We start from the raw sequence: 72,089 nt of genomic DNA, 5'->3' as shown, positions 1-72,089 counted from the left end.
CTACGGTTCGCTGGTCAATAGCGCGGTATTTCAATATTGCGGTTATTGCGACAGCCCTAGTTCCAAGCAAGCAAAGTGATTAGACTGAATGTTATACGGATGCCAACCTTCATGCATTTTGGGATGAGATTAATGCATCAGGTTTTTCTCATACCAAATAACGTTGGTTATATTGATTGAAGCAATGTATGTAATGCCAGAAAAAGTTAATCCAACAACAATACCATGTATATTGGCAATCCATACTGTTCCCGCCTTTGGGAGTGAACAGTTAACCTACCGTCCTCAGGTGTACAGCAGGAGAGACAGTTCTGACAGTTTTGATTTGTACAACCATGCATAAACAGACACTTCCATACAGTGTATAGAAACATGATTCGTTGATATGTACACTCTTAAAAACATGGTTCTTCCAGGGTTCTATATTAAAGAAAATTGTCCTATTTGGAGCCATGAACATTCAAAGAACCTTTTGCATGATTAAAGAGTTCTTGGCATCATAAAATCGTTCTTCAGATTGATGAAGAAAGTGCTCTAGATGGTTCTATGTGTAACCTTTTTGAAAAAGGCTCTATCCAGCACCACAAAGGGTTCATTTATTGCAACAATCTTGTAAAAATAGCAGAACCCCTCTTGCTGCTATATAGAACCCTTTTCAAAAAGGTTACACATAGAACCATATACCACACATTCTCCATCAATCTAAAGAACCATTTCAGAATGCAGAGAACGCTTTAATCATGCAAAAGGTTCTTTGAGTGTTCATGGTTCTAAACAGAAGCATTTCCTTTACTAAAGAGCCCTTGAAGAACCATCCTTTTTAAGAGTTTAGACTTACCTGGACTCCAGATACATGATTTGTTGAATTGTACTTACCTGGACTCCATTTACTTACCTTGCTCCATGGACACATTGAGATTTGACAACATTGGCTACTTACAAATGGTCATCAATTCTGCAGCTGTGTATGTCCAAAAAGAAAAACGTGAATATTCTGAGTTGGACACAATGCAAACAAATTTTTCCAGACATTGAAAATGGATCTTCAGCATAAGGTAAACTAAATAGAAAGAATGTTTTCTAAAACACTAACGGGAAAACGTAACTAGTTTACCCTCTGCAGAGCATTTTAAAGGGCAGCTGGCTTGACATAGGTTCACACTGGCTTTCAGAAATATAAATACACCCTCTTTGTGTAGGAGTACACAGCTGACCTTCCCACTATGTAGGTACTGATACACTACTGTACTTTTATAGTTCCAAGAGTTCCTCCCGAGAGTACAAAATGATTGAAAATGTCGCCATAGGTAACCTCAGGCCACATTTTTATCTCATCCACCCACTGTGTTATGACCCTTGGATGAGGTAATGTTGTCCCATTCGAGCTTCTTATTGCTTCTTTGGTCTCCTCCCATGTAACTTTGTTCATTTTGTTTGTTGTAGCTAGCTAGCCAAGTAGCTGACTGGGAAGTTCTAACACAAAGGTGGAAAAAACAAACTTGTGAAAGTGGGCGTGGCAAAATAAGGTGAATACCATCATGAATACTGACTTTTGAACTGTGCACTGATAACAAGCTGAGTGGTCTTTAGCCTGAAGGACACAGTGTCCATGATTTCCAAAAAAAATTTCAAATGTTGATTTGTCGGACCACAGGACACTTTACCACTTCCCCTCAGTCCATTTTAAATGAGCTCAGGCCCAAAGAAGGTGGCAGCATTTCTGGATCCTGTTTATATATGATTTCTTCTTTGCGTTTTAGAGCTTAACTTGCATTTGTGGATGCAGCGACAAACTGTTTTCACAGAGAGTGGTTTTCAGAAGTGTTCCTGAGCCCATGCAGTGATTTCCACTACAGAATCATGTCTGTTTTTAATGCAGTGCTGCCAGAGGGCCCGAAGATCATGGCCAGCAAATACTGTTTTTTGGCCTTGTCCCTTGCACACAGAGATTTCTCCAGATTCTCTAAATATTTTGATGATATTATGTACCGTAGATGATGAAAAGCAAAAGTTTGTTGCTGTTTTATGCTGAGAAATGTTATTCTTGAATTGTTGCACTATTTGCTTGTGCAGTCTTTCACAGAGTGGTGAACCCCTTCTCATCTTTATTTCTGAAAGACTCAGCCTCTCTGAGATGCAATTTTATACCCAATCATGTTACTGGCCTGTTGCCAAATGTACAAATGTTTAATTAATGAATGATTTAAATGGAGTTTTTACAGTGTTATACACAGAGTAAGATATTTTAGAATCTCTAACCCTTGTTTTCTTGTTTCCGTGTCACTCTCTTCCTCTTTCTCTTGGGCTGGGTAGTGAGAAGTGCAGCAGGAACACAGTAGCTTCTAGGGGTCAGAGGACTGACGGAAAGAAGAGGAGGGGCAGGGACCAGCAGTATATAGGTTTCTTTGCCTGGAGGAGGATGGAGGAGTTGGCTGGCTGCTGCTGTGTCCAAAGTGTTGGTGAGCTTGTACATCTTTCATAGTCTGAGAAAATATACAAAAAAATTAACTTGCACTTAAAATGTAAAATTTTTTAATTCATGGTCATGTATAAGGCTGACAAAAATATTTATTACTTAAGAAAGAATATTTCTTACTCTTGAGAATGAATTCATATATTCATTTTTTTTCCAGGAAGAGTTTCAAATGTCCCTCATTCTTTGGACCCATACACACTATGACTACGCAGTTTGTTTTGCCATGCTTTCCAAGGAAAAGTACGGGCTTGTAGCTCAGTGCTTCCAGTTTCCTAACCTGAAACAAACAGTAGCAGAACCACAGTAGTTAGCAATGACTCTATGTACTATATCGTTATTAACCCCTTAAATGTCCTGGCTATAAAATACACATTTTACATACCTACATACGTGTCAAAAGACAATAAAACATATTCACTACATGTGACTCTAGAGACAGTAAAACTTACATTCATAGTGTTGTTTATTTAGTGGCGATGGTGTTTAGATGTTGTGAAGAAAAACTCCGCCGATACTGAGTTGCTAGCAAAAGATTTATTACATAGTAAAACAGCATCATATCAAGCACTATAAAGCACCTGAGAGAGGATCCGTGCCAATTCTAAATGTCCTCTCCCGAACAGAATGACCAACAGCATATATATATATATGGTTCTTGTTGTTGAAACAGGAGACAGAACATATGGTTCTTTTTAAAATGATATCATCCATTTGGAACTAAGAAGAAGGGAGAAGGTGAGAGGCCCCCTTCCTATGGACCTTTAAATTGAGGGGCTATGGACCCAGGGGCCCCCCTGGTTCACATTCCTATCCCCTGCACAAACAGAGCACACAGAGACTCCTAGATACATGGAACTTCAGACATCAGCTTATACTCAATGTTAAGAGTGTTTTTATCTTCTTCTATCAAAAGGTTCCTTTTTCAATATACTTCAATAGCTTCCAACCTTTATAATTTATTGATACTCATGTAATACATATCAAAAACTAAAGTCATTAGCAACAACAGCAATACATCAAATTTATAATTTGCTTACAGTGATATACACCGATCAGGCATAACATTATGACCAACTCCTTGTTTATACGCTCATTGTTCATTTTATCAGCTCCACTTACTATATAGGTGCACTTTGTAGTTCTACAATTACAGACTGTAGTCCATCTGTTTCTCTGCATACTTGGAGTGGATCAGACACAGCAGTGCTGCTGGAGTTTTTAAACACCTCAGTGTCACTGCTGCACTGAGAATAGTCCACCAACCAAAAATATCCAGCCAACAGCATCCTGTGGGCAGCGTCCTGTGACCACTGATGAAGGACTAGAGGATGACCAACACAAACTGTGCAGCAGCAGATGAGCTATCGTCTCTGACTTTGCATCTACAAGGTGGACTGACAATGTAGGAGTGTCTAATAAAGTGGACAGTGAGTGGACACAGTGTTTAAAAACTTCAGCAGCACTGCTGTGTCTGATCCACTCCAAGTATGCAGAGAAACAGATGGACTACAGTCTGTAATTGTAGAACTACAAAACAATCTCTTATTATTCTCTGACCAAGGAAATGTATATTTGCTCACCTCCCTGATCTTACTGCAGCATTTGATACGATAGACCACTCTATCTTACAAGGTAGACTACGAAACCTTGTAGGAGTAACAGGAATAGCTCTTTCCTGTTTCAGATCTTACCTGACTGATCGCTATCAGTTTGTATGTAAAGGGTGAATCGTCTGTTCTTGCAAAAGTAAAGAATGGTGTTCCACAAGGCCCTGTTTTTATTAAACACGGCGCCAACTTCCACTGCTTCGCTGATGACACACAGTTATAGATATATCAGCCAAACCAGATGATAAACTTTAACTTAACAAGATTTAGGACTGTATAAAAGACTGGATGTCGAGTAACTTTCTCCTACTCAACTTAGATAAAACAGAGGTTCTTCTTCTTGGTCCTAAAGCTGCTAGAAACAAATCTAATTTAACACTTAAACTAAATAGTTTCTCAGCTGCATCAGTTACATCTGTTAAAAACTTGGTGTCACAGTAGATCCTGATCTGTCCTTTGATGCATATATAACAAATATTACTAGAATAGCTTTCCTGCATCTCTGCAATACTGCTAAATTAAGAAATGCATTGTCTCTACAGGATGCAGAAAACCTAGTTCATGCATTTATTACCTCAAAGCTGGATTACTGTAATGCCCTGCTGTCTGGATGTTCCAGCAAAAGCCCTAACAAGCTTCTGTTAGTCCAGAACGCTGCAGCCAAAGTCCTCACAAGAACCAGAAAGTTTGACCATATCAGTCCAGTTTTATCAACCCTACACTGGTTGTCAGTGAAATTTTGCATTGATTACAGAATTCTTTTACTGACATATAAAGCTATAAATGGCCTTGCCCCTCAATATCTAAGTGAACTTATTATGAACCATCACACCTACTTAGATCACAAGGTGCTGGCTTACTATTAGTACCTAGTTACTATAAAGTTACATCAGGGGGTAGAGCCTTCTCATACAAAGCTCCCCAACTTTGGAATAATCTTCCAGTCAGTGTTCGGGACTCAGACATAGCCTCAGTCTTAAAGTCTATGCTAAAAACCTAAATTCTACCTGCTATAGTAAATTGCACATGAAGGGCACTATTATTTAATGTGTTTGGCTTGACAAAGTTGGGCCTTTCCTTAAAGAAGCTATTTAATGTTTTGTATTTAAAATATAAATTATAATTCAACCCAACACTTAATTTACATTCTGTTTCTTGTAATTAGTTACAATAATAGGGAACTCTTCAATGTGTTTGGTTTGACAAATGTAGGCCCTTCAGTAAATAAGCTTTTGAATTTTTTTGTAATTAAAACATCAATTATAATAATTTTTTTTTTAAAAAATGAGTTAGTTACACTCATAGGGAACTTTTCAATGCATGTGGTTTCACAAGTGTGGGCCCGTCACTAAAAAAGCTATTGATTTTTTTGTATGTATAATATTAATTATAATTCAACGCAGCACTTAATTCACATTCTGCTTGCTGTAGTTAGTTACAAAAATAGTGAACTCTTCAATGCGTTTGGTTTGACGAACGGGGTCCTTCGTTAAAGAAGCTATTGAATTTTTTGTTTATAAAATATTAATTATAATTCAACCCAACACTTAATTCAAATTTTGCTTGCTGAAGTTAGTTACTATAATAGGGAACTCTTCAGTGCATTTGATTTGACAAATTTATGCCCTTCAATAAGAAGCCATTGAATTTTTGTATGTAAAATATTAATTATAACTCAACCCAACAGTTAATTTAAACTCTGCTTGCTGTAGTAAGCTGCACACACAGGACACTCTTTAATGCATTTGGATTACAGCTTTTACCCTTACATTTATCTTCTTTATGTTTAATTATTAAAACATTAATCATTATTCACCTCAAGGCTTTCTTCAAATTCCAGTTCCTGTAGTAAGTTGTAGTAATAGGGCACTCTTTAATGGATTTGGTTTTATAATTTTGGCTCCTACTGTAAAGAAGCTATTGAATTTTTGTTCTATACAATATAAATAACAATTCACTATAACACTTCATTTGAATTCTGCTTGCTGTAGTAAATTGTATTAATGACCAGATCTATAATGCATTTGGTTCACTAATTTGAGTCCCTACAGAAAAAAAAATCAGTTTATTATTTTATGTGTGTACAATATTAATTATAAATCAAGGCCCCCCAGAGTAAATAAAACAATGGTAATTGTGTGTGACAAATGTTTTAAACTTGTAGTAAGTTGCAATAATAGGGCACATATTAATTTTTCATTTTATGCATTTCATCATAAAATTTTAGGCCTAAGAGTCTATTGTTTTTTTAAGACATTAATTAAAACTGGAGTTTATTGACTTGCTGTAGTTAGTTGAAATGATAGAAGACTTTAATGCCTTTGGGCCCTACAATAAAGAAGCTGTTGTTTTTTTATTTTATTTTGTAAATAGAAAATATTAATCATAAATCAACACAACAGTGAATTTAAATTCTGCTGCTGTTGTAAGTTACAATTACAGGAAGGTCTTAGTTGCTTGGATTTCAGCTGGCCCTACAGTATAGACGCTATTGAGATTTTGACGTTCAGAACAAGACTACTACATGAGAGCGCGCACTTTGACGACGGTCCCTCACTTTTGTACGTGAAGATCCGCTTAATGTACGGTTCAGTTTAGGGTAATGTGTCGACAATTTCTTTCCAAAAGCAATTACAGTAAAAAGAAATATAGCAGTCAGGAGCTTGTGTTCTGTGGAGAAGGAATATGTATGAGAAGATTTCGTCATGTGCTCTCTCTTAACTTTATTGACGTCGGAAGTGCGAATGTGTGTCGAATCTCGAATATACAAATAACTACCGCGGTGATGTTTGGCACGATGCTTGATTAATGCGACCAACGTCGTTGACCGTAAGTCCGGGTAAGTCTTGAAGCGACCGAGTGAAAACTGCCATAGCTAGTCTGTGGGATACGAGGCTGACTCGGAATGCGGAAAAGAGCGTGCATACAGTCTATTGATCAAGCTACACAAAGACTTAACTTTAGCCTGGTATGAAACAGTTTTGTCCAAAAGCATAAGTTAATTAGCTTCTTTCGTGGAACCGAAACTAACGAAAATTAGCCAGGCTTATTTTTTTAAAAAAAAAAAGCCTGGCTTATTGAGTTAGCTCGCTTCGTGGAATACTCCCACGGACCCTGCTTAGTCAGCTGATTGTTGTGATTTGTGGCGTTCCAAACACGTGTGCTGCCAACAGGGAAGTTGCTGAGTGCCCTCTGATGGACAAACTACGCAACGACAACACTCATAATATTGTTGAAGGATCTGTCTTCCGTCTCTGTTTCTTTTTAATTGTCATTTATCGGCCGTTATAAATGCTGATACCGATTTATCTGTAGCTCATATGTGCTCTAATGTCCAGTATATTCTTAAATTTCAGCAAGTATGAAACTTATTAAGCATAACTTATAAGGAGTGTATGGTATATTAGGTGTAAGGGTTCAGTTCAGTGCTGAAGGGAACAAGTATGGCTGACCAGGGACTGCTGCTAAGGATGCTGCAGCTTTTGACACACAAGGGGCTGCTGCTGAGGACACACCAGTGGCTACTGCTAAGGATGCTGCAGCTGTGAACACGCAAGGGGCTGCTGCTGAGGACGCTACTGCTGTGGACACACCAGAGGCATTTGCTGAGGATGCTGCCCTATGGATCTTTGCGCAGTACTGAGTGTGTATGCACTGAAACCAACTGTTTAAACCATTTCTCAGGGCAACATGTGTTTGTAACATCACAATAAATGAAAAATAATTAATATAATAAAAAAGTTATATATATATATATATATATATATATATATATATATATATATATATATATATATATATATTATATATACGTTAATGTGTATGGAACATGGAACAATGAAGTACAGTAGTAAGTAGTAAGAAGTACAATACCTATCACTGTCCGTTCATTGGAATTCAACTGTATTTCCATTCCACCACCTAATGCTTCCTTCTTATCTTCAGCAGTCTTCATACCTCTGTTTGACCCAACCATGCAATTTAAGAACAAGTTCTATCTTGCACAAGGCATCCTTTTTGTCTTTTGTGTTCGTATCATGGAAGTGGTCATTCAGAGCATAATGCTCGGCTGACCCCGTGAGTGGGTGGGCATTTTCATCTGGCACTGGCTTCTTATTTGTTTGCCAAGGCAAGCTGACTTTAATCTGCCCTGCTTGAAGCCAATCTGACATTGTTGTCTGCTGGCTCAAGCAGTCTACCCTCATAGGGGCTAAAAGGCACGGACTCTGGCTTTTTTAGGTTTGTATGTGTTCAGCCCTCTGGCAAAATACATTACACTGGGGAAATGAGTCATTGATAACAGAATGTGAAATCTCTTGGGCTCTCACAAATTTCACCATGAACACAACAGCACAGGACCTTCATAGAACTTCACAGGTCATATGTTCCTCGGGTTTGCATTTCTTTACACAGCCTCATGACTAGGTACTATATCACATTGCTTGCATAGACACAGCTTCCATCTATTGTTGCGCAGGAAGATACACAGATGCAAGGACAAAAGCAAGTGGTCATCGTAATTGTGAACTCTCTCAGACCTTTCCTGATAAGATCAGGCCACACCTGTAGCAACACTTGCAGTATGTTTAAACTCCTAATGAAAACAATTTCTATATACAGTTGTCAACAGCATTCAACAAAGTATTGTTTTATGTGTATTTGCAGTAAGGTCTTGGACATTTAGATTTTTTTGTTACATAGATATGTAAATGATAAAATGACACCACTGAGCATAGACATAGACAGTGCATTTCAATACAAGATGTTTGGCAATGGTAGAAGCAATACTAAATCATGATAATAATGCATAGTAGGCTTAAATTTAGATTAAATAAATATTTATATAGATAAAAAGACAACAAACATCTGTCATAATCAAGATTGTTGCTTTTGAAGTAATAAGCTGTTTGGCTCATACACAGAAATAAATCTTTTCAAAGAAGGCACACCAACAGTAACCTGGCATGACAGAACGGCTCCCCTATTGTTGGCGTCTATTTGCCAATATAGACAGAAATTCTTTTTGTCATTCCCAAGCCACTTATCATGTCAAAACATCCCTTTGAAGAGTAGGAGGATCGGTTCTAGCAGATGGGCAGTAGGTTGAGGGACTGAACATGTTGATACTTAAATGGAAATGAGTTACTTCTTCGAGTAAATTTTGAGTTGATCCTGCAGAGATCCATTTGACATCTTTTTTGCTGATTTACATCCCAATTCTTTTTAATTATGTGAATAGGTGTATATGAGTCCTGTAATTGATTTTGCTACTGCAAAAATGCCACTTACAGCATTGACACACTCACAACTCAGGTGATGTTGAGCTGTTATGTCCTCTTATTGTCATGTTTCTTCTGTATGTGTATCCTTATGTAACGTTTTTGATAATGACTCCACAATGAATGAACATGACAGTGTGTTGCCCCTGTCTATGGAGTCCAGGTGGTGGGCAATGTTCTACTGGTAAACAATGGGTCCTGGCATTCATGTGGACGTCAGTTTGACACATACCACTTACTTAAACACATATTGTTTGGTTTAAGGATCATGACAAAGAGTTCCCCAGATTCCAATCTGATTGAGAGTCAGTGGGATGCACTGCAGCTTCTTGGTGCTGATACCATAAGGCAGTCAGTGCCTCCACAGGTCAGAGCTGTTTTGGTGGCATGCAGAAGACCAACAACAAATTAGGCAGAGATACACTGTATTGCCAAAAGTATTTGCTCGTCTGCCTTCACACGCAGATGAACTGGAGTGACATCCCATTCTTAATCCATAGGGTTTAATATGATGTCGGCCCACCCTTTGCAGCTATAACAGCTTCAACTCTTCTCAAGGTTTAGGAGTGTGTTTATGGGAATTTTTAACCATTCTTCCAGAAGTGCATTTGTGAGGTCAGACACTGATGTTGGACAAGAAGGCCTGGCTCGCAGTCTCCGCTCTAATTCATCCCAAAGGTGTTCTATCGGGTTGAGGTCAGGACTCTGTGCAGGCCAGTCAAGTTGTTCCACACCAAACTCACTCACCCATGTCTTTATGGACCTTGCTTTGTGCACTGGTGCGCAGTCATTTTGGAACAGGAAGGGGCCATCCCCAAACTGTTCCCACAAAGTTGGGAGCGTGAAATTATCCAAAATCTCTTGGTATGCTGAAGCATTAAGAGTTTCTTTCACTGGAACTAAGGGACCGAGCCCAACTCCTGACAAACAACCCCACACTACATAATCCCCCCTCCACCAAACTTTACACTTGGCACAATGCAGTCTGACAAGTACCGTTCTCCTGGCAACCACCAAACCCAGACTCGTCCATCGGATTGCCAGACGGAGAAGCGTGATTCATCACTCCAGAGAACACGTCTCAACTGCTGTAGAGTCCAGTGGTGGCATGCTTTATACCACTGCGTTCAACGCTATGCATTGCACTTGGTGATGTAAGGCTTGGATGCAGCTGCTCGGCCATGGAAACCCAGTCCATGAAGCTCTCAATGCACTGTTTTTGAGCTAATCTGAAGGCCACATTAAGTTTGGAGGTCTGCAGCGACTGACTCTGCAGAAAGTTGGCGACTACTATGCACCTCAGCATCCACTGACCCCACTCTGTCATTTTACGTGGCCTACCACTTCGTGGCTGAGTTGTTGTTGTTCCCAATCACTTCCACTTTGTTATAATACCACTGACAGTTGACTGTGGAAAATTTAGTAGCAAGGAAATTTCATGACTGGACTTGTTGCACAGGTGGCATCCTATCACGGTACAATGCTGGAATTCACTGAGCTCCTGAGAGCAACCCATTCTTTCACAAATGTTTGTAGAAGCAGTCTGCATGCCTAGGTGCTTGGTTTTACACACCTGTGGCCATGGAAGTGATTGGAACACCTGAATTCAGTGATTTGGATGGGTGAGTGAATACTTTTGGCAATATAGTGTATTTTGCTCATCAATGTATATGACAACTGTTATCATGAATTAATGGCAGTTTCCTGCAAATTGTTGTATTTACATATTTCAGCCACACGAGGGCATCTACAGCACATGCCCACAACACATCTGTTTTTATCTTTGTATCTATTCAACTATGAGATGGGAAGTGTCAATGCAAAGTAACTTAGAGAGAAGCTTACAACACCTAAACAGGTTTAACAATATTTTGATAATAATAATAAGAAGAATAAATCCTGAAAATGTTTCTTAAAACCACACTATTAGTTTTTTAGATTTTCTATATGGGGGGCACAGTGGCGCAGTGGCGCAGTGGGTAGCGCTGTCGCCTCACAGCAAGAAGGGCCTGGGTTCGATTCCCAGCCGGGTGACCAGGGCCGTTTCTGTGTGGAGTTTGCCTGTTCTCCCCGTGTCTGCGTGGGTTTCCTCCAACAGTCCAAAAACATGCAGTCAGGCCAATTGGACATGCTAAATTGCCCCTAGGTGTGAATGTGTATGTATGTCTGTCTGTCTGCCCTACGATGGACTGGTGACCTGTCCAGGGTGTATCCTGCCTTCCGCCCAATGACAGCTGGGATAGGCTCCAGCACCCCACCGCGACCCGGAAGGATAAGCGGTTTAGATGATGGATGGATAGATGGATAGATGGATGGATGGATTTTCTATATATAAAAAACATTGTACACAGTATACACCATGAGTATTTCAAATCAACCAGGCTTTACATAATTTTAATTCATTTTATTACTTCAATAAGGGAAAAATGAGGCTAAATGAGTCTATACTAGTACAAACAATATGAGGCCTAAAGTGTCTGGAGGAAGAACATAAGATTTCTAAACAAATCAAAACTTTATCATAATTGTATACTACAACTTTAAGGCTAATTAACTCCATATTTGTCCAAACAATATGAGGCCAAAAGAGTCCCCAGAAAGAATGTAAGATTTATAAACAAACCAAAAGTTTATAGAAATAGTGTAGTAAATTGCAATAAAAACTAAAAAAAAACTTCAATATATTCACAGTTGCACTAAACATCTTTGCCCAAAACAACATTTTGGAAACATTTTCCATTTTAGTCATATCAAGTGTAATAGTATCACAATGCTTAATACAGAACTAGACCCATACATCTTATTGCCAGCAAAGTCAGCCTAACACAGATTTTTACAGTTCTACATCTCCCCATTAACATGTCTAATTTTTAATTTCAATCTTTTTTCAACACAAACTCTAAAATCTTAAAGCAGTTAGTAATTACATTTTACATGGTCTAATCCAACATGTTTTAAACTAGGTTTAAAACAAGTGCAAAATGTATATCTTATATACTGATTGTTTTTTGAAACGTTGTTGAATAAAACTATTCACCTGTGTGCACTAATCTGTACATCTCTGGCCATGTGAGTGACATGGCTATTGAATGTTAGCATGTGCAATAGCCAGAATACAATTCAATCTCACAGTGGTAGCAAATTTCATTGTTTTGCTGTAGTACTGAAAAATCAGTGCAAATGTGACAGTGTGCAACGCTCGACCCTTGAATTTGAAGTTGGACAGAGGTGAATATACAGTCTACCACTAACACATTTGTTATAGCTTTAATATGTTCATGGACTAGTTGGCGGAGGTTTAAAGAGTCCAGTCTTCCTGAGGTATCGTACTATGAGTGGTACAGACACAAGAGTGATGCTGATCCGAAGTGGGGCAAACAGCTTGTGAATGGCATATGCTAGAACAAATGTGCTTGTGCCAGCAGCCATCTTCGACTGAACCACAGATTCACTGAATCCCATCTTACACAGCACAACAGCCATATTGATCCCACTGAGGAGAGGAATAGACATGAATAAATGTTAAATATATAAAATAGCTTTTGAAAATTGTAATATGTAACACAAGGAAGTGTCATTTTGTTGCTTAATACAAGAAGGAAGAGCACAGTTGTAGAGGCATAATAAGGACTTAGCATCTTTTGCAGCAGGGCCAGTGAAACAGTATCTTCAGAAATTGAAAAATAATGCAGAAAGGTCCCCAGTACCCACTGAGAACATGAATTACACATTTGAAAACGTTTAATAGGGGTTTCATAAAGGCTATGTAAGAATGTCCAGTGGATAATCTGGTAATTTGGATTTTTATAAGCTATGGAAATCATTTTCCAGGTCTGATTGAAAAAATATTCTGGTATGTTAGAATGAATGCCCTTATGTCTACATTATCCATCAATATTAGTGAACTGTAGGATGATGCAAGCAGAAAGGAGTAGATGTCTAAGGCAGAACTGCACAGCTAGGAAAAAACAGCTTGTGTAGTGGATGAATTGGTAGATGTTTGTCCCAAGGCCCATGGCCTTTAGGTGAAAATCGAGCACCACTTATAAATACTGTTAGGGGGCTAAACTTGACAAAGAAAGAAAAAAATTGACCTTCGTAAAAGTGGCTGGGCTGTCAATCAGCTGAGGGTGTGAAACACATTAATGGCTGCTTCAAGTGGCAAGCAGCAAGGCTGGAGGTGATTCAGATGCACATTCAGAGAATACAGTATTGTTTTCTGTAAAGCTGCTTTGTGACAATGCCTGCTGTAAAAAGCAATATATAAATAAACTTTGACTTGACTACATAAGCTTGATTTCACTACATGAAAAGGGTTCTATATAGCACCAAGCACAAATGTCAAGCTTGTAACAATAAAAGAACTTGGCATGACTAGTTTAACGTTGAAACCATCATTGATATTAATCCAAGTTTTAGATTTTAAACATTAACAATAAGAATATAAATATGACTTGTCCTTGGAAAAAACAATAATTAATTATAAATAACTTCAACAATGAAACAACACATGCTAAAGCATATAATTTTTTTCTGATGCATTTATGTTATGTTACACAAAGAAAAAAGACACTATAGATTGTTTTTACAAATATAGGCATTTTTTTTAAAATGCCATTTTTGACTAGTGGGCTTTAATGGTACAGTGCCACAAAGCATGCTATATGAGCTGGATGTATAAAATTGTATATACACATCCAATACATGTTTTTCTTACCTTTTAAATAACATCATCCCCATTAGTTCCTGCTTTGTCATTTGAGCTCAGCATGCTACTTTTAGGTCCACCTCAGTGTTTTTCAATTGAGATTGCTTATCCTTTTCCATGGGCCTATTTCCACTGCAATCTTGACTACAGATTAAATATGGTTTCACTGTATCCACTGTTCCTACTGACACACTCAGTGTCTTTCTAGTTAAAACATGCTTTAAAAAAGGCCAAAACACCCTATATTTAAAAGAACAGGACGATGCTTTACTGATCCTTTCCAATTTAGGAATATTGGGAGAGCAGATGTCAGAAGTTATATGTCTAATTCAACAGCCCAGAGAATCTTTAATTAACATGTACTATAACTTGCATACACATTCAAACATTTTTCATAAAATATGAAACACACATGTCTAAAAGATGAAAAAACATTTTATCTCTCAGCTCCTGGTCTCTTTTCTTTTCTGTCCATGTCTTCAAGTCTCCTCTTTCCCTCACTTTCTGCTATTTTTCTCTTTTTGTCCCTATCTTACCCTACCTCTTTGTTTCTCTTTCAAAATTTCTCCTTTAGAAGTATGTCATCCATTGAATTCTCACATACTTTTTGGCAAACACTATAGATTCAGACACACTAACTATTCGTGCATACAACTTTCTCATAATATTAGTAAAAGTATGCCATTTCGGACGCAGCCAAAGAAGCTGCACTGAACAACCACCACACCCTGTTATATGAAGACAAGTTTACATCTGAGTAAATCATTTGGGACATATTGTATTTTAAAGGACAAGAAGTGATAGTCTTTTGAAGATTGCATCCTTCTGGATATGATGGAGAAAAGTCTTCTCAAAGATGATGACAGCAGATGGGTAGATCCTTTGCCTTTCAAACCACAAAGACCTAATTTTCTCAAGAACAGGCCTCAGGTTTTGGATATTTCAAATCACCTAAGAGACTACTGAAGTTCTTTAGCTTTAAAACCTGAGATAAAGGACTTGTTCTTCATGTTCATGAGCAACAAGGAACACACAGAAGTAGCCCCACTACTCAAAAAATACAAAGAGCGCTGGTACTTACTAGGGGTGGGAATCTTTAGGTACCTCACGATTCGATTCATTTGCGATTCCGAGGGCTGGCATGCGATTATAAAACGATATATAATCGATGCATCTTGATGCATCTTTTTTTCTATAAAGGATTTCCTTTTTTCCCCTCACTGTGTGGCAATTTTGGTACTTTTAAAGCACAGTATTTGTAATGATCTATAATGAATTTACTTGCTATATCTTCTATTAATAAATCAAATGGAAGCGATGTGGCAAGTCAACTGGAAGGCTCTCATTCACTGCTCTTGTTTGGAGCACATGAGACATAGGCTGCCACTCTGCGATAAAATGCACAGTTACGGTGAAATAAGATCCTGTGGCAATGGGTGTCCACACAGCAGATTACAGCTATTCTACCCGTTTTATCCAGTTATTCTATAACTTCGGTTTTGGTCTTGTTGTAGAGAGTGGGGGTCGCTGTCTCAGTAAAATATCTTCGAGATGGGGCGCTGTATCTCGGCTCCAAAGTGTCCAACATAACGCAAAAGCCCTGGTTCTCAATGACTGAGTACAGATGCGAATCCTTGGCAATATAAGTTGCGATAGAGTTTGCGATAGTTCACTTCGTCCTTTTCGAGTTGGGTGGAAGCTCTGACATCGCTTGATCGATGCTCCTCTGGTTGGCAGCAACTACAATCAGGTGGAAAATGGGTGGAAACCTAATATGGTTTTCCCCTCTGAACTCCACAGTAGCCAAAGTGCTTCCATACGCTAGCTCAGGGGTTCGGCAACCGCCGGCTCTTTTGCTGGCGGCTCCACATCAGAATTTGATTTCTAGGTAAAAATAAAATAATCCTCCTTTGCAAAATAAAGCTCTGCTGATCGTTCAAACACAGTTTTAACAATAAATGATCTTAAACGCTGGAATTAATGTAGCCTATAATTGCTAGTTCACCTAGCCTAGTAGCTAACTAAAGGCAAAGAGAAAGATTAACATTGATAATTTGGTGACGAACAGACTTATGTGCATTTACAATCACTTAGCTGGTTTCCTGATACATTTAATCTGCAACGAGAAACTGTCAAACACTAAAAAAAAATGTGAAACTGAAGTCAGTTTCTCGTTCTCCAGCCTTTTGTTTGAATTTTCCTGTTCCACCTTAAATGGTGCAGCAGTTACATTCTGGCACCTCAGGCACCATTTAAGGTGAACGGGAAAATTCCAACAAGAAGCTGGAGAACGAGCAACTGACTTCAGCCTCGTAAAAAGTAGAACATTGAGAGATATTTAACAAGAAACTGTTCTACTTCTGTGGAAAAGTTTCCAGCTGGTGATGCAAGAAAAGCGGCTACAGCTGAGCTAAAGCTTAAAGCAGAGCAAAGTAAGTCTGCGTTTTAGCCTACACTAGGACATTAGCACGTACTGAGACACATGTACAGCCAAAATGGTAAAACGGACTCAAAAATGTTGTGGCTCCCAAAGTGGTTTGATTTTTGTTGAAAAGACAAACTGACTCTTATTAACATTTGGGTTGCCGACCCCTGCACCAGCTTTTAATGTAATGTGCACACCGCAGACTGCCCAGGCGCTGCACTTCCGCATTTTGCAAAGTTACGCCTTATACATTCCGTCCACATTACGTTATCAAATAAAATTTAGAAAATTGATTTTTGACATTTGTGAATCGATTCAGAATCGTCCACATCGTGATGCATCTAAGAATCAATTTTTACCCCCACCCCTAGTACTTAACGGTTTTTGGGGTGTATCATCCAAAAAAGCCAAATCAAATGTAAGTGGTTTTTGATTCAAGTGCTTGCTGCAATGGAGTGTCTCTGAATGATGTCTTGCTGAAGGGCCCAGGCCTTCATAATAGCATCATTGAAGTGCTTATTCATTTTCACCAGGAAGCTGTCACCTTCATTGCAGACATACAAATACATGTTCCATTGTTTCATATTCAGACCAGACGACATTCATTTCTATCAGTTCTTTTGAAACCCAGACAATGACCTAAGTAACTAACTCACTGAGTGTCATATGAAAGTGCATTTGTTAGGCAACAACCCTTTGCCATACAAGGAAAGCTTTACTTTAAGATGTTACTGTGGATCCTGAAGACTGGAACACGCTCTTACGTCCAGTAAGAGAACAAGTCTACGACATGTGAAGAAAGTCCCTTCAGAAAATTTTCATGTCCAGAGACCCAATACTCAAATCTCCTGTACTGAAGCCCAAAGTGGTTTGTGTGTTTGCAGATGCTTCTTATACAGGCGATAGTTGCTGTTGCCTGCTAGAAGGTCTTGGACTCATCTGGAGAGTGCCACAAAGGTAAAGTTGGCTCTGTGTCCAGAGCTCATTATCACATGGCTAAAGATTTGTGCTGCTGTGCTAGCTGTTGACATTGCTGAGTTTATCATAACAGAGATTGATGCAAAAATAGATGCTGTCAACATGTTTGTGGATAGTAGACTAGCCCTGGGAAACATCTTCACTGATAAAGAAGATTCTGTCTGTCAGTAATTAAGTTGAACGAATAAGGAGGTACTCTCTTCCACAACAATGCCATTATGTAACCAGCGAGCACAATCCAACTGACGGTGCTAAAAGATCTGTTTCAGCAGCAGACAGAAGGACTTTCAAGCTCAGAAGAGACCTTGAGCTTGCTGATCCTGCACATGATGTCCTCAATTAGGAATACACTGTATCACTGTCAGCTTGGATCCCAATGCTGTGAGTGTTTCTCCATCTGGAGGCCTCTGAAGCATGCTACTGCATGCCCTATCCACATTGCCTGTCTGTTTAAGAAAGTGGCAGATGATCATCAACGTCATTGCAAAGGTTGGCTCTCTGTCATACATCAGGCTCATTTGATGTCCACACAAGAGCCGAGATGGTCATCGTCAGAACCATGCAGGAAGAAACCTTCAATGTAGGAACGAAGACAAGAAAGAAGCATTCCAAGGGACAGTCCCCTAAGAATGCTGAATCCTTAAAAAGGGTAGGTCAGTGAAACAGACGAGAAGAGCCTCAGCATCTCCTCATCACATGCCTGAGCATCAGGGCCATTCTTGTGGAAGTCATGTAGTCCATGAGCACCTCAAGTTCTATTAATACCTTGCTGTACAGTCAAAACCATTAGATATGACGAGGAATACATTTTGTCACACCCTGGCATGAACTGAAAATTCTATCCAACCTCGGAGACAAAGCATTTCTCTTTGACCAAGGCTGTGCATGGATCTTCAATCCTCCCCAAGCTTCACACATTGGTGGAGTGTGGGTGAGGATGATTGGGGTTACGCGAAGAATACTGGAATTAATGCTCCACCAGTTAGGATCCTTACAACTCTGATGGCAAAAATAATGGCAATTCAAAGCCCTTGATTCCAGTCACAACAGACCCTGAACACCCACAGATACAGTCTTACTTCTGTCTTATGACAAATAGATACCTGAGTAAACGGACAGTTAAATGATGCTATCTACAGATATCAGCCAGGGAGTGTGCTGGCAGTTAATATGACAACTTTGTTTAGTGCAGTTTTCTTCCCACTGCTGGACATTTGGTAACACTTTACATTAAGGGTCGCTAATCAATCATTAAATATATAATAATCAACGATTAGTTTCCCATTATTTAGTTATTAGTTAACTCTTCATTAAGCATTAGCTATTACTTAGTAATTGATTAAGCACTTATCAATTAATAATTAAGTACACTGATAGTTGATAAGTTAGTTTGTCGTTAGTTTGTGGCTTACTTCCTCATTATCTGTGTACTAACTGCTGCTTATTACATTGTTAATTAACTAATAAGTATTTTTCTTCATATAAAGAAGTAACGTGATAACTTACTAGCACTTATGTGTTAATCCCGCTAATTATCTGTTAATTAACTTTCCATCACCTCCATATATTCAGTTGCTTCACTTTTCTCACTTTGGTTCTTGTTCATTAAAGATGCTTATGGTCACATCTGACCATAAGATGAGTGCACACAAATTCACTGACGGTTTTGTTATTCATCTGGTAGGAGTGCATGTAAATTTGGGCATAAATGCTGGATATGTGGCTAAATAACCAAAACTATTGTCAACATAATCTGTAATTGCAAAAATAAGAACAACAAAAGAAAATATCAATAATACTAATTTGTGTGCATGACAGTCCAGTACAAAAGTGGATGTACTTAATTTACATGCACATTGATATAAACAAGTGCTGCAACTATTTCATGTTCCATTTAAAGACACATTACACTGTGCTTTTGTTTCATACTACTGACTCACAAACACAGCTTCGGTCATACACTGCAATAATACAGCGTTTATTTTAGGGAATTAATTACACTAAACAATCACTCTACTATGTTAACAACACAGAGTATTTTGTTTTATTTCACATTTTATTTTTTCCAGTTTTCATTTTAATACTATTAAGTTTGGTCAGCAGGGGAGGAGTGCACTCACTGCTGGACATCAAACTCCACCCACGAGCACGGCCTTTGGCTTTGATGCCAAACACTGCCGTTTTATTGGCTGGCTACTGAAATATCTGCATGAATTAGTGTGTGCTTCATGTAAATGATATGTAAATGAGGTGCTGGTAGGCTGGTTTCATGCACTGAAGCTGATTTATCATTTATGCTCAAATCTCCACTTGTTTCCACATCATACAAAATTGTTATGAATCAGACGCAGAGTAGTTCATACCTTATAAAAGGCCAAAAAAAAAAAACCTTTTTTTTTTTTTTTTACGTAACTTTGATGATTAATGGCCATTTGATCTTTACATTTTAACCATTAATTACTTCTTGAATTCCACTTAATCAACCATTCATTGCTTCTTAAATTCCTCTTACTTAACCATTAATTACTGCTTTTGTGCCCTCCAAGTAAAGTGACAACACAAAAGCAGTAATTAATGGTTAAGTAAGAGGAATTTAAGAAGTAATTAATGGTCAAAATGTAAAGATCTAATGGCCATGGGCCCTTTTCACAAAGAGTAGCGATTACGTACGGATTAAGCATTAGCAGTGAACTATAATGCTCAAATACTGAGCTACAACAGACATATGTTAGTTTTCGTGCACTATCATGACAAGGTGACAAGTGAGAATAGGAAGTGAATGGAAGCACTGATTTAACTTTAAACTCAGCTAAAATGCTGTGTGTGGTGTAGCCCTGTTTACTGCTGCTGCAGCTGCTCACATCAAGCAGTGTCTCTGTAGTTGTACAATATGCCAGCGATTTCTGTAATATTTTTGTTTTCAAAAGAAATAAAAGTTCTTCTATGTAGTATGCATTTGGTAGACGTTCTTTAGCTGTAGCTAGCTAGCAACACTAGAAGCCATTTCTAACTGTAGCTGTATTCACAAAATAAGGAAGCTAGTTAGCTTTCATTAGCTGCTGGCACCAGCCAGCTAACGTGGAGCAGGTTCTGTGACACACTTAGCTACAGGATGCAGCGACTTCTGACATAAACGCAAACAAAAACTTTTATATGTAAAGTCTATTTGATAGACATCGTTTAAACTGTATTAGCTTACAGCAGGCTAGCAGGCTACAGTCGCTAATTAGCTAGCCTGCCATTAGCAGTTTGAGGAACACCAGCTTCGTATGAGTAGCACACTTTAAAGATGTTAGCTCTAACGCTAGCTATGTTAGCGATCTGCCAAACAGCATTATTCTTATAGTTTCATGGCAATTTTTGAAGCAGCACTTCAGAAAACATCCACCTTTCATTGCTCAGTCAAAAAAACGACTCCTAGCTGAAAAAAAAAAAACATCTGAAAAAGCTGCTTCATGTTAGCTGGGCTAGTTTGGTTAGCAATAGCTTCTAGCCAGTATAGCTAGCTTAATATAAACAGTCTATAAAATTCATGCTACATATAAAAGTGCTACATATAGAAGATTACCGAAATCGCTGGCATGTTGCACAAAGACACAGAGGCTGCTTGATGTGAAGCAGCTGCAGCAGAACTGCAGTAAATTAACATACAGCATTTTAGCTCTGTTTACAGTTAAATCAGTGCTTCCGTCCACTTCTTATTCTCGCTGTTTGTCACAACCGTGCAGGAAAACTAAAATATAGCTGTTGTAGCTCAGTGTTTGATCGTTATAGTTCACTACTAAACATTCTGACATCGCTTCTGCAGTAGTTAACTAGCTATATGGAGAGGAAGTGAGTTTTACCCTGCTAGTGCTTAAACCGGAAGTAATCACGAATCTTGTGAAAAGGGCCCATTAATCATCAAAGTTACGTAAAAAAAAAGAACGTTTTTTTTTTTGCCTTTTATAAGGTATGAACTGCTCTGCGTCTGATTCATAACAATTTTGTATGATGTGGAAACAAGTGGAGATTTGAGCATAAATGATAAATCAGCTTCAGTGCATGAAACCAGCCTACCAGCACCTCATTTACATATCATTTACATGAAGCACACACTAATTCATGCAGATATTTCAGTAGCCAGCCAATAAAACGGCCGTGCTCGTGGGTGGAGTTTGATGTCCAGCAGTGAGTGCACTCCTCCCCTGCTGACCAAACTTAATAGTATTAAAATGAAAACTGGAAAAAATAAAATGTGAAATAAAACAAAATACTCTGTGTTGTTAACATAGTAGAGTGATTGTTTAGTGTAATTAATTCCCTAAAATAAACGCTGTATTATTGCAGTGTATGACCGAAGCTGTGTTTGTGAGTCAGTAGTATGAAACAAAAGCACAGTGTAATGTGTCTTTAAATGGAACATGAAATAGTTGCAGCACTTGTTTATATCAGTGTGCATGTAAAGTAAGTACATCCACTCTTGTACTGGACTGTCATGCACACAAATTAGTATTATTGATATTTTCTATTGTTGTTCTTATTTTTACAAGCAATTACAGATTATGTTTTTAATAGTTTTGGTTAATTAGCCACATATCCAGCATTTATGCCCAAATTTACATGCACTCCTACCAGATATGAATTGGTTTGTACAGATATGCCAAGATGAATGTGATGAATAACAAAACCGTCAGTGAATTTGTGTGCACTCATCTTACGGTCAGATGTGACCATAAGCATCTTTAATGAACAAGAACCAAAGTGAGAAAAGTGAAGCAACTGAATATATGGAGGTGATGGAAAGTTAATTAACAGATAATTAGCGGGATTAACACATAAGTGCTAGTAAGTTATCACGTTACTTCTTTATATGAAGAAAAATACTTAGTTAATTAACTAGTACTAGTACTAGTTAATTAACAATATAATAAGCAGCAGTTAGTACACAGATAATGAGTAAGTAAGCCACAAACTAACGACAAACTAACTTATCAACTAACAGTGTACTTAATTACTAGTAGTAGTAATAGCTAATGCTTAATGAAGAGTTAACTAGTAACTAAATAATGGAACACTAATAGTTGATTATTATATATTTAATGATTGATTAGCGACCCTTAATGTAAAGAGTTACCGGACATTTTATGGTTTTGCACGGAAAGTTTTCTTGCCTTGCCTTGTGTTCTACTGATGACATCAGCAGTTGCTTGTTAAAAAAAGAAGTAAAACAAGCATGGCTGTTTCTATCTGCTAATCCTCACCATGGTTGTATCTATCTGCTAATCCATCTAATACCTGTTAATATTCTTTGAAAAACTGTAATTTTTTTATTTCCCAAATGCTGCAATGAACAAGTCAACAGAACTTGAGCAGAATGGCAGCCCTGGTTGTTCCCCTCCTTAAACAAATTTGTTGTGAATATATCTGACAAGTGACAACTGCTGTCAGATTACAGTATAGCACTTTAACTAAATGAAATCTTAACCAAGGTCAATCTGCTCTAAGTCTGAGTAATAGTGAAGATGGTCAGATACTTAATGAGTTTAGTATTGACGAGTAACTTTGGTCATGATGGGCTAAGACTTCTGCATACAGAGTAATGTCAGAACTGTGTCGAAAGGAGCTTTGATCAACACCTTTTTAAAACCTGCTGTAAAAAGCAATATACAAATAAACTTTGACTTGATCACAATTAAGTAATTTAGTGCACAACCTGAAGGTAATGCCTGCTTTGTGTGGGTTGCTTTCTCTTTCTTTTGCACCAGGGTTTGTCCTGGAAATAAAGGCAATTTCAGTCTTTATTCATAACACGTAAGGGTGTCTTCTTTTGAACATTGGGATATCCAACCATAGAGGGGTTCTGGGGGGGTCCACGACCAACTTAACCTCTTGGACACTCTGAATGTCTCAACATCAACATTCTGAGGGAATCACGTGGGACCACCGAGCAAGATGGCAGCTCTCTGAGTAGGCTCCCTGTAGCCACCAATAAAACACGTTATTCTGTGCTATTTCCACATAGTTGTGGTACGAATATCAACTCTTTCTTCGCCATACGTAGTGCGTGTCAGACCTGGGTAAAAATTGTACAGGTTCTGGTAAGAACTCTCGCAATATGTTGACATCAAAGTATTTCAAGGGAGCTACGGCTACCTGCATGGCGACGAGACAAAGTCCGCCTCCCGATGATACCTCTCCACAGCGGCGCAAGGCAGGTTAAACCTCTTCAGAAATGAAGGATTTGATGACAGAAATCAGCAAAATTAATTCCACCTTACAAAGGGTAGCCTCGGATGTTTCCAAAATCAAGGAAACTACAAACAAACTGAAAATGCTATTCAACAACAGCTCGAAGAGAGCCGAATATCCGCAGTGGAAGATACGACTACGTGACTGATAAGTGACGGAGAAAGACATGAGAAGTGGATCGACATGCTTAGGAAACGTGTGGAGGACTTGGAAAACAGAAGCAGACGCAACAACATTAGGTTGATTGGTTTAAAAGAAGGGAGAGAGGCTCGAGACTTAATGAAGTGCATTCAGAGTATTCTGTCCAAGGGTCTGGGCATTGAGTTAAACAGCGAGTTCGAGATTGAGAGGGCACATCGCTCCCCAGTCCCTAGACCGAGTGAGGATAAACCACCCCGGATGATCCTGGTCAGGTTTCTGCGATCCTCAGCCAGGGAAAAAGTACTCAGGGCCGCGAAGGAAAAGGCAGCGCTTGATTGGGAAGGATGCACGTTGTCGTTTTTCCCTGATATGTCCAAAGAACTGGCGCAAAAAAGAAAAACGTTCACCAATGCGAGGAGGCTGCTGCGGGAACGAAATATCAGATTCAGACTGGCATACCCGGCGACCTTGAGGTTCAGCTGGAAAGGACAAACCAAGAGTTTTAATGTCGGCTCCGAAGCAGAGGGTTTCATTGCAAAACATGTTGGTGAGTGAGGGCGACTGGACTGTGTCACAAGTGGTTGAATAGAACATGAAGGTGGTGCGGAGAGACGTGGTAGAGCTGTTGGAAAAGGCTAAGCTTAGGCGCCTCACGGACCATAGTGGTTGAGTGTTTGTTAGCCGTTCCGTTTTAGTTAACCGCTGAGTGGAATTTTTGTTATTGTTTTGTTGCTGTTTTTGGTTATGTTGAAAATGCCACACTTTGTAGATTGGACAGTCATGGAAGGCAGTGAAACTGAGGACATATGTGCAAACAGAAAATGGAGCAATCAAGTCCCACTTGTCAGTGTGAATGTCAGGTTTGATATGACATGGCTAATAATTTCGTTAGGTTTGTGACTTGGAATTGCAATGGGTGTGGAAGTCCAGTGAAACGGCGAAAAATTGACATTTCTGAGGCAAAAACGGACCGATGTCGCGTTTCTACAGGAGACGCACTTAACAGCCGGAGAAGCAGTTAAGCTTAAAAAAGACTGGGTGGGACATGTTTTTCATAGTTTGTTTTCATCTAAACAGAATGGAGTGATAATTCTCAGAAATAAGCAGGTTAATTTCATATTGCTTAACGAAATCAAGGATAACTGGGTAGAATTATATGTATTGAGGCTCTCATGTTAAATTAGCTATGTGTAATGTGTATGTGCCAAACAAGGCTGAACCTAATTTTTTCCACGATGTGAATAAGATTTTAGGGGGTGTTAATGGGCAAATCATTCTTGCAGGGAATTTTAACCAGGTAATGGATGCTATTTTGGACAAAAGCCAATTCAAAGGACCATTACTGCCAAAAGACAGGGCTGCAATTCATATGTTAGTAGAGGATGTGGGATTAATAGATATATGGAGATTGATAAATCCGGGTGAGAGAGAATACACATTCTTCTCCAATTGTCATAAATCGTACTCTAGACTTGATTATTTTTTGATATCTAACTCTGTGACAGCTAGAGCAATAGACTGTAAAATTGGTGCTATATTTCTTTCTGACCACGCCCCAGTGGAGCTAGATATAGATTTAAGCTCAGATAAGAAACGCAAAGGAAGGTGGCGGATGAATACAACGATTTTAAAAGAGGAAGCATTCAGTATATTACTTGCAGAGGATTTAAGATCCTTTTTTGAAATCAATATAGGGAGTACAAATAAGATTTCAACTGTATGGGAGGCCTCAAAAGCGTATATAAGAGGGAAGATTATAGCCCAAACATCCAAAAGGAAAAAAGAAAGTAAAGCTAAGCTACGGAAGTTAGAAAATGAAATTTGTATATTGGAAAAAGAAGTAGCAAAACCATATACAAATAAATTGTTCCAGGAAGTGAGTAGGTTGAAATTTCAACTACATGAGATTTACAATAAAAAGGCAGAATATGCGTTATTTAGACTAAAAACAAATTATTATGAAAGTGGAGAAAAATCTGGTAAACTTCTTGCGTGGCAATTAAAAAAACAAGAGACCTCCAATATAATCCCAGCAATTAAGAAAAATCAGGAAATGGTATATTCATGTAAAGAAATAAATGAAGTTTTTCTACAGTATTATCAGAAATTGTACAGCTCAGCTTCGAATGTCACTCCTGAAGAGCTTCAAACATTTCAATGTAATATAGACCTCCCAAAGCTGTCCTTGGGGCAGGTGGAAGCATTGGATGCCCCAATAACCCTGGAGGAGGTTAGGAAGGCTATTAAAGCAATGAGAACAGGAAAGTCCCCAGGGTTAGACGGGTTTCCAGTGGAATACTATAAAAGATATATAGATATTATTGCACCAGTTCTAACGAACGTCTTCTTAGAGACCTTTAAAAATGGATCCCTCCCTATGACTTTTAATGAAGCCTTGATTTCATTGATACCCAAAAAAGATAAAGACGCTACTGATCCAGCTAGTTTTAGACCAGTTAGCTTAATAAATGTGGATTCTAAGATTCTAACTAAGCTCTTGTCCACACGCTTGGAGAAAGTACTACTTTGGACTATTACTACTGCTTGGAGAAGGTACTAATCGTACCTCTACTGATAATATGAGAAGACTGTTACATTTGTTATGGCTTAATAGGACAGTGGATGTACCAGTTATGGCCATTGCCTTGGATGCGGAAAAGGCGTTCGATAGAGTTGAGTGGGGATTAGAGAAGACAAAGAGTTAGACTGGCTTGCGATAGAACGAGAGTTGGCTGCTCCATTTCAACCCATACAAGTTCTATCACAGCAGTCAGGAAAGGCAGATATCTCAAACTCTATTATATCCTATTCTAGAGAGGTCTGAAATGCATTGCATAAAAGGTTCAAAGTGTCACAGTATATTCAACCATTTGGAAGAATCCAGAAATACGTATAGGAAAGGCAATGGTGTTCTGGAAACAATGGTTGGTTAAAGGTATTCAAAGCATAGGGGATTTATATAGGGAAGGGGTGTTTATGTCCTATAGGGAAATAACAGAAAAATATAATCTTGAAGGTAAAGGGAATTTCTGGAAATATTTACAGTTACGGAGCTGTATGGCTTCTAGGTTTCAGGGCACCATGGACACTTCTTTCTGGACTACATAGAACTACCTAACGAAAGCCGTAAGGCATCTGTGTTTTACAGAATAGCTAATGACATTGGCAATAATAATGAGAATAACTTAAAAATATTGTAATAGAGACCTAGAATGTGAAATAGAAGATGAAACATGGTTAAACATTGTGTCGAGCTCTGGGAGACACATTAGAGAAGTCAAGGGTAAATTAATTCAGTACAAAATACTGCATAGATATTATTGGACACCTTCACGATTGTATAGAATGGGGCTTATAGATAATGACCTCTGTTGGAAATGCCAAAAGGAACAGGGTACATTTGTACATTCTATATGGGAATGTGCATTTTTACGACCTTTCTGGGAAGGAATATTGAATATGCTGGGAAAATGGATTGGGAAAGTCATACTGGTGTGTCCACAGTTGTGTCTACTGGGCAACAGAGAGACTTTGACGAACTTAACCAAATGTGAATTCAGGATTGTTACTACAGGCCTGGTATCAGCCGCAAGGATAATTTTGAGACACTGGAAATCATCTGAAATACCTGACCTGAAAGAAAGGGTGGATCTGTTGATAAAAACTGCCTCTTATGAACGTATGTTAACTAGGATATCTGATCAATATGGAAAAGATAGTAAGGTATGGGAAAATCTATGGTGTAATATGGCATTTGATGTTTAACTGGAAGGCACTTTTCACACCTGCATTTCTTGTCACATGATGTTATATTTTAATTATTACCATTTATTTATTTATTTATTTATTTTCGTATCTGACTGTTTTACTGTCTAATCGAAGTGTGGAGATAAAAACCTTAATTACAAAAAAAAAAAACCATCAAAATTCTGGGGGGTCCCTGAAAATAAACTTATTATGACATTAAAGCAGGGAAAAAACAGACACTGAAATTCAAATTCAGGGAAAGGTAATCGTTTAGCTGCCTTACCCACAATTGGTGAGCTTCTGCCTTTGATATTCTTAACTAACTAGAGACGTAGCACCAATCTGCCTCAGGCTGACCCTGTAGCATATTGGTTCACTCATTTGGTCCATCAAAGCCTAGCTACTGTAACCATGCCTGGGATACCTCTGAAAAACCTAACAACATGCCACAGCATATTAGTAAATCTGAAAATTCCCAAGTTCCAAAGAGACTGGTGGAAAGAATGAATTGTTAGTCATTTTTCAAACCAAAGACAGAAGAGATGTCAATGTGTGAAAGAAAAAGTAGAAAAGAGCATTTACAGAAGAATTGTTAAGAATTTTGTTGCCATTACAGCTACTATCATACTAGTATTTTTTTACGCAACCCCTGGCTCCCCTAGAATTTAAATGCTTCAATTCTACTCCATCCAGCAAGCCAGTTCATTTTACCCCACAATAGCCACGTTTACTTGCAGCCTAATCCGTTAATAATCCGACCAATAGCTCAAACAGAATAGAATACGTCCGTGTACACACTTCAATCGGAATAGTCTAGTCCGATCGAGGCCACTCGGAATACAATTTCTATCCGATTGAACGAGGTAGGTAATCCTGTAAATAATCCGTTAAATACAAGAATAATAGCCACGTAAACGCCTGCATCCGATTACATTTCCAATTGGAACATGTAAGTACGTTCTGCGCATATGCGTTGTGTCATAGCAAAAGTTTACAACATTCAACATGGCGGGAGCAGAAACTGGTCTGCAGAGGAGACAGAGTTTATGCTTTGAACTTTAAAAGACGACGGTGGGACGGGCGTCCAGCTTATGTATCTCAGAACATGAAGTCTTCCTCTCGCCCTTCTTTAATAAGTACGTGAGGTACATTTTTCTGAGTCTGACATCATTTTAAAGCAATTAAAAACACAAGCGTGCCTGCTGAAAACTCATCTCACGCGGACTGGACCTCACGTGATGTTTGCTGTCATGGTAACGTTTACTCTATGCGGTACTCCATGCATGCGTGCCATTTTGGATCGGATTACTTGTAGTGAGCCAGAGCCGGTTTATGAGGAGCCTGGCCACTTCCTATTCCCCGCGTTATATCTGAAACAGGACTGTTAAATAGCAGAGGGCGCGCACAAGGGAGTCCTCAATGAACAGGAGTAAATAGCGCTCAACGGCTAAAAACGAAATGTCTATAATCACTTGTCCAGAACGTTTCTTTAATTTTAGAAAGTAGAAGGATGTACTTAACTAAAACAAAGAAATCTAATCTATATTTTTTTCTTTTTTCTACAGCAAACGTGTTTTGGGCAGCAGAAGGCGGGCATTACTGCTAGAGAGTGATGATTGATTGGCGAGCGGAGCAGCTCATTGGCTGTTCGCGCTCACAGATGTCTTGGACATACATGATGCACCGTTTTAAACTCCTATAACACGTTTAAAAGCTCTTAAAAATGTAATAGCAATGTTAAAATGTTTTATGCTGTTCTGTGATCAGGAAATGATTGCATTCTTTTACATTAAAAATGTTTAAGCATTTATAAACTATAATTTTGCTCAAATGCTCCATATCAACCCATTCATTTTGGACTCGCTCGGGAGCACCCTCTAGCGTTTGAGAAACCCGGAAGACATTGCAGAGTGGTAATTCTCCTCTCTACAAGTTCTCCGAGCGAGCATGTCAACAAACAGCGTGTCCCATTTCAGGTGCTGCGTCCTTCTGAGGCTGCATTGGAAGGCCGATTGCGTCACAGCGGCACGACTAGGCTGTCCCATTTCGAAGATTCCTTCATATGCGGCCAAGAAATGTGTCCTTATTTTCCATGGCAACGAAGGATCCAATGGGTGCATCCTTCGCCAGCCAACTTATCCCGAGTTTCATTGCTTGCAGGCAAGGATTCGAGAACGTGGCGGCATCAACAGAGAAGCGAACGACGGCTGAAGAGTACACTTTTAAAAATAGATTAAATATATAAATGTAAGTATTGGGTTTAAACTGAGGTGAACAGCTAACGGTACAAATGTTTTTTAAAAAAAAAATAAAAAAAAAAGGAGCATCTGAAAAGGAAACTTGTCAGCTCACTGGATGAAGTTACATCTCGGAAAGGTACGCCGCGTCCCAAGTCGCATACCAGCACACTAAATAGTGTGTAAAAATAGCGCACAGAAGTACACACACACAATTCTTTGTCTTTTCTAGTTTGGTAATGCGGCCTTCCGCACATTAACAGGGGTTGTACAAATCTCCTCTTTTGTGTTCGGTTTTAGAAATCAGTAACAATTCACTCTTTCCATTGTTCTCTTGAGAAACTGGGCAAGTTTTCAAATTTATAAATATGCCATGGCATAATGTAACATTTTTCATAGGTATCCCTGGCATAGTTAGGGGTCCAAGCACCTTTAGGTGCGTAGAACCCTATTGTTTCTTCTTATTATTATTAGGGTTCAAGCATGCAATGCATTGAACCCTATTGAAATTGTCAAGATTTTTCTTCTTATTATTATTATTATTTTTCTGCCCTGAAACGGAATGCACAGCCCAAACCGTAAGTCCTAGAGACACCAAACTTGGTCAATAGGTAGTAGTCCCTCCCGCTACTCAGGCGCAAGAAATCAGCCCAGTCGGCCACAAGGGGGCGCTACAGCACAGGCCAACGCGTTTGGGTCTGTATCTCCTAAACCAGATTTTTGCCAGACAAGCCATATTTTTTTCCTGATTCTATGGGTCCAAATAAACCATTTGGCTATTTTGATTATTAAGCTCCGCCCACTTAGATTTTTCGCAATACTGCAAAATGTGCGAAACCTACTTTTGTGTACTAGTCCTCCAATCTTTGCCCAATCCTGATGTGTTTGATGTCAAAAAATTCAGAAGAATGTCCTGGTCAATAATTATCAAAAACATTTTAAGTTTTCCATACAACATGGCGGCCATATGCAAATGAACCCCTCTGGATAAATTCAAAATAATTCAGAATTAATTGAAAAATCTGTAACTCAAGAATTCTTCAGCCAAAAAATTTCAAACTTGACTGGCCATGTCAGTAGCCCATTCTGAGGTAGCCATTCGATTTTTGTGCGCATAAGTAATTAGGGGGCGGAGCAACAAAAACAGGGCATTTTCTCTGCCTCTGAACATCCGATCAAGCTGAAACTTGGCATCCAGCATCCTCTCGCCAGTCTACAAGTGTGCATTTAAAGACGTTTGGATACATCGAAATTTGTGGTCGCCATCGGCCAATAAGCATTCAGCAGGCCATTTGACAGGCTTATCATTGACCAATCATGACGAAACTTGAATGATGTCTATATGTAGCAACTTTCTAACAACCAGTCGAGTTTCAAAAGATTTGACCACTGGGGGGTGCTATTTCAAAAAATTACACATTATTACATGTTATTACAATATTATTACAATTTTCGCCTACAGCCTATTGTATTACCATGTGACAAACAATTTTGCTAATACATATTTATTAAAAATCTGTATCCTTTTTTTGTAATAGATAAATGTTTCAAAACCCTACTTTTTGAACTAGTCTCTGGATTTTGATCCAATCTTTTCAAAATTGGTCTAGAACAATTCTTTGGCCTCTCTAAGTAAATAATTATCAAAAACATTTTGACTTTTCTACTCAGGGTCATGTGGATCAATCAATTATTTCCTGCATACGTGGCATTGTTAGCTCGATTAGCTATAACTCACCAGTCATTGGTCAGATCATGTCCAACCTTTGAGGATTTATACATATTGAGATTCTAATAGAGTATGCCAAGTTTGGTCCAGATTGGCCTTTGGGTGTGCCTTAGCACTCAAAAACACTGAAAAATCAATTAAAATGCTATTACAATGTTATTACAAGGTCCACATATAAACAATTGGTGTCATGTGACTCAGTCCACTACGATGAACAACTTTCTAATTACATGTTATGTCAAAAATTGCACTGCTTGTCTTTTATTTTGGCTTATTCATTCAAAGATTTCACTATACAAAGACTTACTATACAAAGGCTTGAGGCCTGTTTAGGCCTAATATAATAAAAGGCTTGAGGCCTTTTTAGGCCTAATGGGCGAAACCAAAAGCTTGAGGCCTTTTTAGGCCTAAAGGCCTAAACCAGAAGCTTGAGGCCTTTTTAGGCCTAATGGGCTAAACCTGCAGAAGGTCCCGTACTGCTGTTGCGTGCTTGAACCCGCTCATTGCCGCTCGTGGCTATATTTATTATTCTTTTTCTCCTGAAAAACGTGTTGTGGAGAACAGACCGTAAGGCCTAGAGACACCAAACTTGGTGGGTAGATGTAGTTTGTATGCATCTCGCGAGGCAACAAATATGACCCAGATTGGCCAAAGGGGGGCGCTATAGAGCATCAAAACACGTTTTGCTTCATAACTTCTACACCATGATGTGTAGAGACAAAATTCTTTTTTTGCCTGATTCCTTGGGTCAAGCCAAATAACTTTGCAATTTGGACCATTTAGCTCCGCCCACTTAGATTTTTTGCTAATTTGCATAACATGCAAAACCTACTTTTGCGAACTAGTTCTAGGCTTTTCACTCAATCCTCATGTATCTGGTATCAAAAAATTCAGAAGATTCTGAAGGTCAATAATTATCAAAAAAATATTGTTTTGTAAACAATATGGCTGCCATATGCTAATGAACCCTTCTGAAATAGCTCATAATTCATTTAAAACTCTATAAGTGGAGAATGCTTCTGCCAACAACATTGAAACTCGACTTGCACATTTAAGACAAGATTCTGTGGTAGCATGTCAATTTTGGTGGGCATACGTCATTAGGGGGCGGGGCAATTGTCAATTAACTGTTTCTCAGCATCCGTGGATCCAATTGAGCTGAAACTTGGCATGTAGCATCTACTAAAAAGACTATAAGTGAATCTTGAAGGATAATTTGATTCATTGAAATTTATGGCCGCCATCAGCCAATCAGCATTAAGCAGGCTTTTGACAGGCTTAACATTGACCAATCATGACGAAACTTGAATGGTGTCTACATGTAGCCCCTTTCTAACAACCAGTGAAGTTTCAACAGATTTGGCCACTGGGGGGTGCTATTCATAAAAAATCATATATTATTACATGATATAAACATATTATTACTATTTTTGACACAAACTCTTTATGAATCTCATGTAGTACAGTATGCCAAACAATTTTACCATTGCATGTTTATTATAAAAATGCATAGTTTTTCTGTAATCGTTAACTCTTTGAAAACCATGCTTTTCGAACTAGTCTCTGAGTTTTGATCCAAACTTCTCGAATTTGGTCTAGAAATACTCTGTGGCCTCTCTAGGTAAATAATTATCAAAAAAATATTGACTTTTTCACTCAACCTGTTGTTGCTCCATCAATACATCACTGCGGCCATGGCATAGCCAGCTTGATTTGCTATAACTCATCAGTCTTTGGTTGTATCATGTCAAAACTTTGAGCACTTATATATATTGAGACTCAGACAGGGTTTGCAAAATTTGGTCCAGATATGACCTTTAGAGGGCGCCTTAGCTGTCAAAAACCTCAAAAATCATTAAAGATGCTATTACAGTGTTATTACAAAGTCTACAGATAAACACATGGTGCCATTTGATTCAGTTCACTGACCTGAATAACTTTGTAATTACATGTTATGTCAAATATTTCACTCCTTGTGTAGTATTTTGAATTATTCCTTCAACAATTACAGCTTATTATACTAAGGTCAAAAGATCAGTCTGAACATAACTCAGTGAACAGTTTTGATCAAGTTCCCTGATTAATTATCATAATATGTGGAGACCTTTTGACCAATGCTAAACCACTTTCAGTGAGCTCCTCTGTGCCAAAAGGGCCCCTTATGAGTGCACTGGGTCTCATTATGGCCTGATTATCAAAGCCTTAAACATGGAGAAACAAAACCCCATGCAAACACAACTATGACAGATATTTTACCATTACTCATGTATTTTTGACATCTATGTTGATAATCCTTTGCATGTTCTACAAACCTTTGTAGATCAGTCCATAGAAATGTAAACATATGTTGAAAATAAAATGGTTCATGACAAATGAAGGCCTGTTGATAAACTCAGACTTCTTTTCAGCCTCTCTGCCTCGAAGGCCCAAACTGTGTTAGGCCTTATTAGGCCTATTTGGAGAAGCTAACTTCTCAAAACTGGTCTAGAAATACTCTGTAGCCTCTCTAGGTAAATAATTATCCAGCACATTTTCCATTTTTTGCTAATTGTGGTTTCCCTCCATCACTAAATCATTGTGGCCATAGCGTTGCTAGCTTTAATTGCTATAACTCATCAGTCCTTGGTCCGATCATCTCAAAATTGTAAGTATGTTTATAAATTGAGACTCTGATGTGGCTTGCAAAATTTGATCCTGATTGGCCAATAGGGGGCGCTTTAGCACTCAAAAACATCTAAAATCTTTAAAAATGTTGTTACAACAATACTACGAAGTCTACAGATAAATAACAGGTGTCATTTGATTCAGTTCACTGGTCTGAATAACTTTGTAATTACATGTTGTGTCATAAATTGGACTCCTTCTCTGGTATTTTGAATTATTCATTTAAAGGCTACAGCTTGTAATACCAAAGTTCAAAATATACAAAGTTCCCTGATCAATTTTCATAACATTTGAAGACCTTTGGACCAATTTTGACCCACTTTCACTGAGGTCCTTTATGCTTGAAGGGGTCCATTGGGTCCATTGGGTCTGTTTATGTCATCCTTATCAAAGGTTTTAACATGGAGAAACAAAATACTTTGCAAACGCAACAAAGACAGAAATTGTTACCATTACTCATGTATTCCTTCAAACCTTTGTATATCAGTAAATTGAAATATAAACATATATTAGGTTTTAAAGCCCATGCTCATTGTTCATGACAAATGAAGGCCTGTTGATGAACTCTGATTTCTTTTTGGCCTCTCTTCCTCGAAGGCCCAAAGTGTGTTAGGCCTTATTAGGCCTATTAGGCTCAAAGTGCATAAGAGCTTCTTGGGCTTATGCGTGCTTGGACCCGCTCATTGCCGCTTGCGGCTATACTTCTTATTATTCTTTTTCTTCCCTGAAACGGAACGCACAGCCCAAACCGTAAGTCCTAGAGACACCAAACTTGCTCAATAGGTAGTAGTCCCTCCCGCTACTCAGGCGCAAGGAATCAGCCCAGTCGGCCACAAGGGGGCGCTACAGCACAGGAAAATCAATTTTGCCTCATAACTCCTAAACCAGATTTTTGCCAGCTAAGTCATATTTTTTTCCTGGTTCCTTGGGTCCAAACAAACAACTTTGCCATTTGGACCATTTAGTTCCGCCCACTTAGATTTTTGCCAAATATGCGAAACCTACTTTTGCGAACTAGTCCTACAATTTTCAGCCGATCCTCATCTATTTGGTGTCAAAAAATTAAGAAGAGCCTGAAGGTCAATAATTATCAAAAACATTTTGAGTTTTCCATACAGCATGGCTGCCATATGCAAATGAACCCTTCTGAATAAATTCAAAATAATTCAGAATTAATTGAAAAATCTGTAACTCAAGAATCCTTCAGCCAAAAAATTTCAAACTTGACTGGCCATGTCAGTAGCCCATTCTGAGGTAGCCATTCGATTTTTGTGCGCGTAAGTAATTAGGGGGCGGAGCAACAGAAACAGGGCATTTTCTCTGCAGCTGTACATCCGATCAAGCCAAAACTTTGCATGCAGCATCCTCTGGCCAGTCCACAAGAGCTCCTTTAAGGACAATTGGATATGTTTAAATTTGTGGTCGCCATCGGCCAATAAGCATTCAGCAGGCCTTTTGACAGGCTTATCATTGACCAATCATGATGAAACTTGACTGGTGTCTATATATAGCCACTTCCTAACAACCAGTCGAGTTTCAAAAGATTTGACCACTGGGGGGCGCTATTCATAAAAATAAACATATTATTACATGTTTTTACTATACTATTACAGTTTGGATGAAAAGTCTATATGAGTCCATTGTAGTACATTATGCCAAACAATTTTGCCAATGCATCTTTATTACAAAACTGTATAGTTTTTTTGTGATTGCTAACTGTTTGAAAACCATACTTTTCGAACTAGTCTCTGGATTTTGATCACATCTTTTCGAACCTGGTCTAGAACAATTCTGTGGCATCTCTAGGTAAATAATTATCAAAAGCATGTTGAGTTCTACAAACCAGTGTAGATCAGTACATATGAATATAAACCTATACTGTGTTTAAAGACCTCTGATTGTTGTTTATGGCAACTGAAGGCCTATTGATGAACTGACTTCCTTTCAGTTCTATTCACTCTGCCTATAAGTAAGACCCACAGCTTGAGGCCTTTTTAGGCCTATTGGGCTAAACGAAAAGCTTGAGGCCTTTTTAGGCCTAATGGGCTAAACCAAAAGCTTGAGGCCTTTTTAGGCCTAATGGGCCAAACCTGCAGAAGGGCCCATACTGCTGTTGCATGCTTAAACCCGCTCATTGCCGCTTGCGGCTATATTTAGGGGTCCAAGCACCTTTAGGTGCATGGAACCCTATTGCTTTTGCTCGGATTTTTCTTCTTCTTCTTCTTCTTCTTATTCTTTTTCTGCCCTAAAACGGTTTGTGGAGAAGACACCGTAAGTCATCCAAAGACCAAACTTAAGGGTAGGTGTAGTTTCCCACCCACTACTCAGGCAACTGAATGGACCCCGGTTGGCCTGATGGTGGCGCTATAGAGCAACATTTTTGCCCATATCTCCTGAACCATGCGGGCTACCTTCAAAATTCTTGCTTCTACATAATCCTTGCTTTATTCTACATCAACGCTCCACTGCAAGTTTTTAGCTCCACCCCCAAATTTATCATCATAATTGGCAAAATATGTGACATCTACATTTTTCTACTAGTCTGAGGTTTTTCAAGATATCAACACAATATTGGTCTCAAAATGTTCAGGGGAGTCTGGAGGTCAAGAATTATCAAAAAAATTTTAATATTTGTAAACAGTATGGCTGGCACGTGCCAATTAAGCCCCTCTGGGTTTGGCTTAATTCACATAAATGGCTACAGATCGAGAATGCTTTGGCCAATTCACATCAAACTTATCAGTCCTGTACCCCACATGATTCTGTGGAAGCCCACCAAGGTTGATACCAATTCTTCAATAGGGGGCGCTATAACAGCCAAAAATCTGTTTCTCAGCAACCGCTTGGCCAATTGAGCTGAAACTTTGCGTGCTGTATCCATGGCCTAATATTTACAAGATCTATTAAGGACAATTGAATCATTTGACAAATGTGGCCGCCATTGGCCAATAAGCTTTCAACAGGCATTTGGAGGGCTTAGCATTGGCCAATCATCACAAAAATTATATCATGTGTCCACATAGGCAATCTCTAATAGCCTATAAAGTTTGACCTCAATTGGCCATGAGGTGGCGCTATAGAGTATAAACGAGAATAAGTCCTCTAAATTTTATCATATATTAAAATAAATCAATAAATATTATTGCTTACACTGAGCATGACATTTTATCCAATACAAGTCTTTTAAAATTCTGTAAAGTTTTTCTTTGATTGATCAATGTTTGAAAATTGAGCTTTTCGAACTAGTCTGTGGATTTTAAAACAACTGTTTCAATTTTGGTCTTAAAACAATCTGTGGAGTCCGTAGGTAAATAATTATCAAAAAAACCTTGACTTTATTGCAAAGAACAGCCATGAGACACCAATGAATCTGTTCAGCCTGGCCTTTTCTGACTTAGGGGGCTATAGATTCTTTAGTTTTTAGGTGATTGTGATAAATCTTGGTAAACACATTGGTACATTACTGTTTTCTGATGAAACATGCAAAGTTTCTTTTAAAATGATTATCATAAGCCCTTACAATACTTAATTTAGTGCGTAATTATTAAAATGTCATTATATTCTTCTATGAATGAAATAAAGAAAAGATAATGGTTTTAAATTACACATCTTATTAACGTCTAAAACATTGCAATTGTATGTCTGTTCCAAAATTGCACAGGAAATGTGGAAATTTGAGTTAAAGCCAGGATGGCCACATAATTAATAAGGGTAATATCTTTTCTACCCAGCAGAGGGAGCATCAGCATTAAATGCAAATTATGACTTCAAACATACTTATAGTCATAGTCTTTGCAACATCTATATGGCGGCAAAGGAACTTTCTGAATTTTATGTATTCCACTGAGCCAAGCGATTTTGCTTATACAAGTCTTTTAAAAAAATCTATTGTTTTTCTATAAATCATCAGAGTTTGAAAACTGATGTTTTCATACTGCTTACTGAAATGTTTTTGCAACATCTCAAACTTGGTCTCTAAACAACCGTCAAAGTCTCAAGATCAATAATTATTTAAAAAACCTTGGCTTTTAAGCACAATGTTATGGATCAATCAGTTTGGTCCAGCCGATTCAGAAACAAGGGACCACAAATCTGTCACTTATGATCTGATTGTGACCAAAAATGATATATACATTGCAAATAATCAGCTGAGGAAACCTATGACATTTGGTTTGAATTGGCTTAAGTTGGCTCTTACAATGCTCAATGTGCTGCCAACAATCTAAAATGTAATTATTCCTGTCTAAGATTAAAATAAAGACATGATTATTGTTTCAAATCATGCATCTTAATGACACATTAATACTTTGCATAATGTGTAGGTTGTACTGCACAGGAAATCCTATAATTTGATTTCAGCAAATTTTGGTCAGATTTTTCTCTGGCCACCAGAGGGAGCCAAATCAGTAACTGCACGTCATTGTTGACATATACATGGAAAGCTTTACTGTATGTCTTTAAGCGAAGAGCATTTCTGAATGTTATGTTTTTCACTAAGCCTAACAATTTTGCAAATACAAGTCTTAAAAAACTACCACAGTTGAAAAAAGATGGAGAATAGACATTTCTTACTAATTCTTGAGTTTAAATCAAATTAAATTTTTCTTAAAACAATCATATTGAAAATATCATGACTTAAGCACAGTGTGGCTGAAGATTTGAATAATTTGGTGTGAATTGACTTATTCTGCCATAAAAGGCTAAAAGTACACCAATAATTGTCTGAATATAACCAAATTGACAAATATACAAAATGTCAAACTGACAGTGTATTATGATTTTGTTTGAAATTATACACTGCTCAAAAAAATAAAGGGAACACTTAAACAACACAATATAACTCCAAGTAAATCAAACTTCTGTGAAATCAAACTGTCCACTTAGGAAGCAACACTGATTGACAATCAATTTCACATGCTGTTGTGCAAATGGAATAGACAACAGGTGGAAATCATTGGCGATTAGCAAGACACACTCAATAAAGGAGTGGTTCTGCAGGTGGGGACCACAGACCACTTCTCAGTACCTATGCTTTCTGGCTGATGTTTTGGTCACTTTTGAATGTTGGTGGTGCTTTCACACTCGTGGTAGCATGAGACGGACTCTACAACCCACACAAGTGGCTCAGGTAGTGCAGCTCATCCAGGATGGCACATCAATGCGAGCTGTGGCAAGAAGGTTTGCTGTGTCTGTCAGCGTAGTGTCCAGAGCCTGGAGGCGCTACCAGGAGACAGGCCAGTACACCAGGAGACGTGGAGGAGGCCGTAGGAGGGCAACAACCCAGCAGCAGGACCGCTACCTCCGCCTTTGTGCAAGGAGGAACAGGAGGAGCACTGCCAGAGCCCGGCAAAATGATCTACAGCAGGCCACAAATGTGCATGTGTCTGCACAAACGGTTAGAAACCGACTCCATGAGGATGGTATGAGGGCCCGACGTCCACAGATGGGGGTTGTGCTCACAGCCCAACACTGTGCAGGACGCTTGGCATTTGCCAGAGAACACCAGGATTGGCAAATTCGCCACTGGCGCCATGTGCTCTTCACAGATGAAAGCAGGTTCACACTGAGCACATGTGACAGACGTGACAGAGTCTGGAGACGCCGTGGAGAGCGATCTGCTGCCTGCAACATCCTTCAGCATGACCGGTTTGGCAGTGGGTCAGTAATGGTGTGGGGTGGCATTTCTTTGGAGGGCCGCACAGCCCTCCATGTGCTCGCCAGAGGTAGTCTGACTGCCATTAGGTACCGAGATGAGATCCTCAGACCCCTTGTGAGACCATATGCTGGTGCGGTTGGCCCTGAGTTCCTCCTAATGCAGGACAATGCTAGACCTCATGTGGCTGGAGTGTGTCAGCAGTTCCTGCAAGATGAAGGCATTGAAGCTATGGACTGGCCCGCCCGTTCCCCAGACCTGAATCCAATTCAGCACATCTGGGACATCATGTCTCGCTCCATCCACCAACGTCACGTTGCACCACAGACTGTCCAGTAGTTGGCGGATGCTTTAGTCCAGGTCTGGGAGGAGATCGCTCGGGAGACCATCCGCCACCTCATCAGGAGCATGCCCAGGCGTTGTAGGGAGGTCATACAGGCACATGGAGGCCACACACAATACTGAGCCTCATTTTGACTTGTTTTAAGGACATTACATCAAAGTTGGATCAGCCTGTAGTGTGTTTTTCCACTTTAATTTTGTGTGTGACTCCAAATCCAGGCCTTCATTGGTTAATAAATTTGATTTCCATTGATGATTTTTGTGTGATTTTGTTGTCAGCACATTCAACTTTGTACAGAACAAAGTATTCAATGAGAATATTTCATTCATTCAGATCTAGGATGTGTTATTTGAGTGTTCCCTTTATTTTTTTTTGAGCAGTGTACTACTCAATAGTCCCAGTAATTGCAAGGTGGAACCTAATTCCCAATGGGGTGGTGCTAGGTTCCTTATTGCTCTAGACCGATAAATTCTCTCAAAAAAAAGGTCTGCTGTGGGCCTCTTGTAGCTCACCATGAAAACATCCGCCTTTGAAGATTAAGGTTGTGGGTTTGATTTCCTGTACTGGTGTTGGATGGTGCTGTAGCAGTTGTTGTGAACACATGCTTAATTATCTTAATCTTAATGAAGGGTCTTTCTTAAAAATCCAAAGATTTGCTGCCTTTGTTTATGCTGCTACTTTGTCCTAAAATGGTGCGTGGTTCCTTGTTGCGTCCTTTTAATAAATTGTTTCAAAAACTGCAGATTTGCCACAGACGTCGTGTGGCTCAGCGTTAGAGCCTCCGCCTTTAAACTCGAGGGTCGTGGGTTCGAATCGCCGTCAGGGATGTTAAAATAAGTTGCGTACATTGTAGCAGATGTATCAGCTAGTGGCCTTAATCATAGGAAAAGGAGAACTTTCTTAAAAATCTGAAGATCTGCTGCAGTCTACGACCAGGGGCCACTGCTTTACTCCTCAAGGTCTTCCAGGTGCTTGGACCCCGCAGATTGCCGCTTGCGGCTATATTTAAAGTTGCTATTTTATAAAGTATCAAATGGGTGAACCAACTTGTTACAGTGCCACCCTGAGGTCAACCAGTGCAGCATAACTAGTTAGTTAAAAATATCAAAGAAATAAGATGTGCTTGAAGTAGGCTGAATAAAGAGGCTTCCCTGGATTTGTATCTGAGTGTCTGTTTTAACCTAACAGTCGCTCAGCATTTGCCTCACAAGGTCACAGAAGAGGGTCAAGTGCTAAAGTCTGTAATGTGTCCTCAGCTGTAATCCTCACTGCTGAGTTCCAAGCTTTCTTTTGAAGCAATACTGAAACAAACACTGGAAGCTTCACCGGACTGTGGACAAGTGGAAATAAAATTTCTATATGTAGTTACAATTATCCTTTTCCTTATTTCAAGTCTTAAGTGTATACTTTGGCATTTGTACCTCTACAAGGCCTGTAGCAAGTTTACTGTGGTGCTTGGAGGGTGACTGTTCCTTGAGAAGGTTGTTGTGATTGAGACAACAACTTTGTGTCCATCTCCAATATCTTCAATTAGAGACATGGAGTCTTGCCTTGAGGTTGCAAAAGAGAATTTGTAGAGATTATTTGAGACTACTCAAGGCCTTGCACTTAAAGTTAACAAATGAACAATGCCTGAATTTAACCAATGACATTGTGCCTAGCTGCAAGAAGTAATGTCTGTTACATCCAAGTTACTGTCAGAATAGTTTTTGATCTGCGATGATAAATCAGCAATTGTAAACACAGTTTGTCTAATTTACATATAAATTGCACACTGTTATAACCTATAGTAGAGCTTCAGCGTCTGCAGCAGGTGCCATGCACTCACGATCAACGATGTAGTCACGCCTCTACAATACACTAATTTTATTCATTGAAAAAAACCCACTGCATGCCATTTTACATTGCATAAATATCTTAAGCACATTTTCCACCCACTTACTCTTTTTAAGATTTTACAATGCTGAAAAGTGCTTTTCCTGTTCTCGCTTTTGGCATTTTCTTGTTATCTTTTGGGGTACCACCGTAACAGAAATTATAGTGTTTTTCATTCATTTACAAATTGTTTATCCTAGTCATCCTCCTTTGACATCTTGAATAGTGGTGGTAACTTACAAAAACTAAAAAATGTTACACAGTACACAATTCCTTTCACACTACACAGAACTAGGGGTGCAACGATTATTCGACTTAGCTGGCAACTAATTTGATAGTCGATTAGTTGGTGGCATCATTTTGTGTCTTTCTCGCGCTCACTAGTAATGTTTTGACATTACCGCTTACTGGAGAATTGACAAAAGCACGATGGCAGGCTCAGGAACAAGATCCTCAGAAGTGTGGGAGCATTTCACACTTAACTCAGAAAAAAGGTTGTCATTTGTGTTATTTGTGAAGTCGACCATAGCTGGCTATGGGAGCACATCCTCCATGCTGGAGCACCTTAAGAGGAAACACGTCAGCTCAATGGATGAAGAAGATTCATATCGGTAAGATATGCCCGTCCCAAACCGTACACTAGTAGTTTCCTGTTTTTCAAAGTTACTGGCGGGAGTGTTTGCTATTTCCTCTGCTCTATTTTGCTTCTTTTGCGGCTTTTTGCATTTTCAATTCAATGTTGCATATTACTTGCAATTAATTACAACCACCGACCTTTGAAAGTCACTTCTTCTCTCATTGGATTCGTGAGACCCCTGGAAAGGACTCGATTCAGCCGACGAAACAACATGAGTATCAATATGGCACACCGCGAGCTGTTGCTTTGCTCTGAGTGCAGCATGTTTACTTACGCTTCTCTCTCCATCACTAGTGACAGCAGTGTAATTAGCTTTGTTTGTGAGAAGTATAAGTTAGTTTCGTGCTTGACAGAGAAGATTATACACTTAAAAGTGTGCATCTGGAAGTTAGAAAAGAGCAGGGCTAAATCAGCAGGGCTCAGACTCACTGAGAGAAGCTCCAGGTGCCTCAGGGAGAGCTAGCATGCCCTCGACTCCGGTAGTAGAGCCCTCACAGTGGGCTGAATGTGTGGCGTCTCAGCAACATAGCCGCAAAGCTAAAGCTAAAGCTACACCACGCAAGCACCACTCATCTCCCATTCACATGTCCAACAGGTTTGCCCCATGCAGTGAGACACCCTCTGAGACACCTGTTGAAAGAGCTCTGGTTATAGGTGATTATATTTTATGGCACGTGAAAATAGTTTCTCCCTCTATTCAAGGATAGTCAATCATGTAGGTACTAAAGATGTTCATCTGCGGCAGTCAGAAATAACTAAAGATAACATTAAGGAGGTGTGTAAATTAGCCCAGACAATGTTCAATGCTGTAATATGTTCTGGCCCCATCCCAGTTTGACGTAGTGCCGAAATCTACAGCAGGTTATGGTTGCTGAACTGCTAGCTGTCCAAGTGGTGCTCAGAAAACAAAGTGGTAGATAATTGGTCTACTTTTGAGGGCAAGCCTGGTCTTTTGAGTCGGGATGGTATCCACCCCTTGCGGGGGGGTACTGCTCTCATTTCAAGTAGCATAGCTCCTAGTCTCTCAGACAGCAGTCAGCGTAGGACAGTCAGTCGCTGACAAACCAGGGCCGAGGCCAGGCAGCAGACAAACAGGCTAAACTGACCATCTGCGAGCTGCCTTGAGACACCACATAGGTTCCACCCAATTGAGACTGTGTCTGTTCCCCGAATAAAACAACGCATCAAAAATCCTTGAAAAGTTTGCTCTAGTAACTTGATTACTATCAGACCAGTTATACCAGTTTGCAGTGACAGCACATTCGGTCTAAAACTAGGGCTGCTTAACATGTCAAGTCAAAGTTTATTTATATTGTGCTTTTTACAACAGGTATTGAAACAAAGCAGCTTTACAGAAAAATCTGGGTCCAAGCCCCCATGAGCAAGCCAATGGCAACAGTGGCAAGGAAAAACTCCCTAAGAGCAAGAGGAAGAAACCTTGAGAGGAACCAAGACTCAAAAGGGGAACCCATCCTCTTCTGGTTGACACCGGATAGCAAACAGCATTAGTATAAAATATTAGAATACAAAACGGGGAAAAACAGGCAGACCAATAGTTAATTAGATAGTTTGAGTTTATGCAGCAGCAGCAGCAGCATCATCATCAGGAGCGTCTGTTCATGAAGGTGAGGTTTGCACAGCCTTGTACAGCAAGAAGCTCAATCGTGGTCAAAACGGTCCAGGAGACTGAAACGGTCCAGAAGGCTGGCAGGCAGTGGGCACCCGATCAAGGCAGAAGAAGCAACAGCATCAGACCGCACAGGATGGGGAGTTGTTCAACTCGGCAAAGAAAAGGAAAACACAAAGAGTTAGTTCTGTAAAGAGTGACTGATCACAGATTACAGGATTAACAGAATGCAGCACAGGCTCTGGCAGGTCTAAATATTATAGCCTAACTAAAAGGGAGAAACCAGAAAGGTAACAGAGACATGAGGACTCCCTGAGATGTCAGCGTCCCTCCGCTCCACCGTCAGCAAACTTGAGTGAACGCGCGAGAGCAGCGAGACAACAGCACCAATACTTCCAGTTTACCATAGTACTCTATGTACATGAACCCCCAGATCTGCACCTTTTATCTAACAGGGAAAACTAATTTCCAAAGCCTTGACTAAACAAGTAAGTTTTTAGCCTAGACTTAAAGACTGAGGCTGTGTCTGAGTCCCGAACACTGACTGGAAGATTACTGCAAAGTTGGGGGGCTTTGTATGAGAATGCTATCCCCGCTGATGTAACTTTATTAATTCTAGGTACTAATAGTAAGCCAGCACATGGTTCATAGTATGAGAGAAGTTCACTCAAGTACTGAGGGGCGAGTCCGTTTAGAGCTTCATAGGTCAGTAAAAGAATTTTGTAATCAATGCGAAATTTAACTGGCAACCAGTGTAGGTTTGATAAAGCTGGACTGACTTGACTTTGACTTGACTGCTTAACATAAGATCTCTTACATGTAAGGCCGTCGTTGTAAATGAAATTATTACCAAACATGATTTCGATGCTCTGTGCCTCACAGAAACGTGGATTAGACCTGATGAATACTTTGATCTAAATGAAGCCACCCCCACAGGCTACAGTTATGCACATAGCCCTCATTTAAGCGGCCAGGGTGGAGGTATAGCAAACATTCATACAAAAGTTTTAGGCATGAGCCAGAAATTAGGCTACAAATTCTCTTCTTATGAAAGTCTTTTTCTTAATATAAGTGATCAAGGAACAAATAAGAATTCCTTTTCACTAATTACAATCTATAGGCCGCCAGGGCCGTATTCTTACAGGAATTTTCTGACTTTCTATCAAGTTTAATAACGTTTTCAAATAAAGCAATAATTGTCGGAGATTTTAATATCCACTTTGATAAACCACAAGATCCACCAAGTAAAGCATTTATACTTAGCCTCTGTAGGTTTCACTCAAAATATAAAGAAGTCCACTCGTTATTGCAGCCACACTTTAGACTTAATTCTGACCTTTGGTGTAAACTAGATCATTTAGCCATCTTCCCCCAGAGCACAGCAGTCTCAGATCATTACCTAATCTCATATGAAATTTGCTTAGTGGTAAGCTATGTTCATCACCATGCTATCGTGTTAAGCAGACTATAACTTCCTCCACAGCTGGTAGCTTTATCAGAAAACTCCCACAAGTATCAGCTGTCAGTCGCTTCCCACTGAATTAGATATTATGACCAAGTGCTTAGAAAACACTTTTTGATCTACTCTAGATAATGTGGCTCCATTAAAAAAGTAAAATAATAAGGCAGAAAAAGCTTGCCCCGTGGTACAATGATCATACTCGAGCTTTAAAACAGACTGTCAGACAACTAGAGCAAAAAAGGTGCCTGACTAAACTAGAAGTGTTCCAGCCTGCCTGGAGGGAGAGCCTTATAGACTATAGAAGAACACTTACTGCAGCACGCTCTGCCTATTTCTCCTCTCTCACTGAGAATAATAAGAATAATCCTAGATTATTAACAGTTACTGAACCCCATATGCCATTAGCCTATAGCAGCAGTGATTTTATGAATTTCTTTAGTAATAAAAATGAAAAAATGAGGCAGAAAATTCAGAACGCAGTTATTCTCTACAAATGTGCTGCGTTATAATGCCAATCTAACTCTTCAGACTACTGTAACTACTGCAGAGAGGCTGGAATCATTTACCTTACTTTAACAAAATGAACTAAAAAATATTTCCGTAAAATCTTCTACTTGTATAATAGATCTGATTCCTACAGGTTTACTCAAAGACATTTTGCCAGAAATAATCAAGCCTATTCTCTGTCAATAATAAACTCCTCTCTTAGCCTTGGCTATATCCCAAAAACTCTTAAAATAACAGTAATTACACCTCTGATTAAGAAAGCTAACCTTGATCCCTGCGAAATATCAAATTATAGACATATCTCGAATCTTCCCTTTGTATCAAAGATCTTGGAAAAAGTTGTGGCAAAACAATTAAGTTCCTATTAGCACAGGAATCTTGTACATAAAAAATTTAAGTCTGGTTTTAGGCCACATCATAGTACAGAGACAGCACTTGTGAAAATTGTAAACAATTTCTTATTATTCTCTGACTAAGGAAATGTATCTTTGCTAGTCCTCCTTGATCTTAGTGTGGCATTTGACATGATAGACCACTCTATTTTACTAGATAGACTAGAAAACCTTGTAGGAGTAACAGGAATAGCTTTTTCCTGGTTCAGATCTTACCTGAATGATCGCTATCAGTTTGTAAATGTAAATGGTGAATCATCTGTTCTTGCAAAAGTAAAGCATGGGGTTCCACAAGACTCTGTTTTAGGATCTAAATTATTCACATTATATATGCTACCACTGGATACCATTATCAGTAAACATGACATCAATTTTCACTGCTATGCCAATGACACACAGTTATATATATCAGGCAAACCAGATGATAAACTTCAACTTAGCAAGACTGAGGACTACATAAAAGACTGGATGTTGAGTAACTTTCTCCTACTTAACTCAGATAAAACAGGGGTTCTGCTTCTTGTTCCTAAAGCTGCTAGAAACAAACTATCTAATCAAACACTTAAACTTAATAGTTTCTCTAGTTGCATCAGGTACATCTGTAAAAAAAATCTTAGTGTCACGATAGATCCCGATCTGTCCTTCAATGCACATATAATGAATATTACTAGAATAGCCTTCCTGCATCTCCGCAATATTGCTAAATTAAGAAATGCAGTGTCGCTACAGGATGCAGAAAAGCTAGTTCATGCATGTATTACCTCAAGGCTGGATTACTGTAATGCCCTGGTGTCTGGATGATCCAGCAAAAGCCCTAACAAGCTTCAGTTAGTTCAGAACCCTGCAGCCAGAGTCCTCACAAGAACCAAAAACATTGACCATATCAGCGCAGTTTTATCAACCCTACACTGGTTGCCAGTTAAATTTCGTATTGATTACAAAATTCTTTTACTGACACATGAAGCTCTAAACAGACTCGCCCCTCAGTACCCGAGTGAACTTCTCTCATACTATGAACCATCACGCCTACTTAGATCACAAGGAGCTGGCTTACTATTAGAACCTAGTTACTATAAAGTTACATCAGGGGATAGAGCCTTCTCATACAAAGCCCCCCCGGCTTTGGAATAATCTTCCAGTCAGTGTTCAGGACTCAGACACAGCCTCAGTCTTTAAGTCTAGGCTAAAAACTTACTTGTTAGTCAAGGCTTTGGTAATTAGTTTTCCCTGTTAGATAAAAGGTGCAGATCTGGGGGTTCATGGACACAGAGTATTATGGTAAACTGGAAGTGTTGGTGCTGTTGTCCCGCTGCTCTCACGCATTCACTCAAGTTTGCTGACGGTGGAGTGGAGGGGCAAGGACATCTCAGGGAGCCTCATGTCTCTGTTACCTTTCTGGTTTCTCCCTTTTAGTTAGGCTGTTACAGCTAGACCTGCCAGAGCCTGTGCCGCACTCTGTTAATACTGTAATCTATGATCAGTCACTCTTTACAGAACTAACTTGCTGTGTGTTTTCTTTTTCTTTGCCGAGTTGAACAACTCCCCATCCTGTGTGGTCTGATGCTGTTGCTTCTTCTGCCTTGATCGGGTGCCCACTGCTCGCCAGCCTTCTGGACTGTTTTGACCACCATGGAGCTCAAACTATTTAATTAACCATTGCTCCACTTGTCTTTCCCTGTTTTGTGTTCTAATATTTTATACTAATGCTGTTTGCTATCTGGTGTGGACCAGAGGAGAATGGGTTCCTCTTTTGAGTCTTGGTTCATCCCAAGGTTTCTTCCTCTTGCTCTTAAGGAGGTTTTCCTTGCCACTGTCACCATTGGCTTGCTCATGGGGGCTTGGACTACTTTGTGACAACGCCTGTTGCAAAAAGCACTATATAAATAAACTTTGACTTGACTTGAAATGCTGTAAAAATAGCGCATATACCATTAGAGGTGCACTCATTAGTGTAGTATGTGAAGTACAGAAGTGTGTGGTTTGGGAGCTAATGTTAATATGAAAAGCCATCCTACATCATGTTATGAGCTGTAACATTTTCCGTTTCAAAATGTGTGTTCTCTGGTATCGTTAATGGAGTTAGAACAGAGAAACAAGTACCTATTATTTACAGCGACCCTGTTCACATTCTAAACACCATTTAGTTAAACATTATATCGTCGTCTTAGCGTCGAGGCCACCGCGGCCTTCAAATTCAGCAAACACGGAACGTTTGCGAACAGTTTTCTGTTTTTCGTGAACATTTGACACCACTCGCAAACAGTTTCAGGAGGTAGTTCTCTGCGAACATACAGGGCAGCTGGACAAAGGGTTACTGTTAAAATGAAATGTTTACACAAAATCATTCAAATTTTAACTGTTCATAGAGAACAAGTTTGCCATAAATATTCACCACTTTTCCATCCGCTCCATCAGAGTGCATCTTCTCTGCAGCGGGGAGTACCTGCTCTTAAAGGAGAGTGGGCCTCTCACAGGAGCACGGAGAGATACTGACTTTGCTCTGTTTCAGTAAAGACCTGTTATTGCAGAATTTTGTTGCAACAGAGTGTAGACAAACAGCAGAATGCACAAAACACAGACTGCACTGTTTAAGTTAAAAATTTTAATTGATTGATTTTTTTTATTTACTTGATTAAAGGAAAATTAAATTTAGATTTGTTATATTTTATTGCTGCTACTTTGCACATCCTTGGTTTTAAATTTTGACAGGAAAAAGATGTTGTAGTTTTATTTATTTTTTGTATTAGCAGAAAAATTCATTAGAACAGTTATGAAGTTATTCATTTTTATTGTCTTGATTGTTAGTTAGCAAGTGCATAAAGCAACCTCAAGCTAAATTTAAAAGCTGATGGCTACATAAGAGTTATTTGGTAACGTAGTGATTCATAATCTCAATAATCAATTATTCAATTATTCGTTTCAGAAAATGATAAATTATTCAACTATCAATTTAACCATCTGTTGCAGTCCTACACAGAACATATCAGAGATGTGCAGTACAACACCTTGGAAGGTTGCTTAGATGCTGTATATGAATGTTGCTCTTCAAACAAATATGTAATAAGTTCACACCTCACACCCACACATTACAATTACTTAAGATATATAAAACCTTTTCACAAGGTAATTTTTCCTGGTATTATTAACATGTTTGAGTTTAGTCAACATAAACATATGTGACACAAACATTAATTTCATACATCCTCTGAAAAAGAAAAAAAATGTTTGAGAGCATCACCTTTTGTTATAAATATGTAAAAAAAAAAATTTAAAGAGAGATAAATGAGAGAGGAAAAAAAACCCTCACACATCTCACCTAGACACAGCAAGGTAGAAAATTCCAAGGGAAATCAGGGATATTCCGATGTGAAATGACACACCCACAGCACCATATTCCTTAAAAACCTTCTTCAACTGCATTGTTTTACTTTGATTCTTTTCATTCTCGGGCTCTTCATCCCCCCTTTTTGGGCTCGTAGAAGGCTGTACCTAATGAGGCAGAGAATTAAAAGTGTTGAGCAAAGATATTCATATAACTAATTTCACTAACAACAAGGGTTTTAATTTAACAATAGCATTACTCGTGCAAGGTTATTGCATAAGTGCATAATGTGTACATGACGTGATTACAAGGAGGTAAAAGACTGAGATGGATAGCATTTTCTGCTTTAGTGTGCAACAGTGAAAACAATGACACCACTGACTTAATTCACTCAGTACTAGACTCCATTTTCTCACCTGTTGCATAGTTTCTCTTCAGCAAAACCTGGTATTCATCAGATGTAACTGCCTTTTTGCTAAATTAGTCAGAGGCCTAAAGCATTTGATAGAAAAGATCCCTTTTTTAGGGGCTAAAAACAAAATTCATGGAGTACATTAATGGTTACCCATCCAGCAGACTTTATCACCAACTCATATTTAACCATGTCCCATTTAACTAATCAAGGTCTTCTAAAGGCAATATTTAGATGGACCCGATGGGGTTGTTTAGGGTTGTAGCTAAAGTACCAGGAAGGTAGCGCTGGTTACCACTGCAATTTTTGTTTGCTCCAGTATGTGCACGTTTGATTATTTATTAAATAAACAAAAGTGGAGTAATCTTTCTAATGCATGTTTGGCCTATTCAAACATCTAAGTTTAAAAGAATATACAGTTATACGAAGTGTTTGGTTGCAGTTATTGCTTCTAAAGGTGGCATCATCAGTTATTATAAAAAGGATAGTTCCACTCCTAAAATCTGATTGGCTGAGCCCGTTCGAAGCCGTTGTAAAATCCACAATATACTCCTATGACCGCTTCACAACAACTGAATTTAGTATTACTATGCCACGGCACAAAAAAAAACCCCTTGTGCTGTTAATTGAATAATCTTTGATTCTCACGCTGCTCGCATGGAGTATACTGATGAAGTAAGAACCAGTTTTTTGTTTAAACTGAGGGGCTGGCAACTTATGTTGTTAACTAGAACTAAACTGGTCAGCTAGCTAACAGGCTAAAAGATCCTCCATCATTAATATCACAACCTTGAATTAAAGTACTAATAGTATGAGTAACTGTAAAATGGCAGTATAAAAGTTTCAAAAAAATGTCACTTGAATGGATTACATGTCAGAAACAGCGCCAAGCCCAGGCTGAATCCCAAACGGCTCTGTACTCCCTAAATAGTTTGCTAGTTATGAAATTTTAGAAATTCTAGCCTCTACAGCCAAATAGTGCATCATTTATCAAGTTTGGAATTGGCCGAGTCCCAAATTACTATTTCTTAGCTGTATTTTGCACCATTGGAGTGCAGGATCCAGTATTTAAATTCTTACATAGTGCACTATGTAGGGAGCAGTGAGCCATTTGAGATTCAGCCCCAGCGCGAGAAGAGAGGCATCGCTGGATTGATGCTAAATAGGACTTGTGGTGGTAATCTGGTGACCAAAAAGTACTTATAAAGCAAATGTTTTCGCATCAATCAGTGCTGTGTTATCATATGTTCATTGTTATACAACATAAAGTAAAGAAAAAAAAAAAAAATCATGAAACAACTGCAGTATACAGAGCGATGGGGAACCAAACATTCTCCTCATTCATGGTTGCTTGATAACATTACCATACTCTAAAAGAACTACATTTCTTGGTGAACTACTTGTAGGTTATTATAAATAATAAATTATTTTCTGAAAAAGTGTATATTTAATCATATTTTATGTTGGCCACCGTTTCATAAAAGCAATAAGCCACTTGACACCATGGGTTACTGCAATTTTATCACAGGGAAGGGAGTTTTAGTTCTAAGAACATCCTTCCCGTGATAAAATCGCAGTAACCCACAGCCTCTCATGGTTTACTGCTTTATTACCCAGTATATTCATCTAAGTAACAACTGCTCTTCAGTTTATTCTTGTATATCACCCTAATGAACAAGCAGTACAATCATTGAATTTCAAACAATTTCCAAACCCTTAACTGTATACTGAAACACTACCCCGAGGTCTTTTTCTCTTCTGGCCCTATTTGAGGTGGCTGCCTGTTCCAGTAGCTCCGTGTCTGCGTCTTCTGTTTTTTGTAAATAGTGTATTTTACCCACTTTTCCTTCTTTTGTGGATATCAAGGCCTGATCTAAAGTTTTTAAAAACCTTTTATTGACTTCTTAATGGATCGTTCAACTGAATTTTCAGACTACGACTGCACTTCGCGTCCTCACTCTGTCTACACGAGGAATCAGCTGATTGCGCTGAGGAAGCCGGCAGCTTTGTTTACATTGCAGTGGCCAGTGATTCCTGCGGAGCTGAGACGTCTTTACAGGGGCTGCAGAGCGGGAGAGATACAGCGGGTAAAGAAACGGAGATACAAACCAAACCTTCTTGCAATAATTATGGGGAATGTATGGTCACTGGCTAATAAAATGGATGAACACAAACATAACGGGAATACCACGAATGCAGCATTTTGTGCTTCATGGAGTCATGGCTGAGCCTGTGCATACCTGACTCTCATGTTCATCTATACGGTTGTACTTCTGTGAGGGCGGACAGAGACCACAAACTGGTAACAAGAATGGGGTGGGCTAGCTGTGTTCGTGACATTGAACTGTGTGTTGTAGCTATGCGGCCGTACTACTTGCTGCGCGAGTTTTCCCACGCCATCCTGTGATCTGTGTACATTCCACCTTCAGCTAACATGGATGCCATCCACTCGACCATAGCAAGTGTGCAAAACCAGAGCCCTAATGCATTCATTGCAGTGTCTGGAGACTTCACGTTTCCCTCTCATCATGTCTGTCCACTTTCAGCCAGTTTGTGGACTGCAAGACAAGAAAGAATAAGACACTGGACCTGTTGTATGCCAATGTTAAAGAGACATATAAATCTACAGCTCTCCCTCCACTGGGGCGTTCAGACCATAATCTGATTCACCTCACTTCACTTTACAAGCCCCTGGTTCAAAGACAGGTAGTGACCACGAAGACAGTGAGGAAGTGGTCACCTGAGACTGTAGAAACACTGAGGGGCTGTCTTGAAGCTACACAATGGGATGCCCTATGTGAACCACATGGTGGAAGACAATGATGCAATAACATCATGCATTACCAACTACATCAACTTCTGTGTCCAAGTCTGTCTGATGCTTTCCCAACAATAAACCCTGGGTCACCAATGACTTAAAGTCTCTGCTGAATCAGAAGAGAAGAGCATTTAGGGCAGGAGATAGGAGGAACTGAAGAGGGTACAAAAAGAGCTTAAAACAGGATTAAGACAGCCAAAGAGGAGTACAAATCCAAGCTGGAAAACAAGTTAGACCCGAAAAACACTTGGGATGTGTGGAGAGGCCTAAAAGACATTACTGGCTTCAACCAACGCAGGCTTATTCTAGCAGAGGGTAAGCTTGAATGGGTAAATGAGATAAATCAATTCTTTGTGCGGTTTGACAATGGCTCCTCTGCTGCTCCACTGTGTCTGTCTCCAACACAGATTAACACACCTGCACAACAATGCCATGGGCCATCCACAGCCTCACCTTCCTCCACCACAGCCATTCACACCTGTGACCATCAGCAACCACTGTCTGAAATGAACGCCTCTCACCCACCCCCCACAATTGGAATGTCCAGTGATGGTACATTCACTACAGATCAGTTTAAGAAGGAACTGAAAAAACTCAAGCAGAGCAAAGCAGCAGGACCTGATGGCATTTAACCTAGGGTGCTGAAACTGTGCAGAGCAACTGTGTGGAATTCTTCAGCACATCTTTAATCTGAGCTGCAGCCTGAAGAGAGTCCCTGTTATGTGGAAAACATATTGTGTGGTTTCGCTCCCCAAGAAAAGGCAACCCATGGCACTGAATAACTATAGACCTGTTGCACTAACATCCCACTTAATGAAGACACTTAAAAGGCTGATGCTAGCTCATCTGAAACTTCTGGTCAGAACAGCTCTCGACCCTATGCAGTTTGCATATCAGGATGTCATTGGAGTGGATGATGCAGTTATCTACCTACTGGACAAAACATACTTTCACCTCGCCAAATCGGGCAGCACTGTGAGAATCATGTTCTTCGATTTCTCCAGTGCATTCAACACCATATAGCCTGTGCTGTTAGGGGAGAAGCTGTGGCTGATGCAGCTGGATGAATTTATTATCTCATGGATAATGGACTATCTGACTGGACGACCTCAGTATGTGCGACTGCAGGGCTGTGTCTCGGACAAGGCTGTGTGCAGTGTTGGGGCACCCTAGGGTACTGTATTAGTGCAATTCCTGTTTCAACCTGTACACCCCTGACTTCAGGTACAACACAGTCATGTCATCTGCAAAAATTCTCTGATGACACGACCATTGTGAGGTGCATGAGGAATGAACAGGAGGAGGAATACAGGAAGCTGGTGAAGGACTTTGTTAGCTGGTGTAAGCTGAACCAGCTGCAGCTAAACATCAGTAAGACTAAGGAGATGGTGTTGGACCAACACCATCTGAACCCGCCCTGGCGCCAGTCACCGTAGATGGGGTAGACGTGGAGGTGGTGGGGACCTACCAGTATCTGGTAACTTGGACAACATACTGTACATAATTTCCCCTAAAAATCTGATCTGCAGATAAACAGTGTCATATTAGTAAATAAAAGACATAGGAACAGATTTACTAAAAGAGGTGCTAATTAGTGACGGGGTGGGAGGGTCATCTACTTGAAACTTCTGTGCAAATGAAAACAGACAATTTCTTAATTAACATATGAACAGCAGAATATGTATAAAAGAATTAAAGTATAGAAGTCTGTGGTTTGGCACACAGCCAAAACCATTGTTTTAATCATTCACTGATTCTGGTTCAAATTGCATTTTATTAGGTAATTATTTGTTAGCTCAAAAGTTCAACTTACTAGATCAGAATAATGACTAATCACTAAAGAACATTACTCTTTAAGAAAGTGCAAACGAACATACACCGATCAGGCATAACATTATGACCATCTCCTTGTTTCTACGGTCATTGTCCATTTTATCAGCTCGACTTACTAAATAGGTGCACTTTGTAGTTCTACAATTACAGACTGTAGTCCATCTGTTTCTCTGCATACTTTGTTAGCCCCCTTTTACCCTGTTCTTCAGTGGTCAGGACCCCATGGACCCTCACAGAGCAGGTACTACTGGGGTGGTGGATCATTCTCAGCACTGCAGTAACACTGACATGGTGGTGGTGTGTTGTGCTGGTACGAGTGGATCAGACACAGCAGTACTGTTGGAGTTTTAAACACTGTGTCCACTCACTGTCCATTCTATTGGACACTCCGACCTTGTCAGTTCACCTTGTAGATGTAAAGTCAGAGATGATAGCTCATCTGCTGCTGCGCAGTTTGTGTTGGTCATCCTCTAGTCCTTCATCAGTGATCACAGGACGCTGCCCACAGGACGCTGTTGGATGGATATTTTTGGTTGGTGGACTATTCTCAGTCCAGCAGTGACACTGAGGTGTTTAAAAACTCCAGCAGCAGTGCTGTGTCTGATCCACTCAGACCAGAGCAACACACACTAACGCACCACCATCACATCAGTGTTACTGCAGTGCTGAGAATGATCCACCACCCCAATAGTACCTGCTCTGTGAGGGTCCATGGGGGTCCTGGCCACTGAAGAACAGGGTAAAAGGGGGCTAACAAAGTATGCAGAGAAACAGACGGACTACAGTCTGTAATTGTAGAACTACAAAGTGCACCAATGTAGTAAGTGGAGCTGATAAAATGGACAATGAGCATAGAAACAAGGAGGTGGTCATAATGTTATGCCTGATGTAATGTAAGTACATGCCGGTAATAATGTTATGCCCGGTGTATGTAAGTACTTTGTGCAATATATGTCAACAAAAACATAAATTTGGACAAAAAGTAATTTCAAATCATGTTCATTTTGGTTGAACCTGAAGGTTGAAGCTGAACCTGAGTTTTGTGCCAAGTGCATTTGTAATTCATGTGATACTGTAATATGCCTGTTTAATTTGACTGAGCACGTGCTGCTCCATTGGGAACTATATGATTTGAACTTAATGTTCTCAAAGTATTTTTTTTATTGCTTTTATTTAATTAAAAATAATGACATGTGTGCACAATTTTTTCACTTAAAGTCTAAAATAAACAAATGTTAACTCTTTCTGTCTCCCATGTCAGCAGTAAAAATAAGACAGGCATGAAACAGAGCAGTCAGTAGTTATCATTACCCTTAGTGAATCAAAACAAGGTTTGCGATGGTGCAAAACCTTAGTGAATCTGCTCCTTATGTTATTATAATATAAATATTTAGGTGATGTTGTGTTACTGTGCTAAAATACGAGTACAGAAGAAATGAGAGACAGACTAAAGCTTACAGCAGGACGGATCACAAAGCCTGGCTATTTTGCTAAAGTTGGTTTTCTCATTCTGTCTTTTTATGTCTGGTCTGTATATTTTAAAGGCATAAGAAACATACCACAATTGAAAGGCTTGGTTTGTGGAAATAATGTATGTGGAGTAAATGGCCATATCAATATCAGTTTCATAAGGTTTAACATAATATTAATGGATTTCTCATGATCACAGCATAATTACAATTTCCAAAACACCATCACCCAGTGCGTCCGTTACTAAATGTTAATACAGTCAAAATTAACATTTAAAATTTGAATGTATTTACCATTATGGCATTGATGTGTACTTAGAGTAATTCTCTGACTTTGGAAAGCCCTGCTCTAGATGTTTGTGTGTGTGTGGAAATCATCTCAAGGCATTTTACTCCAGGCAGTGTGTTACGGCACCCAGCAGTTACTTCTCCAAACCCAGAAATCTCCTTGAGTACCTGTATCTGTTTCCCATTGCACAAAAGAAGCAGTGCTATTCTTGGATAGTGCGTATGGAAACAGAATCCTTTTACAATCACTTTAACAAAACTGTGTTTGCCAATGGCCTCCATCTCTCTGTTCAAGTCAGAGAACATTACCATGAGACAGCTAACAACAAACAAAAGCTAACCTAGAAAGCATAGCTGAGTTACCATGAAGGTTTATTCATCTGTTTGTTCTGTTCATTCCATCAACCTACCACGCCAGAATTCCCTGGAGGCACACCAGGCAGTAAAGTGGCAGTAAAGACACTGCCATATAAAAGCTTGACAATGGACAGAACCAGCACATATACAGTCCATTTCACACTTCTTGTGCTGTTATATTTAGTTCAGTTGCAGTGACATAGCAGACTGGGAGTTGGGAACTGAAGGATTTCAACAACACAAGCTCATCAGAATATTAGGACCACACCCAGATTGCTTTCAAATAGGCCTGTAAAGCGATTTTTAAGCACTTTTGGCTAGATGTGTGTTACCCTGGAAAGAAGGGTTAAATGTTCTCTACCCAACATGTGGTACAAAAACTGTGTTTTGGGCTGCTTTAACACAACATTGGGTTCAGGTCAGGCTTGGGTTTGTTTACCAGCAAGTAATTTTTTATGCATAAGATTTGTTTTTTTATTGAAAGAATACGTCTACATAAATCTTGCACGCTCACACATTTTCTCTCATGCTCTCTATCCATCTTTCTTTACTAATGTTGTAGTCTTTAGCTGCGTTTGGAATAGTTCCAGAGTTTGAGGAGTGGGTGACTGTGCCCCTGAATAAAACCATGTTCAGTAGTACATTAGTCATGATCACACCATGGATGATACAACGGATGTGTTGGGCTGGTGGCAAGCTCACAGCAGCTATTTCCCCCTTGTTTGATGAGTTTGAGCATTTCTGCAAGGAGCAGCAGTAGCAAAAGAAAATTTAGTGCTGTGGGGAAACAGTTGATCAAAGTATGGTTGACACTGTTCTCTGCCAGGTAGTAGCAGTTTGACCTACCTTACTCTTGTACAATAAACACAACTCATTTCAATCTCAAACTCAGGGCCATGGATTTCACCTGTGGTCAAGTGAACTGCACTAGTGGTTATAAAATCACCCAGACAAGGAATAGCTTCATTAAATTGCTTATTTATAGAGCTAACAAGGTAAATGAAGTACTAAATGATAAGCTTTAATTGATGATCAGCAGGCAAATGCAGGAAATTAACCATAGGGATGCTGTAGCTTAACTGAAACCAACAGGGCTAGGTTTGTGTTGAAATACAGAAGTTAGTAAACCTATGGGACACAAATATGCAGTGATAAGCAAACCTAAAGGGACAGCAAAGAATAAAAGACTGCAGAAGCTATCCCAGGCATCCTATTAGCATGGATGGAGCTTTAGCCTTACTTTGGAGCGTGGGGTTTTGTTAAGGACTTCAGCAGCATGAAACTCCAGGAAATCTGGTCTCATGGCCCTGATGGAATTGCCTCTGGGTGGTCTGGGGTAGAGCTGGTTGAAATGTGAGATTCAATCTCCAGCTTCGCATTGGTCCACAGGGCAGATAGGTTTGGGAGCCAGGCTTCATGCGCTGGCTCTGGAGAGGTACCACAGACTGGCTTGCCTTGTTCTGAGGGGTCATTGTCACTCATGCTGCGTTGTAGGCTAATTTCTCCAAAAGGCTCAAGTTTAGATGCAGATTCAACACTGTCATAAGATGCCACCTCTGCCACAAGTGGTTTCACAAGTTTCACAAATTTTTTGTTCTGCTAGATCTGCCCCAATCACCTGTAAGTGCTATTATTGTGAAACTGAAGTATCTAGGAGCAACAACAGCTTAGCCACAAAGAAGAGACTCACAGAGTGTGGCAGCCACTCACTAGACTCTGGAGCAGGGGAAATGTATTCTGTGGAGTGACGAATCACACTTCTCTATCTGGCAGTGTGATGGATGAGTCTGGGTTTGACGAATGCTGGGAGAACATTACCTGCCCGACTGCATTGTGCCACGTGTAAAGTGTGGTGGAGGAGGGATAATGCTATGGGGTTATTTTTCTGGGGTTTGCCTAGGCCCCTTAGTTCAAGTGAAGGGAAATCTTAATGCTTCAGCATACTAAGACATTTTGGACTGTATGCATCCAAATTTGTGGGAACAGTTTGGGGAAGGCCCTATTCTGTTCCAAAATGACTGTGCCCTAGTGCACAAAACAAGGTCCATAAAGGCATGTCTGGGTGAGTTGTGTGGAAGAACTTGACTGGCCCACACAGAGTCCTGACCTCAACCCCATCGAACACCTTTGGGATGAGCTAGAACAGAGATTGCGAGCCAGGCCCTCTCGTCCAACATCAGTGTCTGACCTCACAAATGTTCTTCTAGATCAATGGCCAAAAATCCCACAGAAACACTCAAAAATCTTGTAGTAAGCCTTCCCAGAAAAGTGGAAGCTGTTATACCTGCAAAGGAGGAACAAACTCCATATTAATACCTATGTATTTAGAATGTGATGTCATAAAAGCTCCTGTGGGTGTAATGTGTAGGTGTCCTAATTCTTTTGTCCATACAGTGTAGGTCCTAGCTTCTTCAGGAATATTAAATATCCTCAGTGAAAGAAAAATGAAAATAATAAGCAAACATTTGCAATTAAAATTAGACTTCTTATTACGCATAACTAAAGCAATCCTGCTTTCCACAATAGTAACAAAATTCAGTATGTGTGCTGCCATAGCAAGCACAGTGGTGAAATATTGATTTAAACAGCAAAACAATGTCTCAATGACAAAACATCAAATAAGTATGGTTCTTTCATAATTTACATCAAAAAAGGGGAGCTCTGGAGTGTAGTAGTGAGTGGGAATTAACCTCAAACTTGGGAAATAGAATTCTCTAATTGTAGAGGACTCTGGATCAGAGCAGGACTCTCTTTTATTGATGGATTAGAGTAATCACATTCCTGGGGTGCATTCCTATGGCTCTTGAATGTTGTCGAAGTATGAATGGAAGTCAGGTTTGACCAGATGGCTTGTTATCAGCGGTCATAGAAGTTGCTGGTTGTTTTTCGTTAAAGGTGGGTGTGATAACTTAAATCTTTTGATGGCTCTCAAAGGCTGTGGCCAGACTGGATAAAGGTTCGTCTTTGCGAAAGAATTACAATCGCAAAAGTATACTAATTATATTATTAGCGTATATTACAGTCAATTAAATCAAACTCTTAGTTACGAAGCAAAGCACTGTAAACCCATGCCTGCGAAAATAAATCTCTGTTGTGCATGCAAGCAGATTGGGGCCGAGCAGGACCAGCCTCCTCAATGGCATTTTTAAATATTACAAAATGTAGTCTTGTCCTTTTAATCTGGATTCTGAAACCGAGACCAAAACCAGGATACACATTTCCATAGACTCATGTTGTGGTTCTGGAAGACCACAATATCCACCCCCTCCAAATGCAACCCAATGACACTGCAGCTGGTGCAGCCTGTTGAGCCGTCATTACATTATTAACACTATAACACATGTAAATAACAGAGCAGTTATTCTATTTAAGTGTTCTTGTCTTTAGTATTCCAAATTGTTGGTGATTTCATAAAATCTAATTTAATGAAACAAACGTTGCCATAAACTAATGAACGTTTCAGCAGTTGACACCCACCCTAAATACCACAATCTTTAATTCAGACACTGTTCTGAATTAGCTTTATAATAGGCATTGCTTTCATCAGGGTTGCTAACTTTGGCACATAAGGTAACTGGAGTGAGATTTTCAATTTTGCATGCAAATTCACTGTTACACTGCTTAAAACATTAATCTGAACCACAGTTCAAAGTTATTAACATGTAGACCCATGGTTCTTGAACAAATCCTCAGGACCCCCATCTATTCCACATTCGCACCCTGACACAGCTCCAGGCACCTAAATAAGCGAGTAAGAACACTAAATACCTGGTACATGTGCATTACAGGCTTGGTTTGAAATGTATTTTAAGACTTTTTTTGTTTCTTCGGGTTGGTTTATAGGTTTTCAAATACCATAACTAGCTGTTTTGTGTAAAGGCAGGGATAGTTACATGGTATTTACTGTAATGGGGTTTATTTCGAATAAACCACTGTGGGTTTTAGAATTTAGAAACAAAGTATTGACATTACTTGTGAGATTAGTGTGTTTACTTTTTTTATCCAGATGTAATGCAATCCCATTACACTTTGTAAAAAGAAATCTATAATTTGTAAAAGATGACTTTGGCGGCAGGTGTCGAGAATATGAAATGAAAACAAACAGGAGTTAAAACTTGAACTAATTAGTAGCTGAGCTTAGGAATTTAGCACTTGTGGAATGGAGCACTATGAGGAGGTCTGTCACAGTTCTTACATAATTGCATATAATTTAAGATGACTGCATTCATTTTTCATAGTTATATAATGCTGCAATAAACAAAATGTCAATAGGATTTTTTGGGTTGAGGCAAATAAATGTAAATAAAGAAAGCAATAAATGCATTCAGTGAGACATCATGAGGTTTATGAAAGCAAAAAAAGTTCTAATTTCTAACTTTGGTACTCTAACATATTTAGAAAGGTCAGTGCTGAGTAATTTATTTGTGAGCTATGTAGCTAACATTCTTTGTATGTATGCTGGCAGAACAATTTGATTTGCTTATATTTGGGCACTTCACCTTGCTCTCATCAACTGTGCTAATGACAGAACTGGTTGGCTCAAAATTTTGTTGTCACTCGTGCTTCAAGCCAAAACCATGAGAGCTGACAACCCAGTCTTTACACTGTATGCATATGTTTTACAGTCAACATGATTGTATTATTTACAATTCAAGCTGGTACTTATGATGCAAACTGGTTCTAATTGAGATTACTCAACTCCCAAGGTCTGAACTGAAGGACACCCACACAGACACACACACACACATACCCATAACATAACAATATTAGACTAACTCACTCCCCACTTACTGCAGTTCCAGATTATGTCTGGAACACTGTATTTAAATATAATTACTCTGTTTCACTGAAATACTTAATTTGATATAACTTGTAGATCTGACTACTTGCATTTTGCACATTTTATTTCCTCAACAATATGTGATGTGCATTTTTGCACATTTTACTTTAACAATGTTAGCTGCTAGAATACTATATCAACCAAATTCTGTATTCCATTGCTGTTCTGGTTGCTACCTTAGTGACCGCTATGCTCATATATGCTAGGCTATCTGCTAATATGTCATAGTATGTTACATTCTCCTTTGCACAACTCCACATATTCTCAGTACCGTGTACTTCCTGTGTTCTGTTTTGTATTTATTGTAAGTTTTTCGTACTTATTTACTGTACTGTATTGTCTGCACTGTATATTGTATCGTTTTGCACTTGTGTTCCTGTGCTGCACCATGGTCCTGAAAGAATGTTCTTTTGTTTCACTGTGTACTTGTATATAGCTGAAATGACAGTAAAGCCTTGACTGGACTTGTCTTAAAGCGCAGTAAAATTCCAATATTAATATACAATAAATTTAAGACATATTGAAATAATCCTCAAGCACAGTCTGAATTTACAGTGATTTGTTTTGCTTTTTAAGAATGCAACATTACATATTTGGTTGCAGAGCTTTTAATATACATCCCATAGATATAGACATAAATGTATTTTTGGACCATAGATGTGTTTGTAAGCATGTGTGTCTGAGTGTATACATGCTATATATCTCACATTCTGTGTTTTTATACATTCATAATGTGGTAGTATAAAAAATTTCAGGTGATAAAATTTTTCGGAATGGTTCTGGTCTGGTTACTTTGGAGCCCTGACAAAGATCTTTCGAGGCCTTCATCTAGTTTCAGCAGACAATACCACCATGGCAATGTTTACACAGCTGCATATTAACACTGTTTACACACCATAGCAAGCTGAGTAGTAAAGGTGACTGTGGTACAGAAACCTCAAGTTTAAAGCAGTTCAACACACGGTTGTATGTTAAAATTTTAATTTAAGTTTTTACCTACTCTGGTTATGGAAGCTACAATGAAGCAGACTAGTGGGTGTAAGTCAGTTTCTCTAGGACATAATGCTTGCCTGTTCCTGCCTCCCCCACAGTCTGACAGATCTGTAATTATCTTAATAACAGGACTAGATTCTTTTATTATGATAATTTAGACCTAGCTAGAGAGTTAAATCTGTCTTAATTGACTGAAGATACATTGTCTAATTTCTAAATAACAATTATGTGATCCAAAATGCCCCCCTAAACACTATACCCTACATTCAAAAATCTTAATTAGATTAGGGCACAGTTTCAGACACAGCTTTAGTGTTAGTTATATTTGTCTGTAACTGACATACCTATATAGCCTTGTAAATGACCTCCCAGGCCCCTGGCTACACCTAAGCAGTATACTTCAAATCTGTGGAAAACCTGAACAGTTAGGTGACGCTGGGCTACTGTGCTAAAATGTCTACATTTTGTTAACTTCACTGAATTTGTAATCATATACAAATAAGTGTTACCCTTCTCTGTAACACTCATCCAGGAAGATTTAGCACCACTTTCTACCTTTGCTAAAAGTGTGGGTATCGGCTTACATTTTCACGGAAAATACTGGATATCTGCATCAGGCCACAGGTCCAATATCAGTGCATACCTAGCTACAAGTTGTGTTACACGAACCATTTATCACCCAAGATTTGTGGAACAGTATTAAGTAAGCGTGAAAAAGAGCACAGTTTGGACATCTGTGTTTGCCAACCTCTGAGATAGGCTTAATGTGTGATACTTTGACTTCAGCTTATTTTTCTGGAAATTTTCATGGACATTGCTATCAACTTCTGGTTCAACGTGAGTATGTATCCCTTAGCTAGTTAAATTAAGTTTTAGATATGTTTCTTTCCTCTGCTTCACTAGAAGGTTACTGATAAGTGTAGGTTATTGTATAATATTTATCTGCATTTATAGCTGTTACATATTACGGAGACATTACTGATAAGTACACATTACTTGTGAAATAAATTAATTAAAACTGGCTAATAATTGCTCAACCAAGCAATTTACATAGCTAATCTCTATGGTAACTGAACCAACTTGGTGACCAGACTTTATATCACAAATGCATTTAGGCCTACATTCATTATAATGTAATTTTATAATCTATGCAGGGGTAAAGTCATCACCTTTTCAGAGTGATAGCACTCAACATCATTGGGACACAACTGGAGGTATGTCCAGGGGCGTGTTTTTTGAGTGGGCTGGGAAGGGCGTTGCCCACCTGGAGATAAGCCTTGCCCACCTAGAGGAATCATCTTCCCAATCAACCTTCCCAACTTCGAAAAACAACTACTGTTATAGCTATTTTTTGAGTGTTAATTTTTTTTTTTTGTAGATAATAGATAATTTTGTTATTACTCATCTAAAAAGCACTGCTTTCCTAATGGCCGTTTTGAAGGTGTGAGTGTGCTTTGTCAGAGTTCCTCCATCACATTATCGCTAAACCAGGCACTTCTTCACAAATGTGGTACACTTGTGCTAAACCGGTGTGTAGCTGCTCTCAACTACCCAAGTAAAACTGTTCATAGCTTTGATAAGTTAATTCTTTTCTCTGGTTCTTATAAAAGTTATATCAGCAGTCTTGTATAGTTCCACAGCTGAGTTTGCACATTTTGCAACCTGTGTTTCTTTCAAGTGGCCATTGGTTTAGTGATTACGCAGCTTCAGGCAAGCTACAGTTGATTTGTTGCTATTCACTACAGCTACAGTTGATTTGTTGCTACACAACAAATGCTTTTCAAAATGAAAATTCTGAATGCTGCAGACTGACATCCTAGCTTTCCCTGTAAAAAGGACTGCACTGAGCTGTATTTTTACTGTTCTAGCCCCTCCACTGTCCCCCTCACTAACCTATATTAAATGTGATGATTTGATCATTTATTTAACATCATTTTAGAGCTAAACGAGGTGTTCAGCAAGCAGCCTGAGTGATTAATTGCACTCAGGGGGCAAACAGAACATCTCTTTATACTGTCTCCATGCTAGCTTAGTCACCTTTGTCTTCTTTTACCTTTACTGATGTTTAGCTTAGCTTGCTATCAATTGCAATCTACAAGTTTTACATCACACACAGAAGTAAACAAAAAAAATAAATTAGTAAAGAAAAATATAAACAAAAAAAATAATAAAAGCTTTACTGCATCTGGTAATTATAGTGAGCCTAGACATTGTTCTATCCTAGGCAAAACTATCATAGTTTATTATACGTATGTTCATCATACAGGCACTGCTGCCTGACCCTGTGCATTCTATTCTACTGTACATTCTGTGCATTCTATTCTGCTGCTGAAAATCCAAACTAAAACTTGTTTAAAGGTTTTTCTCTCTAGTTCATACAAATGCTCATTGCTCATCATAAAATTGAAGTCAAAATTTTACACGCCCACCCAAAAATGGCATCCTAGTAACACCTCTGGGTATGTCCTACTTTAGCATGCTGTAGTGTTATGAATATTCATACTTAAAACTATATTTGCTTCATTTTATTCAATGACAATCCAAACAATTCTTTGCAAAATACTGAAAAAGACAAGTTATGCATTTTAGCTTGATAAATCATAAATCTAACCTTGCAATTTGCATTATTTTCATAATCCAGCACTGAAGTGAATGTTCTCTACATTTTACATTATGCAATTTTATAATTTAAAAATACGACAAGAATTTGATTCAGGCATCTTGTAATTTATGACAAAATGTTGAAAAATAACAATGTTAATAAGGAATACTCAGCATACTGTAGTATCAACAAGTCATTTCACAGTGAAAACATGAAGTGGACTTAAGGGCAGGAACACAGCAACACGCATGTTACACAACCACGACCCGGCGCACTTCCACCAACCATGGCCTAATGCACATTTTTAAATGGTGACTGTGGCGCACACACTGAACTACTGACTGTACCGTCCAGTAAACAACCTCACCACAACCTTACCACAAACTGTTTCATACTTTTTTCCAGTTGCAAATTGGGTGTCGTTTTATCTCCAGCACCATGCAACGCAAACGGTTCGAAGCTACACCCTTGCTTAACTGGCCCGAACAGCTAGAAGGAAGGCAGCTATGACATGACAAACAAAACACAAAAGCAGCTAAACCAACTGAGTAAATTAATGTAAATGTATGCGTTGTGTAATCACAATAATCAGTTGCCAGTTAGTTGATTACACTTAATTGGTATAATAAGCAATGCTTATGTAAAAATGTTTGTTTTTTTTACCTTTTTATCCTCAATGGTTGGTTCTCCCTTCGCTGGTTTCTGCTTAGCACTGGTGGATACAGCTCTTGATAGAACCTTATCCATGGACGAACGAGTGGTACCCATTTCGGTAGAACGCAAAAAAAAATGCTCAGGCATATGAATTGTCTTTCGTCCCTTGCTCACCCATGGAAAACAGATGATGGTGAATTCGAAAGTTGGCGGTGAACCCGATTTCAAGGCAAACATCGAGATCTTCTGAGCCCGGGTCACTTGTCCTGGAGTCAAACTAAACGTACGTCCAGTGCTTTTGACAATATTATCGCCTAGCGTTTGACTAATCACGCATAAAGCATGGCTACTGTTTATACATCTATCATGAACTCGAGGACAACAAATTCCCTTAAGTTTGTCACGCAGTGCCCATGTAACCGCCCGTGGTAGGTTTGTTCCAACTTGTGCTGTTCCCGCGAAGTTATAACGAAATTTACATGAAACAGACCCAACAAATCTTGCTCCTCCACAGAAGAACATTGTCGCTTCGCTTCCTACCCTTAATGGCGACTGACCAGCGCTTGTGAGACTCATAGTACCCTGCGATAATAAAAACTGCAAGTCATGGCCAGCAAAGCAATACGGTTTCCCTATTCCAAACCCCAAGCACATTCCACTTGGCGAGGACACGCCTCTGCCAATAGCAGTCCAGTATTTAGCGGGGAAATGCTAGCGCAGCATAACAGGAAGACAAACGCGTAGAGAAATGTAAACACAAACGGTTAGCTTTTCTTGCTGTTTCATGTAGCCTAAATATATATGTTCTAAGCCATGGTGAGTTGTTGCAGTGGCAGGGCAGAGGGCACAGTGAACTATGAGCCATAATTATTAAGGTAAGTATTCTAGGAGCTTGTTTTTGTTCACAATCAGCAGCTTTAAACAGTGGCAGAAGCCTTTTGGAAGTGTTTTATTATTAAAAATGCTACCTTGAATGAAATCATGGATGATGAGAATTACAAGATTTAGGCCTGGTTAAAAAATATAATTGGGCAAGCCCAGGCCACGGCGCTCACCAATGGTTGTTTACAATGTCTACATCACTATTTGGGTGAGCAAAGACTACAAACCTTTTATAATAAACACTGTGGATTTTAAGGAAATGTCGTTTAGTGTAAGGCCGGTGTAAGATTTAGAATTGTTCAGAGCAGTGGTTTTAGGAACCAGGTATCTAAAGAGCTTACCCAGCCTACATTTCCACGTGGCCCCACATGGGTTGAAAAATGGACAGCCAATTGGGCCCCCTTTCTGCAGTACAGTTGGGGCCCATATGGGTCCCATTGGCTCCATATGGGCTCCATATGTGTTAGCCCATGTGGACAACTAATGGGGCCAAGCTGGGCTGCAAGTGGGGCCAGTGTGGGTCCCTTACAGTGTTCCCTTATATGGGCTAATGATTGGGCCAAGGGAGGCTTCAAGTAGGGCTCTTATGGGTAATATGGACATTAAACCTGGGCCCCAAGTGGGTTATCACATGTATTATGTACAGTTATCATGGGCCAACATGCAAATTTCTCTGAAATTTTAAATTGCTCCAACATGTTTGCACTGTGTAATTGAGAACAGGCACTGGCAACTTTTCTATCACAGCATGATGAAACACAGAATGCCAAGTGTATTTTCATACTGCAAATTCATTTATTAAATATGTTCAATTTGATATAATACAAAACACTGTTTACTAAAAAATTTAAAACAGTTTCACAGTGTGCAGTCTTCTGTATCACATATTATAAAAAAGAATGAAAAAAAGTTATTAAATCAACTTTAAAGAGCAATGCTGTTATTGACCATGCTAAGCAAAGTATCTGCAAGTGTCAACAAATGAAACTTAATTACAACTTCACACAGTTTAAAGTGGAAATTGCTCAGAGCCAGTAATTTCATGAAGTTTTAAATGTTTTAACATGCGACCCCTGCATGTATATAGCAGTGTTTAACAAAGATACTACTTCAAAAGCAGCCTCTGCTGTGAGTGCTCATTTCCATTAACATGTTTTAAATGTTATGTTAGCACCATAGCTAATAGAAGTTTACAGTCATTCATCAACACTGGGTTTAATGCTACTTATGACAGTTCTAGCTTTAAAACCAACATTTAAAGTTTATTAAACACATTCAAGTAGCATATTTCTGCTTTGTATGCAGTAATTTTTCAGTGAGTCATTCAGTGAGTCATTAAGTAAATAATTTAACTTTATAAAATTTAGCTATCTACAAAACGGCATATTACACAGCATATTCCCTACAAGTTTGTATCAGAACTTAAACTGAACCTAACTGCTTAATCAACAAAATAAAATGTTTTATACAGTTTGTATAGTTAAAACTATCAAAAATAAAATAATACACAGATAGCTGGAAATGGTTTACTTAGCCACCTGGCTAGGTGGCTGTTTTAAATTTGTTTAAATTTCACTGGCTTACAGGCCTAATCCTCAGTCATTTGGACTAATATCTTATACCTTCAACAAAATGTTCTATTTTACTTAACAATAGCAGTGAAATTGGACCAAATATCATTTTCTTACCTCCATAATTCTGTTGATTAATCCTCAGCAGTGGAAAGCTAGTCATTTTGACAATCTTTAACATTTTGAACCAATTCTAACTAGTTTCAATCAGTTATAGGAAATAGTGCTTATTCTTTAGTTAAAAATGAAGCAATGTGGAAAAACACAGACATTTACAGACTGTTTTGTACTAATGTTTAAGTGAGCTTAGACAGAAAATTATGTACTGCTTTATTGTATTTACAATATTATATTAGAAACATTCAAATGTCATTTATATATTTTCAAAGAATTTTATATTCTATATTTGTATATTAATGAAAATAAATGCAAGAAATAATTATAAAACAACCAGCAGGACTCACATATGAAAGGGCAACTTGACTCGGGCCCAACTAGGGCCCACATCTTAGCCCAACTGGGGCACACAAATGTAACCCAACTGAGTCCCACATCTGTAGTCTAACTAGGGCCCATGACTGTAGCCTAACAGGGACCTATGGCTATAATCCAGTTGGGGCCCACATACAGCCCATCAAAAAGCCCACTACAAGCCCCTGCTCAGGTAAAACCCACATGGACATGTTGGCTGAGCAATGCCTCTAAAACATCCCTAACAGAAAGCTACTTCATGAAATGGTTATGCATACATGCCTGATGTCTGAGGTGGGGATAGTTTTGAGATAAGCATTTTATCTAATGTATTTTTAAAAATCCATTCTTTGTGGAGAGAAACAGGGAGCTGTAAGGCAAAACAGCCTCTTCGACTGGAAAGCCGCATAGAAGAGCTTCTATGCTTATGCAAAGTGGTGTGCCCTGTGGCAACCACCATAGTATCTTTTCAGATTTACTACTATTTTACCATTATGAACATTACATATATAAAACGTGTAAGTTTACTTGTTGGTTTGGATATAAATAAAATGGTTATGTTGTAGGCATCAAGCCCCCTTGTTTTTATTGCCACCATTATAAAGAGCCTGTGTTTCTCCTCAACGATCCATTTCACATCAAAACAAGACAATAAAACCTGACTTGCTCATTCCTATTAGGGTTTTTAAACTTTTTCTTTCTGATTATTTTTTCTCTGTTTGTAATTGGTTTAGTTGGTCATTGTTTGTAATTATCTGATTTGATTGTTTTCTTTTTTGGTTGTTTTATTAACTAAATTATTTTTTTATTTCAAATCCTCTTTTAGTATTTTAATGTCTAGTTGTTATATTGTAATTTTTCAAAATTGTGTATTATTCCGTTTTTTTATTGCTGCACAAGTCTACTCTTTCTCAATCTGTTAAAATTTTGTTGCTTTCCTCTTGTAACACATCAACTAAATGTATAACCAAGCTTAAATTAAGAATGATGATATTTAACCTAATAAATTAAGTAAATTTAGTTTGATTTTTATTGGATTGTGTAAAAACCTTGGTGTCATGATCTGTCTGTTGATGCACATATAACCAATATTACTAGAATAGCTTTTCTGCATCTACGCAATATTGCCAAATTAAGAAATGCACAGTCTCTACAGGATGCAGAAAAGCTAGTTCATGGATTTATTACCTGGCTGGTTTACAGCAATGCCCTGCTGTCTGGATCTTCCAGCATAAGCCTCAGCAAGCTTCAGTTAGTCCAGAATGCTACAGCCAGTGTCCTCACAAGAACCAGAAAGTCTGACCATATCAGCCCAGTTTTATCAAACCTACAATGGTTGCCAGTTAAATTCTGCATTGAATACAGAATTCTTAAACTGACATATAAAGTCCTAAACGGTTCTGGTTTACTATTAGTACCTAGAATTAATAAAGTTACATCAGGGGGTAAAGCCTTTTCATGCAAAGCCCCCCAGCTTTAGAATAATCTTCCAGTCATTTTTTGGGACCTAGACACAGCCTCAGTCTTTAAGTCTAGGCTAAAAACCTACTTGTTTAGTCAAGCCTTTGGTAATTAGTTTTTCCCGTTAGGTATAAGGTGGAGCAGAGGGGCACTGACATCTCAGAGAGCCCTCATGTGTCTGTTACCTTCTGGCTCTCCCTTTAGTTAGGCTGTAATAGCTTGACCTGCTGGAGTCTCTGCTTCACTTTCTTAACACTGTATACTGTAATCAGTCTGTATTGACAGAACTAACTGCCTGTGTATCTCTTTGCCAAGTTGAACAACTGCCCATCCTGTTTGGTCTGATGCTGTTGCTTCATCTGCCTTGATCAGGTGCCTACTGCTCGCCACCCTTCTGACCATCATGGAGCTTCCAGATGAGCAGCGTTGTACAAACCTCACCTGGACGCCACTGACCCTCCTGATGATACTGCTGCATGCATTTTTGTAATCATAGACATTGCTAAGGATGGGTTCCCCTTTTGAGTTTTGGTTCTTCTCAAGCCTTCTTCCTCTTGATCTTAAGAAGTTTTTCCTTGCCACCATCATCATTGGCTTGCTTATGGGGTCCTGGACACGTATTTTTCTGTAAAGCTGCTTCGTGACAATGCCTGTTGTAAAAAACGCTATTTAAATAAACTTTGACTTGACAATTTGTATATTTTATATGAAATATTCGCCGATCAGCCACTTCATTAAGTACATCTCCTTGTGTCTACACTCTTTGTTCATTTTACCAGGTCCATTACCATATAGGTGTATTTAGAGAATTACTCTGCAGACTTTGTTAGCCCTCTTTTAGCCCTTTTTTAGCCTGTTATCCTGCAGAACAGGTATTACTTAGGTGGTGGTCGATTATCAGCACCACAGCATTGACTTGGTGATGGCGTGTTACTGTGTGTTGTGCTGGTACAAGTAGATCAGACACAGTAGTGTTGCTGCTGGACTGAGAACATTTGACCAAACAAAAATATATAAAAACAAACAAACATATCCAGCCAGTGTCCTGTGACCACCAATGAAGGACTGAAACTGAAAATTCAAATAAGAAGCTGGAGAACAGGAAGCCAACTTCAGCCTCATATAACAACGGTGCTTAAAATGCCAAGAAGCTTTGTCAGTTTTCAATAAATCTAGACTCTTAAAGCATGTCATCTTGATATTAGTATCATTCTATATTTCTATAATGCGGATGTTTTATTATGACATATTTATTAACAAAGAAGAGGGCACTGTGAAATTTAAGCCAACATTTCTGTGTGTTTTGAAGTTGGCACTGATGCTGAGAATGTTTGGACATGAGAAACAGTGGCACTGCAATCAGGATGCCATTTTTAAGCAATGTTAAAGATTTATGAA

At 39.0% G+C, this 72,089-nt stretch overlaps 1 protein-coding gene across 1 annotated transcript; it reads right to left on the bottom strand.

Moving 5' to 3' along the window:
- Positions 1 to 12,095: 12,095 nt before the first annotated feature.
- On the bottom strand, positions 12,096 to 66,948 carry fam210b (family with sequence similarity 210 member B). Its single transcript, XM_036571436.1, has 3 exons — positions 66,316 to 66,948; positions 50,035 to 50,207; positions 12,096 to 12,855 (listed from the first exon to the last, which is right to left on the bottom strand). The coding sequence occupies exons 1-3, from the start codon at positions 66,880 to 66,882 to the stop codon at positions 12,639 to 12,641; spliced, it is 957 nt and encodes a 318-aa protein (XP_036427329.1). The 5' UTR covers positions 66,883 to 66,948; the 3' UTR covers positions 12,096 to 12,638.
- Positions 66,949 to 72,089: the final 5,141 nt, after the last annotated feature.

Source organism: Colossoma macropomum, unplaced genomic scaffold, assembly GCF_904425465.1.
Source record: "Colossoma macropomum unplaced genomic scaffold, Colossoma_macropomum, whole genome shotgun sequence".
Lineage (NCBI taxonomy): Eukaryota > Metazoa > Chordata > Actinopteri > Characiformes > Serrasalmidae > Colossoma > Colossoma macropomum.
This window is presented reverse-complemented; position numbering and strand designations above follow the sequence as displayed.

What these genes read in the sequence shown, in the direction of transcription:
- fam210b (XM_036571436.1), bottom strand. Translation starts at nt 66,882, where the DNA reads ATGAGTCTCACAAGCGCTGGTCAGTCGCCATTAAGGGTAGGAAGCGAA. An exon ending in CAACCATTGAGGATAAAAAG is followed by an intron (nt 50,208 to 66,315) that starts GTAAAAAAAACA and finishes CTGCCTCATTAG; the next exon opens with GTACAGCCTTCTACGAGCCC. An exon ending in TTCTACCTTGCTGTGTCTAG is followed by an intron (nt 12,856 to 50,034) that starts GTGAGATGTGTG and finishes TCCTCTCCTCAG; the next exon opens with TGGGATCAATATGGCTGTTG.